The sequence below is a fragment of the Genypterus blacodes genome, unplaced genomic scaffold, assembly GCF_046128005.1.
Source record: "Genypterus blacodes isolate CSIRO-AG114 ecotype Tasmania unplaced genomic scaffold, CSIRO-AGI_Gbla_v1 ptg000090l_1, whole genome shotgun sequence".
Lineage (NCBI taxonomy): Eukaryota > Metazoa > Chordata > Actinopteri > Ophidiiformes > Ophidiidae > Genypterus > Genypterus blacodes.
In genome coordinates, this window is record NW_027466895.1 from 157,997 (window position 1) to 228,833 (window position 70,837).

A 70,837-nucleotide genomic window follows, 5' to 3' on the forward strand; every position below is an offset into this window, starting at 1 on the left:
TTACGCTTATTGTGCTCGCTCTGTTAATTTACCACCAAAGTCGTCGCGGGGCCTGTAAAGGATCCGGCTCATCTCTCTTTTGTTCCCCCCCTCGGTCTGCGCTTCGCTCCTCTGTCTGCTTTACGGCTCTATGAGAAACCCTTCGTCGCTCTGACACTTTAATTGGAGAGGCGTAAATCAGGCTCCATTGTCAAGGAGAGAGGGTAATTATTTCCTTCTGTCTCGGCTACCAGCTATCCCCCCCCCCCCCTCGCCCCCCACGCCCAATGTTCTAGCTGCTTTCTCCGCATCAAAGTTGTCCGCCTCCCACCCCCCCGAGCTGTGATTTTTACCAATAAGCTCTCGTTTCACCTTTTTAGCCCCTTCACATCCTGCCTCCCTCTCTGCCTGCAGTAAAGTGACATGAGTGACACTAACACAAATGCAGCCATTCATGAAAAGCGCAAACGCCGCATAATTTTCCTCCCCGGAGCTGGGATTTGGAAATGGAGCTGGCTCCGAGGCGTGCGGCGAGTGGATAACACACGGTAATGCGTGTCATTATCTGGCCGAGTGTTTCAACACCCGTGATTCCTCTGGTTTCGGGGCTTGGCGGGGACGGGAAATCAAAGCGGCGGCGTGGCGCACAACATCGATTTGTAATGGAAAATATAGGCTGGAGTGTTCATAATGCAGGTTTGGCAGGATTTGGGCCTCTTATGCTGAGCAAGCGTGGTTGAATGAGTTGAGTGTGACGGCGTTCCATATAAAGGGGCCGAACATGATATCGCCCTCCACATGGGGGGGGTTAGGGGGTGAGGGGTGGGCGGTTTGCAACGGAGCGTGCCTCCCTCACCAAAAATCAAACACACATCCTTTTCTTTTGACGGTTGACCACACTGGATGAAGCAGCCGGGGGCCTTTACCTCCTTGATGGAATCCATCAGGTCTACCTCAAGGTTTGTTTGGGAATTTGCATTGCGGATGTTGGAAAGGTTTAAACAGACGACAAAGTTCAACTGGCTTCCTTCTCTGTTCTTAAGATATGAAGATCTAGCCACTCCATAGGAATTGATAATCATATCCTCCAATATACAGTTTTTTTGTAAACAGATGATCAAACGCTTGAGTGACATTGGGCGAAATCGGCCAATCCATGACATCCATGTCAAGTACCTACAGACTTTTTATTTAGCTGTGCCGTGTTTTGTCACATAGCTCCTCTTGCAGTTTCTTTCCATTAACGTCTTTTTACTTGTAACTGCTAAGGCGCAAAGTCTGTTCCCTTTATAATTGTACAAGTGATTTATTTATCGACTTAATCCCACCTCAAGCAAGCGTATGTGGAGGCAGGTACCTGTAGGCTGGAGTACCCATGTTTTGTACAAAATTCACCTCAACAAGTGTAAGAAATTTTGATATTTGTGGGGTTTTTCAAAATGTCAGTGTTTCTATTACACATATTCTAATTGGAAACTAAAACACAGGTTAACAGAAACCTCACTGCCGAGTAAAAAAAGTAGATATTTAACATTCAGAGTGGAATAAAAATGGAAAAAGTCTGATTTGTTTCACATTGGGGAAGGGAAATGAGACATTGTTGGATCGGCTTCGGCCTCCGTGTGCCTGTGAATCCTCCACCTCCATGACCGGTCGTGTTAAAGTGATCTGTTCACTGTCTGGTTAGCACAGGGAGGTGAGAGAGGGAGGAGGAGGAAGAGGAGGAGGAGGAGGAGGAGGAGGAGGACTTTGGTAGAGAGTGAAACAGGACACCAACCCTCTCTCTCTCTCTCTCTCTCTCTCTCTCTCCCTCTCCCTCTCTCTCTCCCCCCTCTCCTTGCTCTCTCTCTCTCCCTCTCTCTCTCTCTCTCTCTCTCTCTCTCTCTCTCTCTCTCTCTCAGTCTCAGCCTGTCCTGTGGGCAGTCAGATGGAATAACAGCGTCTTCCTCTTCTGGTTAACGTCCTGCCTGAGACAAACTGGGATCAAAGAAGAAGTTAGAGCCGTTTTGGATTTGGTCGGATTTTTCGACTGGGACCAGGGCTGCAAAGAAGCTCCCCGATCAAGAAGAAAAGGTGAGGATTGCTCTTCATCCTGTCTGTGTGTGTGTAGGTAGATTGTCCACCTCCTGCACTGTGCGGGTGCAGATCCCAGAACAGATGGAGGGAGGAAGAGGAGGCTGGCAGGAGATGAACAGGTGCAAAGTCCCACCAGAGAGGATTGGCGAGAATAGCTGGAGGTGAAGTCAGACTGATCTAAACCCCTTTCCCCCTCTTTTCCCTGGCTGCTGTGAAGCTTCCGTGACATGACATGGTGTCGTATAGCTTCTTTAAATTGCTCAGGAGGCATTATTGGTTTGGATTACAAGGCGAAGAAAACATGGAGAAAATATGAGTCATGGATATGTTGGCGTTGTTGTGTTATCCTGAAGCCAACACGGGCACTTAAATGCTTTTTATAACAACTTTATTTCTTTAAAATCTAAGTCTATTACTGTTAAATCTGAAAATGTGTCCTCTGAATTTACATTTTATTCAACTTGAAATATTCACACCCTGCTTACCTTGGCTGTGCATGCTGGTCATGTGTGTGTGTCAGAGTGTGTCAGAGAGCGTGTGGCTGTAATGTAGCTGTTGACCGCCAAGTGACAGGGTGTGGTGTGAACACACACACACACACACACACACACAGCGTCTCACTAGTACCAGGACAGAGTTTTTTCATGGAGAGAGAGAGAGAGAGAGAGAGAGTTCCTGTTCTTCCCAACGTGTTCACATTCCTAATAAGATAGAGGGAACGAGTGTATCAGTCCAGATGGAAGGATTTTATCTTCAAATAATAATAATTAAAGCTTACAGTGGGCAGATTGGATGGAAACGCTGAATGTTTGCTCATGTGGTTTCAGTCTTTCAACAATTTTGGTTTTGAGAGTGTCGCCTCAGAATGCACAATAAATCAACCTTGACCTTTTGTGGAGACGTTCCACTCACCGTTGCGCGACCTTTTGCAGGGAGTCAACAGATTAATGGAGAAGCACCTTTTAATCAGGGAGCGATCGAGTGATTCAGCCAGGTGTGTGAGAGGGAGCTCAGATCCCCCCTGTCCTTTTACACGGCTGGCGATGATCACAGAGGCAGCGGAAACCTAAGTGTGTAATCCTGACCCGATGGGGTGTCATGGAAAGTGTGTGTGTGTGTGTGTGTGTGTGTGTGTGTGTGTGTGTGTGTGTGTGTGTGTGTGTGTGTGTGTGTGTCTGTCTGTGTCTGTGTGTGTGTGTGTGTGTGTGTGTGTGCAGACAAGCTCCCTCTGCAACGAGTTTAGCAGCTGCAAGACCATGGTGATTCCAGGACAGAGGCTCTCCCAGCGCTCTGATTAGGATTTGGTGTGTGTGTGTGTGTGTGTGTGTGTGCGTGTGTGTGTGTGTGTGTGTGTGTGTGTGTGTGTGTGTGTGTGTGTGTGTGTGTGTGTGTAATCCTGTGCACTGTCTTGGATGCGGTTCTTTTCCTCTAAAGTGCAGCCAAGGAGCTCTCATTCCTTTGCAGTTTTCCATATGTTGCACCTGAATGTTAGGATTGCACCTCAGTCGTATATCAGTCATGCCTAAATCCTACCAACACACACACAAGCACACACATACACTCAACCTTTTTGTACAATGCAACCCAAATAGCAATCATGCCCCTTTCTTACCACTTCAGCATCAATCTTTCAGTAGACATCTATAAGCAATGAGAGCAGGGATCCATACTTCCTCCTCTCAGACTACGTAAACACTCCAACTTCTCGTATGGAGCGAGGTCGAATTCCTGCGCAGTAAACCAATAAACAGGTAGTACTTCTGCCTGTGTGCGTGCATGTTTGAGACGGGGGAAGTCTCCCTGCACCCCACCTTAGTTGGGTACCTGCCTCCATCAATAATTGATTGTTATTCTCGTCCTGTTCTGTAAAGAGGAGCACAGGAGGTCGAGCGGAGCGTTGCTGTGTCTCTGGCAGCTCCTTTCGTGCAGATTTAGCTCATCCATATTTAAGAGCGCTGCAGTAAAGCGCCGCCGTTTAAACCAACATGTTCACTCTCGCATCCATGTCGCCGTAGTTTGTGCTGCTTTTCATTACGTAAGTTTCTTGTGAGCCTTAAAAATGACGAATGATGCTGTTATTAGTCTGGTAAGCCCCTACTGTACTACACTGTGGAACATTGTCAAAATTTTGCAAATCTTGTAAAATGTGTCTGAATTGATTGATTGATTGTTACCTCTGTTGCATGTTTACATTAACACATGAGTTTAGATAGAACTCAGTGTGCACAGTTGTAGATTTGTGCATTAGAATACTGCAAATGTTTCAAACTTAACCCCAACATGAAACAAAGAACATGGAAATATGTATAACAAACGCATTTATATCGTATAATAATGAAGATGAAGATGATAAGTTACATAGCAGCATAGAGGGGCGAGTGGTGGCTGAGCGTTCTTGCAGCTGTCAAAGTCCTGTTTGATCCACGAGTGTGAGTTTCTATAATAAAGGGAAACAGTTCCATGATGCCGTTTGTGTGTGTGTGTGTGCGGGTCTGTGAACGCAGGCAGTGGTGAGCGGCAGCGGCGGTTTCCTGAGTCATGGGCAGGCCGGAGCGGTTGGCCGGGCCGCCTCTGGTGTGGACTGTGGCGTTGTCCCTCCTGGCTTTCTTGCTACTCTCCAGCGGGGTCTCCAGCCTTCCTCAGCCCCAGCCAAGAGTCTTCCTCTCTTTTGAAGGTAAGGCGACAACACACACCAAGTCTAAACCTGCAGAGACCCGAACAGACACTAGATGGCGCCGTTTCCGATTCATTCCAGAGTCTAGGCTGTAGCTTTCAAACGTCCTCCTTAACAGAGCTTAAGAACAATACTTTGCCAGTTCTGAAGCAAGTCCTCTTCCATCCATCCAAAGGTTAAAAAAGTGAGAGAGAAAAGGTTAGGTAATGATGAAGGTAATTATTATCCAAGCATAAGGCAGCGCAAATAAGGTGACACTATATTTTACAATACAAGTACGATAAAAGCTAGTTTAAGGCGCGTCCAGATTGCAAGCGCGTGATACAAAACCCCCCCCAAAAAAAGGTCAAAGCCAGAGGAAATCAGCTCGATCGTTACTTAATATCATTGTCGTTCCAACAGCACTAGCACAACATCTAGAGAGCATCTTTAGCTACATTAAATATAAAGCGAAACACCTCTGCCATGCCTCATTTGCATCTGCAGCTTTCTGTGCAGATGTTTTGATGTTGCAGTGATGTCATGTGTTAACCGTGGCCAGGCAAAGGATCAGAGTAATACTCGCTTGGTTTGAAGCATTTACACACACACACACACACACACACACACACACACACACACACACACACACACACCTCCTCTACTCCCATCTGGGGGTTTCGTATTTGAGAGCTAATCCATGTCCTCCTGTGTGTCTGCTCCTCGTTAAACTTTAATCTCATGACTTTGCCCTTGTTTTCTATATTTTCTTAGATGTGGATTATTATATTGGATTTGCTGATGTCGGCATGAAATGGGAGCAGCGGGTGGGCGGGGTTTAGCTCGGCGCGTTTGTTTGTCTGAGTGTGCTGCCGTGAGTAGAGCCGGGGCCATCACTCACGACGGCGGCTGGATGAGATGTTTGATCACCTTTCACTACGTCTGGCAGGGTGCAGCTGAGGCTGTCCGTCATCAAGGTTTCTGTGCTCAGACCGTGAAAACGCGACATGCAGAAGGTTTTACTCTCTGTTCTTGTTGCTTCCATGCTTTCTATCTAGCCAAAATACTCCTGTGAATTGCAGTAAACAGGAAAAATCTGTTCAACTCTCATTATTCACTCACTCCCTGCTGGATAGCGTGGCCAAATATCTGGCTTTAAAGGTCAAAGGTGGCCACTCGCACGTGCACAGTCCTGGAATGCTCCAATCCCTTTCCAAGTGTGTATTAGATTTGATTTGTGTTGCTGTTGTGTGTTGCAGCGAGGGAGGACCGTAAAAGGAGCGGCGCTGGCAGTCAAACACTTTGCTTGCTGCTTACTTTTGGCAACAGCCGCACGCTAATTCTTTAACAGGCTGAGGAATTTGATGCCTAATGAGTGTTTTGTCAGTGCGGCGATGGAAACGCGAGGCTTTTACTGTGCCGAAATTACTCCGGGGGGGCATTAAAAGTGAATTTACGAGCGAGGGGATAAAGATGTGAAGTGGAGGATGTTTATTCAAAGCCAAACAGCCGACAAAGAGCCTGGACGTTTCCACTCTGTGATGCGCATGCAAAGTGCAAGCACCATTGTTTGCACACTCTGCACAGACTTATATATGTTATAGTCCAGCTTCAATTTAGGATTGGATGAGGTTCGGGTCTCCATTGTTAACCTGCAGAGACTCGGGGCTCGTTTCCCTCCCGTAAATACTGAGAAGTCCTTGGCGGTTGGAAGAATCCAGGGAGACTGGTCTCCATCCAAAGCAACCAGGAAGATAAATGGGGGGACGCAGAAGAAGAAGAAGCTCTGAAGGGGGAGGAAGGCACAGGTGGTTTGGCACCTGCTGGGTGGTCAAAAGGTCAACCTGAAGCCCGGGACTGGAACGAACTGAAACGTTATTGAGAGAAAATAAACGTGTAAAGGGCGGTGGGTTGGGTTTGGGTTTGGGTCTCTGCTGAAATCCTATCTCGGGTTAACGCAGGTTCACGAAACTCCCGGCGCAGCTTTGCATCCCGCAGAGAAGTTGCTGCCTCCGACATTCCTCTCTCTCTCTCTGCTCTCTGCTTACTCTTCATCTTCGAACGCTGCGAGAGCACAATTAAAGCTGCATAATAAACAGCCAAGGACCCAAATAACAATACCCTCCGCAGCGCCTCGGATAATAAACACACACACACACCCTCATTCTGACAGCGACGATATTTACTCTTCCAATGCGATTTTCCTATGGAAGTTTATTCTGGCCTCCGTTTGTTTGAAAGTGGGTTAACTTTGTAATTCTGTAGCTCTGATGGTGAATTCAAACTGCTGTTGTGCACAAAAATGGTGTAACCTCATTTAGCAAAGCAAATGTGCACCGTCACCATCAGTAATAGCACTTTTATACGCTGTAAATGGAGGATATGGTTCAGAACAATTTGGCGCTCATGAGGAAAGTGTACGTTTCATTTAACGCGCCACTGATGGAGCTTCTGTATCAGACGGGCACCCTCCCCTGCCAGAATGCCATTCCGGTAAGGTTGTGGGATCAAAAGTCCAGGCTCATTTCTCCCTGTGTTCGGCAGTCGGGCAGCGGCGGTCTGTGTTTATGATCAGGATCATTTAACCTCATCAGCGCTCTCGTTCGCTCCTGGCTAAGCTCCAGCGCTCAATACAGTATTAACCTAGAAATATATACAGTACGGATGTCAGCGCCTGAAGGCTGTTTATTTGAAAACGATTGAGTGCGCAGATGGTTTTTCATGCGGGTAATGAAGATGTTGCACACACACATACAGGTTTGGCACGCAGCCCGGCTGAGTACTACGTTGGGAGAGATTGATGAAGGCGATGTCTGCAGTTTTAATGAGCACCGCCTCTGAGCCGGTTAAGTCCACGCCGGGCTTTGTTCTCCAACTATAAGCCTGAACAAGAACCAGCCACGGAGATCAGGGACCAGATGTCTCCTACCCGGTACCGGAATGCCGGATCCCCCTGTCCCCCCCTCAGCTGCTTCCACAGTTTACCCCTCGCTTTTATCACGCCTCGTTACGACCTCCACTCAGGCCTCGTTACCCACGTAGGAATGATACTGTTCACGCTCTGTAGCTGGATGTCAATCTGTTACGGGTGTTAACTTGAGCGGCTGTGGGAGTGTGTGAAGGAGTATTGTGTTTTGCATTGAGTTTGTCTGTGTGTGTCATTAGGTTGGGAGGAGAGTGTGTGTGTGTGTTGCTGGTGGTAAAGTGGTGTAATGTGCATTCCTTTGACCTGATTGCATTTTGATGGCAAAACTCTGCTGAATCACTGTTCAAACAATGCGGTTTTCGAGTCTTTTGTGCTGCTAAACATTACGACACAAAGTCTGCCCCATGTTTGTCCAAGTCGATCTTGAAATTCCTCAAATGCAATAATATCATTTGACCAATAACTCCTACTGCAGGGCTGTATAACATTGATTTGACAGTCTCAGACAAACTTATCTGATCCAGGACTAAAAAGCCCCGAAACTGGATCCAAAACGCTCGTGCCTCTCAGCAGTTCAAAGAAAGTTCTCATCCAGCCTCGCGGTCGTCCCAGATATTTTTGGTGACAAATATGAGACAATCTTTTAGTTTGAGACGTCTGTATCGGCTAAAACCACTGTGGTTTCTGGCGTGTTTTCTTTTACTCCTGCCATACAATTCTCTCATTTCATATCTAACCTGAGGTTTCACACCTTGGTCATCTCCCGGTGAGAGATCTTGTGATTTGTGGAGCTAAGTTCGGTTGCATGGGCATCACAGAATCATTTTAGTTTAAAATTATAAGAAAGATTGATGTGTAATTTGAGTGATTTTATCTATTTTCTGGGGGGGAAATCATTTCTTACCAGGACATTTTCTTAGGTTTTCACCGCTATTTGAAAGGTTTTATTGAAGTAATGTGGTGTTCAAATTCACATGCAATTTCTTCTTCTTGAAGGTGCAGTAGTGTGGTGAACTCTTTATCTATATAACAAAGCTCTTGTGTCTTAGTAGCTGACTCGTCTTCTCCGTTGGTGAACATAATAAAGCCTTTCAAGTGAAATCAGCGACGCTCTGTGATTATGGGGAATTCCTGGCAGTGCAAAGCAGCAACCTGTCAAGACTGTCGGCGAGGGTACTAATGGCTATAGGTGAAGCCTGTGTGTGTGTGTGTGTGTGTGTGTGTGTGTGTGTGTGTGTGCCTGATGTGTGGAAGGAGCTATTTCTTCACATATTTGCTGTATGCGCTGTTCTGAGCCTTTGCGTCCAGACGCTTTGGGCTTATCGACCGAATTGAAACGCAGACATTTTTTGCCAGTACGATGAAACAATGTCGGGGCTGACAGTGTGTGAGACAGTGTGTGTGAGACTGCTTGACAGCTCGTCCGTCAGCCTCTCTCTCTCTCTCTCTCTCTCTCTCTCTCTCTCTCTCTCTCCCTCTCTTTCTTTCTTCCCGACTCTGACCTCGCCGGCCCCTGCTGACTGTTTTATTATTCCTCCTCCACAACATGTTGAAAGGTAATCAATGGCCGTCAACACAAACTACGACAGTGTCTTTTTCTGGGATGACCAAGGTCGGATGGAAATTCCACTAGGCAGAGGACGACTTTATCGGAAATCAATGAGATATGCTTGTGATTTAGCGTCAGAGGAGAAGGAAAGAAGGAAGCACAGGAGTAAGACGTTGTCCATATTGATGAGCTTGTTGAATGACTTTTAATTGGTAACTTCTGTTAACAGTAGCCAGAAAAACTGCAGTATTGAACTAGCATGCTGTACAGTATGAGTACATGTTGTGAATTATAGTTTTAGTTGTTGTACAGGACCTTAAGCCCAATCGTGTAGCTTTACTACTTGCTGAGGAATCTCAGTATATTACCGTTGACTGCAGTGCGGCTTTGCAGAGATTCCTTTTCCATTATTGGATATGTTGGATGACCTGAACGGACTTTCTTTAAGCACCTGGATCAAGAGGAGAATGTAAACGGGGTATTAATAGAGTCAGACAGACGACTGAAAACAAGATTTGTTTACCCTGAGCACCTGACTTCACTCATCACCACGGAAATCACAGATGATGTCATTGAGGAAATCCTCCTATTCATGTTTGCGTTTTTCAATCCATATAACTTCAAATGCAAGCCCCCTAATGACAGCATCAACGATGGCAGCAAAGTTCCACCTGGTAGAACTTCCCTCTCACTTTCCTCAAAGACTAATAAATCCCTCAGACTCTGAGGAGGATCTGACCCGTGTCTCCTCCGGGCCTCCCCTTGGACCCCAGCGTCTCCCTCAACCTCCCCTGACAGTAAAAACACAGTGATTTACTGGACGTTGGAGGTGAGCGGTAACTGGAGGCTCCTGCTGTGGGCAGGTGAGAGGTCAAGAGGCTGGTGGCAGGGGTGTGTTTTCTATGTGTGTGTGGGTGGGTGACTGCCTTTGACGTGTGAAGCGGAGGCCAGGTGCTAATTGGGGCACGGGTAAGGCGAACTAGCCGGCGTGACGGACAGGTTGTCATCTCGAGTTTCGGCTCCTACAGGGAATATTAGCCAACACCTCTGAAAGCCAGCCGTGCAACCAAGCCTGAAGCTGACGCTGGTACTGGATAACATCACTCTACACACACACACACACACACACACACACACAGCTGAGGGAGAAAGTGTACTCCGGGCTCACGTGTCACATTTAAGATATGGCGCCTGTTAAGGAAGCCGTTGCAAGTAGATGGCTCATGTAAGAGTTCAAGCATTCCCTGCAGTGGCACGATTCCCGTTTACAAATGTGGGGACATAGATAATGGCCAAGAAATAACAACAATCTGTAAATGAACGAGGTGCAGCACCATGTGTCTCTCCGCTCTGAGGCAAACGCTGGATTCTGTCCGTGCTGAAGTCGAGCTGAAGTGGGTTTAAGCGGAGGCGGGCAATGTTTGCAGCCTACCCGGGAATGCAGAATATTCCTGTTGGACAGACAATCGGACGACTCTGTCAGCGTCCTGGGTGGTCCCTGGAGCTGGAAGGACACCTCCACTTCCCCTCTGCTGCCGGTATCTAAATATGCCACCGGTCATTACTGTACAGCGTACAGGCTGAGCGCCAAAGGGGGGTGGACAACCGTTCCACTCGATTTTGCCAGTTGCCAGGATGAAGTCCTTTACCGGGCCAGTATGCGCTAGTGGGCCAACGCTTTTAGCCGAGAGCAATCATCCAGAACGTACAGGGCTCTCTGCTTTGTCCGTATAAAAGAGCTGGTGGTATTTGGCAAAGAATTTGAAGTCAAGCCTCGAGGAAACCCACTCCATCTTGCGAAGGGAGATTAATTGCGAGGGGGCGTTGAAAAAGCCCCGGATTCAATATTTATCAAGGCGGGGGGGGTGATTGGGGTCCTCCCACCGGCTGCCCCTGACAACCACAGAGCGGGTTCCCCTCCTACTCAATGGCGCCCGAGCCTCATTAGAGTGCAGTTAATTTATTCATGCCGAGCCAATTGTAGACGCTGAAACAGGCCTGTAATCGGCGTAAAGCTGCTCACGTCTGTTTTCACAAGGGCTGAATTTGGCACGATGGGGACCAAACAACTTCATTTTCATGTCAAACTGTGTATTCGTCTCTCTGCCAGTAAAGTCCGCAGATGGAGTTCCGTTAGCTGGTTGCCTCATTCGATAAACACACTGGAAACACATAAACAGCAGCTGTGTTGTTCACTCCTGCCTGCCTTTCCCCCTCAAAATAAACTGGAGGTGCCAATGTAAGAACCCACGCCGAAGTGGCATCCTGGTTCAGACAGACAGTTGGACACCAGCCCCTAACCTCAGTGGTTGAGATGCTGCAGAGTTTCCAGCCGGCGTGAATCCTTGCGTTTTTATGATGCTACTTATGCGATGGATTTGCTCCCTGTACGATGATCCAAACTTCGGCCTTCTAACTGTTCAACCAGAACAAAAAGGTGTCAAAGTGCCATCTCCCCTTTAATCTGCCCCTCTATTGATTGCTGGAAATATACTGTCCTACAAAATCATCCACGATTGGTTTTGCAGAAAGGAGGGATTTAAGTATCAATATATGCATTTTATTTGTCCGCCTCTTGCCTGTAACATCTGCAAGAGCCTGGTTTTCTGCCTTAAAATAAATCTAGCAAAGACCACAACCTGCAGTTTAATATTGAATGAGCTCGGCCGTCTCTCTGCGCAACCTAAAGCCTTGTGTGCCGCTTCCACTCGACTGCATCGCACAAATAAAACCACATCGAACGAGAAGAAACTCTTCCCACCTCTGCTATCTTGCCCGATCCACTAACCCCGCTGTCTGTTGTTCCCGCTGATTGGTGTGGATTCCATCATGCTGCTGGTTCGCCACGATGGGGTCAAAGCTCGGAGTGAAAGCGTTGCAGTGAGCTGGGAGGCCGACCTGCCAACATGCATAATAGAAAACCCACCAGCTGCCACTGCTGACCCCTGCATAGAAACAAACCAACACAGAATAACACATTCCAGCACACACATCACTCCTGCTTCTCTGTCTTTCTTCTTCTGCGGCTCATAACCGCGTCTTTCTGTGAAATGTTGTTTCCAAAAGTGTGTCTCCGGAGTGTGTCATTTTGGATGCCTGAGCGAACGCTTCCTTGACAAGTGTGATCTCAGCCGCCGGGAATGTCTACGAACTCGCTACCGTTATGAATTGATTGATGGATCGGTAGTGATGATGATGATGTCACAGTCTGTTTTGCTTCGATTTTGTACTGCTGTTGAGACAAAACCTGTAAAATCGTGGAACCAGTAGAAAGGGAATATTATGGCATAGAATGATTTTGCTTTGTACATATTAGAAACATACATTGTAGATATCAATAGGTCATGTTTGGGATTGGGTTCATCCTATGAGGACCTTGATTATACATGGAAACTATGAATACAGGGTGTAGTCATGATTCTGGGGTGAATCATTCATTTCATTGTGCACTCCTTTGGAAACAATGCAAGATATCCCCAAATGATCAGAATATATCCTCTGGGGACAATGAATGTAGCACACAACTCGAGTTTGTTTCCCGCAACGCTGCATGTTTGTGTTTCTCAAAAGGTGGCCGCCTCTTTCTGACAGGGCAGGTGCACACATTAGCTAATGTAAACTTTTGATATTTGGCCATGACTCACATATTTGTGGGATTGGACGCAGAGCTCTGAGAAGACACCGGATCCGTTGGTATGCGCAGGCTGCTGTGGGCTGGCCCGTCCCTCCGTGAATGAGCTGGATTCATACGACGCACCCCCGCAGTGTCGCCAGGCTTCAGGCCCTTTAACCCCCGAGAGGAAACATGAAAGTCTCCTATATCCCCCCACTGAGACAACAATACAAAGTTCACCATAATATTAACGGTTATTTCACCCGACACCACACCCCTTCGAAGAATTTGTTCCCCCAGGCGGAATGTTCTGGAGGGTCGCTGTCAGAGAGAGAGAAGAAGACAAGGGTGCACCATAACATCGTGGGGGGGGGGGGGGGGGGGGGGGGGTGTAAGTTCAGTCACACAAGCTATTTCTTAAGCTTCTCCCCAGGATGTAGACGTGGTCCTGGTTGAGTTTGGCTCTACAGCTGGAGGAGCAGCAACCTCATTGTCTGTGAAGAATGTTATCATTGAAATACAAAATACTCCAGTTTTTCAATCTTAAATTAGTTAGTTAAGGGATTTATATCACCCCACTCGAGTTTTGGGAAATGCGTCTTTACTTACATCACCTCTAAGTCTGATTGTGAACCTTAAGGCCAGGGACTCTGGGATCAGCCACTGCCAGAGCATCTCAGGCTATATGTCGACTCACAGGGCCTTAACAGCTCTATAGTGCTGCCAGGCTCGAGGGGTCTTTGGCAGATAGAGAAGCTTTGCTGTAATCCAGATGTGAGGAAATCAATGTAAGTGTGCGGTCCCTATATATGAGCCACGTTTTAACATTCCATGATTTTACAACCTGCTGAGAAAGGACACGCCTGACTTGGATTTTTAAGGTGGATACCATGGCGATGACAACTTTAAAGCCATCAAGTAGATTTTTATTGAATGTCTTGATGTCTGCTGGTGCATGTGGCAGTCGTTGATCCGTGCATTCAAGCATCTGCGAGTGGATTTTTTACAACTGCCTGCATTTCTTCTATGGAACTCACTTAAATGTTTCAAAATAGAATCTCCCCCAAACTTGTTATTATAGGAAGATGAAAAAAGTTTATTTTGGCTTCAGCTTTGGAGCCCTGTGTGTTTTAATGAGCTTCTACTGAGCCTCTCTCACCCGGTGGTGTGTCTCTCCTCTGTGCTCACCGCATGTAACGTGTTTAACCTCTTCAGAGTTCGGACGATGTCACTCGCTGTGATGCTATCAGATGTGATCTCTTCATTAAACTCACATCTACCTGATGGGGTGCCTTCATGCTTAATGTTGTTACCAAGCCGGGTAAAGAACATTGTGTGTGCGTGCGTGCGTGCGTGCGTGCGTGCGTGCGTGCGTGCGTGCGTGCGTGCGTGCGTGCGTGCGTGCGTGCGTGCGTGCGTGCGTGCGTGCGTGCGTGCGTGCGTGCGTGCGTGCGTGCGTGCGTGCTCCTTATCAGTTGCCAGATGATCTTCTTGCCTTTGGAAAAATGCCTGTAGACTCTATCAGGCAATTTACCTTGGAATGTGCTATGAGGCGAGGTAGCCATTTGCACGGGGCCCCTAGCATCATTAAATAAACAATTATGTTTGGAATACATATAATTCATCCTTTTTATTTTCTGTCTAATATACTTTCTCAATAAAAAGGGAGAAAGTGGCTTAAACTTCCAACCAAGAATGATTCCGGGCCATTGACTATAGGACCTCACAGCAGAGCTTGAATCCTAAAGTCCAGATGCCCGCCTGTTGCTACGGCCAACATGGACAACATGCAGCCAACAGTCAGAGCAGCGTCCATGCTGTAATAACAGTCATGGAAAAATGAGCCATTCCTACTCAACTTTGGCTGCAAATCGCGGCCATGGATGTAAAATGTCTAAAAGTAAAGATAGAACTTTGATCCGACTTGGTCCAAACATTCAACATGCAACATTTTGCGACAGTTGCGGTAAAATTAAGAGGTGAATGTGATTGGAAAATGGGCGTGGTCAATATGAATGGAAGAGGATAGATGCAAGAATCCAGAGGGAAAGGAATTTTGATTCTGTGACTTACTGTGCAAAGGTTATAACGTTATGAATGATATATATGGCGAATAAAGACTGAATCGAAAAAAAATCAATCAATCTATTTGTGCAGACAGGCTTCATTTGCCATTTAGTGGTGGGGAGACCCTGTTTATGTCACAGAATCCAATAAGATGTCTACTCTAGGCCTCATGTGTGCCCAGGGCCTCCAAATCTCTACATCCGCCTCTGCCTGAGAGTGAGGAGTCGTGGGAAACGTTCATCTCGCCTGCGTCTGAAGTGGTTAACGTGTCTTTGTTTCAAGTTAAACACTCCAGGCCTCTACGTGACACCAAAGGGACAGCCTGTGATCAGAAGAGAGAGGCGGCACAGAAAAGCCACTTTCCTCCAAGATAAAAAGGTGCCGGCCTCAAAAGCAAACGTCTGTTGCACAATAATGAAAATGTGACTTTAGCCGGAGGCGCTGAAGTAAAGGATATAGGCAACCTGTTTGTTGATTAGAGGTGCACAAAGGGAGCTCAGCGAGGGTCAATGGAGGGGAGGAAATAGATTGTGTAGGCGCTTCCTCGCCCCCCTTCCCGCCTCTGCTCTAGGCGCAGATTGAAAAAGTGATAAATATGCATGAGTTTGGCTTGGACAGTGAAGGGCTTTGATGGGGCGGTGGATAGTTCTTCTATCTGTGCAGCAAATAGGCTCGAAATAACTGAGCATGTTTACTTCATGTGCTTGAACAATGTGCGTTCTTCATGAGGCGCCGTGGACAGTATACGCCTCTCGTTAAGTATTCTGAGAGGTTTGCGACTTTCCAAATTTCCAGGAATAAAGAAGAATCTTGAGCAATAAATGGGTGTTCACTGATTTATGCATAAATCTCTGGAGAATTTGAAACAATCTGTTCTCTATTACTATGTGATCCTTTGTAGGACAAGCGACGGCTTTGCCAATATATTCTGGAAACTTTATCAATTTAACTTCATATTTTTAAAGATTCGAATTACAATTTGTCTTTGTGTCATGGTTACATCTAACTCAGCTGCAGAGTAAATTCAGTTATGATTAAATGAATATGAACAAGCGGTTTTCTAGAATCTGCAATTCTCAACCTGTCCACCAGCTGTCTCTCCAGCCTGGTCACCTGATTTACCGCACCTGTCTGCCATTTTGGCTCATTAACCTGAAATTGTGGGGTAACATTTTTCTGCTCCAGCTCTTTCTTGATCTGTCAGTCTTGTTTCTTGATAATTCACTGAAAAGCCTGCTTCACATCAGCAAAGACTGTTTCAATCTGTTGTCCCGAGTCCGGCTGTGGTTCCAATATCTGAATTGTTTCGCTCTGTATCATGTTTTCCAAATACATTGGAGATGGATTATGGGTTATTGTTGCACTTGACTGTTAAATAACCATGTGTACTTTGGGGAAACGAATGAATATGATCGATGATGATGAATCGGAGATCTGTTGTTTTGATAATCAGATACAGATGAGACTGTGGAGTCCGCACGGTAGCGTCGTCGCTCCTCATGATTTTCACTTTGTTGACGCAGGAAAATAAGGAGCAGATTCTGTCTACGAAATGAGATCTGTGCCATGAAATATAGAGACATTTGTGCTGTATTTCTTGGAGTGTCATTTGCATTTCGTCATTTCCTTAGAATTGTTGAGACTGGACTTCCTTATCAAAAGGAATGATTTACTGTGGGCGCTGAAATAACAATAGCACATTTCATTTTGCTGACAAATGACACTTGCATCAAGGTGTTACTTGTATACGTTTCATTTTACAGTGGAAACTTGGTGAAATCTCTCTCTGTCTTCCCTCTCTGTTGTTCAGACCTGCTGGCTTCGCCGTCCTTCGAACACTACAGCCTGACAGACAAGGCCATGGACTACAGGATCCTACAGATGGACGAGGACCAGGACAGGATGTATGTGGGTTGTAAAGACCACGTCCTTTCCATGGACATCAACAACATCACCTCCGGCACGCTCAAGGTCAGTGAATGCATCATGTCATGGTCGAGATCATTTCTGTCAGTTTGAAGCTGTAATTGTTCAATATAACAGCACACGCATGCTGCAGCGGTGTTATTATCATCTGATGTCATGCAAATTATCATACATTCTCTATAATCTGAACAATTTAGCTCCGGAGGGATTCACAAACTCTCTGATAACCGATTCAGTATGCAGCGAGGGAGTTATTGGCGATGTAACTGACAGGCATGAAGCGCGTAAACAGATGGGAAAGCGTTTAGGTTCCCCCCGGGGAGCGCTCAGCCGCATCCATCTCGCCAAGTAAATTGCTTGATATATTCATCGAGTGAGACCTTTAAGCTCCTCTCCATCTCCCGGGTTTTGAATACACCACATTTTCCACACATGGAAGCAGCCTGTGATTGCCGACTCTTTGACTTTGGAACCTCCATCGAAAGTAACATTTTTACCTCCACCAATGAGGTTTTTGTTGTTTTCTGGTAGCTAGATATCTCAAAAAGTTAGTGATGGATTTCTATGAAACTTGGTGAACATGTTGACATGTGAACACCCCTGTGATGACATCTGAACATGCATCAAATGTTGGTCCTGGTTGCCCATATGGTGGCCAGTAAATACCAATGTTTTTTGTATATATATTCCTTACTGCTTTTAATTGAGTCCACTGTATCCAAACTTGTGCAAAAATTGTACATCTGTCAACCTGATGATGGCGCTATGACAACAACAGTGGAATTTGATCGATCCGTGGTAGAACCAAACGATCTTGTCAATGCTCCGTTGAATTTCATCATCATCATCATCATCATCATCATCTCCTGGCCTTCTTCTTCCTCCTCACACTCCACACCAACTTGTCCACCGCTCCCTCATTTCCCTCTCTTCTGTTTTCTTCCCCGTCAGGTATTTTGGCCGGCGTCCATCAGCAAGATAGAGGAATGTCAAATGGCGGGCAAGGACCCAACGGTAAGAGGAACCTTCATCTTGCATCACTCGATACCTTTAATCCACATCTGTTTTCCTGAGCGGAGACACTGTATATTAAAAAATGTTTCTGGAATTTTTTGCCAAAATCTGTATCTTTCTGTATCAGCCGATAACAAAAGAGACTAAATCAAGAACATTGGGAATCATATCAGTAATAATGATTATCGTAGTGCATCAAAATCATGGGAAATCTCTGAATATTTAGTTCCGCTGTACCAGTGGAACCCTCACGCTTTCGGAACGCAACGGCCAAGGTCGAAGTTTTGTCAGCTGTCACCGGATCCGTTCCAAGATGTGTGTCCGCCTCCTGGGATTTTCCCTCTCCCATCTGTGAGTTCGTCTCGGTCTCCCGTGTTGAGCAGATGTCCTCGGGGTCGCCAAGTGTGGCCTGGACTGACTTGGAAGTCCTCCTGGCATCGGGGCGAGAGCGAGGCGTGGGAGGAAGATGGGAACAGAAAACAAACCAGGACCTTGCTCTTCCTCATCCTCATCTTCTTCCTGACTGGCACACAATCACTCACTGGCTTGATACATGTGAGAAACAACTGTGTCATGATCCTGTTGACATTTTTGACGCTGACATGCATGTTAAACGTCACTTATGCCATAATCCAATATAAATGAGGCCAAATTGATTTTGCTTGCATGCAAACGTTGTGACTGTATGATTTTGGCCCTAAATTGCAGTCACGAAGCGCCAAATGCGCAGTCCGTGGGTGCGTGTTTGAATCAGGCCTGCAGGACAGAGCAGAGAGGAAACGAGTCAAATAGTTTCCAAATGTGCTTTAAAGAAGAAACCAGCAGAGAGACCCGAACGTGCAGAGTTACGGTTCCGAAGTTGCCCACAAAAACCATTACGGACATTACCACCAGCGCAGCCCTTTTGTGTGAGTCCGCAGGCCAACGTCGCCTGACAGCAGCTGTGGCACAGAGGCCCGGGCTCTCAAACAGCGCGGCATTGTGGAGGTATAGTAGAGGAGAAGCTGTTTCCAGTCACGGAGTGATTTGTGCTACGTTTAAAGCCATGCTTGCAGACAGACTCCCACAAATATTTGGGTGAGCCATCACCGTGTGGAGCCGCTCAGCGACCCCACCCCCCACCCCCCCGCCCTCCATCAGCCCCTCTTCTTCTCTCTCGCGTTTGCAACCTTGCCAGTTCTTTGAGTTTCAGCTAAGATCGACTCTCTCCATTTTCTCTCTGCCATAATTTTAATTCTCCTCATATCTCCCGGTCTCCAGAGGCCCTGTTACTCTGTTTTGGTTGCCGTTCCCGATCTGAGCGTCTCAAGGATCCGCGGTCACTGGGGGCTCCAGAATGTGGCCGCACATTGTTAGAGCTGGAGGATGGCATTTAAGGAGAAATATAGTCGAGGTTCTTGAAGCGGAAGGCCCCGACCGAGTTGATTAAGTCTGTTTGCTTCTCGCTCAAAAGCCTCTCTGAACTCTGCAGGATCACCACTTGAACTCGGAGGGGGTCGCGGGCTGCTCAATGCTGTTTACGTGTCACGGCCACCAAAAGGCTGGAGGAGAGATAGAGAGCTAAGGGATGAACATAACAGAGATGGGCGTTTGCGGCGATGGAAACTGTGCAGTTGTTTTTCTCGGGCGGCAGCGACGGCTCTCAGCGTAGACGTGCGCGCGCTCCGAGCCGCAGCAGCTGCCATTCCTGCAGCGGTGGCCAAGTTCCTGAGCGCTCCCTGGATACGTGTTCTCCTCCTCTCCCGTTTCCCTCCCTCCTCTCTCTTCCTTTCTCGCCTACTATCTGTCCCTCTCTCTGTCCGACGACCTCTCGGGTTTAATTACCCAGCACTCCGCTACTCCCGAGCAACAGAGAGAGAGAGAGAGAGAGAGATCAGTCATCGTCCTCACCTAGAAATAACGCGCACACTTTTTTCCACTGGCCTTCATACCAGAGCAGTGAGCTGCTGCCTGCTTTGATTGTGCAGCGTGCGTGTGTGTGTAACCGTTTCCTAACAAGTCAGATACGTTTGAGTTACTCACTCATACGCAACAGGATACACAAGAGCCGGCAGCACTGATGTGTTCTGATATGGGAACTAATGGACTCAAATGTGTTAAAGACCTCTGACTAAAATAATGTTTTATTACGCACATGTATTGTTAAATAACCTTAATTTAAACACCAAAAACCTTTATTCCGCTTTAAAACTGCATTTCTGATACAGTACTTGATTTGAGATGAGTTACTTCAGTCTGGATTAGAGTTTGAGTACACTCAGTGTCGGATTGTGGTTGCTTATAAAAGGTGTAATGGGCCAGGAAATTCCCAAGTCATGCTGTACATTTCCATATTTCAAAGGAATACAGCTACAGAAACAGGAAAAAGGATCTAAACATCCGTCTAGAAGCACAAAAGCTTCTCTGTTGTACTTTGTTCGAACTGTGCAACATCTGGGTGGTCCTCCTCTTCTTCTGCTGCCTCTATCCCGTCATCTTCCAGCTCCTCCTCCAAACACAAAGTCGCACAGGCCTTCTTTTTCGTCTTCTCCTTCTTAGGGTCGAAGTTTGTATCCTGGTGCTCATTAACAAAGTTCTGATAATCTAAACTATCGTCGCGTTGAACCTGCTCTGGTTTAATTTAAACCCTCATTTGCTCCTGGAAGTCGTATATTTATACACTAAGACAAATCTACATCTGTTTCTACCCGTGATCCAGAAAGGGAATTTCAAATTAATCCACTTTAAAGGGAAGTTTTAGTCTCCGACACATGCACACACAAACACACACAGCTTGAGCCAAATACTCTTTAATGACGGCGCCATTCCTATTTAATACAACTATGGTAGACGTCGTGTGCATTGTTTTTTGAACGTTTTCCCCAAAATCCAACCTGACATGTTTGGTATCCGTGGAATTCCGGGGATCTCCGCTGGAATTAAAACTAAGGTCTGTGGCTTTGAACAAAGTCTGCACGAAAACAATGCAAAGCTGAGGCACCAGTGGGCAGAGTTTAAGAGTTCGAGAGGTTAAAGTTGAAATATTTCTCTTTGGTTTTGTGCAAGAATAATCATGTTGGAGCGTAAAAGTGCAAGTTGAAGTTACAGTGCATTCTTGTGTCTCCCTGTGTGTCATTTTCAGCACGGCTGTGGGAACTTCATCCGAGTGGTGCAGCCCTACAACAGGACGCATCTGTTCATGTGCGGCAGCGGCGCCTACAGTCCTGTCTGCGTGTACGTCAACAGAGGCCGCAGACCAGAGGTTGGTACAATCGGCTCCACTCCGGGTTAAGTGGCGGAATAAACCAAGATTTCATGGTTAAATTAGCTGCGATTGATTATTAACTCTGATTCTATCTGCATATACTTATTCCATTACTTATGCCATGACCATTTTCACATGAAATCATCTTCAGCTACTGCTTGCCTACCAACACCAGCTTTAGCTAAATCATGGGAATGGAATTAAGTCTCTAAAATAGAAGCGTTCCCATATTATCCCATTTTCATCTGCATGTTTGACAAGCTGCTGCAGATCATTCCTAAAGCTAACCATGAATCCTGTGCCATCGTTTGGTTGCTAATTCGTCGAGTCCTTGTGGCCCAGTTTCTCTGACGCCAGACGAGACGAGATTCAGAGGATAAGTGCGAGAGAAGGAAGTGATAGAACGAGCAATGGAGGGCTGTTTTCTGGGCGCTCTGCTCTCCCGTCTCCGGCCGCACGCCTCTGGAAGCGAGAGCAGGGAAGCCCTCCAGGAGAAAAGTGCTCAGCCAGCGAGCGACGTGCAGCCACAGACCTCCGACTTCTGCCAAGACCTAATAAGCCGCGAGCTGCCGAGCAGGCTCTTTCCGCACTGCGGTGCCTTTTGTCATTCGTTGGGGGGGGGGTTCTGTTTGAGGCTGACTGCTCTGTTCGAACCTCAGAGCTCAAACGTATCAGTGTCTTAAGACAAAGGATCTGTTCATTGTAAAGCGCCGGCGTGGGGGGAAAGCTGACAGCGAGCTCGCCGTGTAGACCTTCACCCCACCACCACGTGCCAAACTCTTGTCATAACCTCCATGTGTGTGACTGCAAGAGACAGGCAGGTTTGCCTGTGTCTGCATTTTGTGGCGTGTGTTCATGTCTGAAACAGTCCTGAGACAAACTACGCTACGATCAATGTCCATCAAGTAATTTAATTGTCCATCAAGTAGCAAACATTTGGCTTTAACATAGACCATATATCTGCCAGTAGTTTCAGGAAATCGCCATTGACATTTGAAAGACATTGTAGTGCCAAAGAGACTCCAGATGGTGGTGTTACAAACATCCCAAAGCCTCAGTGAATTGGTTCATTCCTGTTCCATTCCAGCTGCCAGGAGGTGGCGCTGTGGTGGAACTTTCGTAGCATTAAGAACTCCTGCACCTCCATGTTTACTCTTAAATGTTTTGCCAATTTCTTCATAGAAGCACTCAAACGCACCAAAGTCGCACATACCACTTTCCCAGTTGGTATATACCAGGTTCCCAATGAGGACTGGAACGCACCTTTAGCAACCAGGCTAAAGTTAAAGCAAAATAAAATGACTCAAAAGACCTCATTTGCTTTCAATGATCTAATGAATTGGAGGAAATAGATTAATTTAAGGCTCAGTGTTAGATTGAGTCATGAAGTGTTGGAGCAGAGACGAGTTTTCCTGGAAAAATGCTCCTCAGCTGACATCACACGTATTCAACACTAAGTGAGCTGCACCGCTGCTGGTCAGGCCTCAATTGGACACGACAAAAAGCTCTATCATTTACTCAGGTTTGCTGTTCGGTCCGCTCCAACAAGGAACAGCTTGGCAGCTTCTCCACCTGGGACGGAGAGATGACGATCTAGTATGTTAGTAGGGAAATTCCTGCTCCCCTCCCAAATGGAATGTTCTTTTTACTGTCCCAAATGGGCCAGTGAAGGTAGACAGCCCAGGACTGTTACTGTGCTGCCTCTAAAAACCAAAAGGAAGGGAAATTCAATCTGGGATGCCTTGTAGAATGTTTGCTACACTCTTACATGCTTTATTTTATCGTGCTTAGAGGGCAAAAGACAGATAAAGTTATCATGTAAAACTGTCTTCAAATCTCTTTAACTTCCTCTTTCCCATTCTCGCAGGAGCAAGTATTCCAGCTTGATTCAAGGACCGAATCTGGAAAAGGCCGCTGCTCCTTCAACCCCCAAGTGAATACCGTCTCCGTCATGCTAAGTAGGTGGCGCTGACTTCCTCTCTTTTGACTTTGAAACCTTTTATAGCACCAGCCAGAACCATCCAGTTGGTTTGCAGAAGAAGTTCATCTAATTAATGTCATCATACAGGCAGATTTCTTTCAATTTTACGGCTCCATAGGGTGCGCCTCAAAATCCCTCAATCCTTTGATCTGCGATTGGTGGGGGGGGGGGGGGTGTCGGCTTGCTGTTGACACGACTTAAGGCGTCACACTGCACCCCCAACTCTGACACCTGAGCGTTGCCCTGTCAGCAGCAGCAGCTCGGCCAGCCAACGGACTCAGAGGCCTCTGGGGGGAAGGAGAGAGGGAAGGAGGGAGGGAGGGAGGGTGGGTGTAACAACACCCCCCCCCCCCCAACCTGCCAAATAGGACCAAAGGTCAAAGGCAACGCTCTGATGGCAGCGATACGTTCTCAAGGACAATCTGATAGGCTGCATCTCCCCCCGGGTCGTCCTCATGTCAGAGACGCTCTGTGGATGTCGACACTTTCTCCTTTGAGCAGACGGGCTTGGGCCTGAGCCATGTATCCCTAATCCCCCTACCCCCACCCCACTTACCCTACATCCTCCAAAACACACGGCCTGGAACTGATGAAATGATGAAGTGAGAGTAAAGGAATGATAAAAGGCATAACACCGCTGTGGAAAGCGCACAGCCGATTATTAGCAGCCCACACACACACACAGTGTGCAAATGTGTTATTAATTCTGTTAGACTTTACGGTTGTTTACATTTGTAAAATGATCTTAACCACATCTGTCAGTCGTTGACTAAAATGTTGCAGTGTTTTATCAATACTATGAAGTATTTTTGTATCGTTTGTGTTTGGGGCTGTATGGAATTTATGAGCATATTCTTGATTTAGATGTGTGTGTGTGTTTCCAGATCAGGAGCTTTTCTCAGGTATGTACATTGACTTCATGGGGACAGATGCTGCCATCTTCAGGAGCCTGACCAAGAGGAACGCAGTGAGGACTGACCAGCACAACTCCAAGTGGCTGAGCGGTGAGACGCATGAAGATAACATCATACATACATGACATACATAAAGCAGTATACATACAGAAATGTGAGTTTGGTTAATTAAGGTAGTTTTTGTCTGTCTTTCATTCAGAGCCAATCTTCATCGATGCCAACCTCATCCCGGATGGAACGGATCCCAACGATTCCAAACTCTACTTTTTCTTCCGTGAGAGACTAACGGACAACAGCGGGAACACAAAGAACATCCACACCATGGTTGCCCGAGTGTGTCCAGTGAGTGTGTGTGTGTGTGTGTGCCTGGCGTTTGTCTCTTGGGCCGGTTTGAGTGTGAGCTCATGTGCGGGTTTGTTGTCGGTGCAGAATGACATCGGGGGACAGCGGAGCCTGGTGAACAAGTGGACCACCTTTCTCAAGGCCCGGATGGTGTGTTCAGTTCTGGAGGAAGACGGCACAGAGACGCACTTTGACGAACTGGGTGAGTGGAGTGTTAACACTTTCCGTACCATGCTGCTCTCGAGTGTAGGCTAGCGCTTCCGATACAAAATCCGTTTTTTCCAGGAATTCCATCAAGAATTTTCCAGAACCTCATTATCCTTCAAAAACCTACCTCATCATTCCGTTCATTAATCACATTAGGAAGACTTCTGTGGTCTCGCTTTCATTTCGGGCATTATTTTGAAGCCTGAAGCAGCATTGTGCATGCTGAGTGAAAACAGACACGCTCAAAGGCTGTCTTCTTGAATAATTTATCACACTGCAAAGATTATAGCATATAACTCAAAGCAGCTTCCCTCTTGTTTTCAGAAAATAAAGTCTTATCGGGCTGAATTAAAGACAGAGTGAGCTGTTAGGTGGACATTTTTTGCAGGCATAATTTAAAAAATGCGAGACCATCCCAATTCCCGAAAGCCCTTTTTCTCTTCCAAGGTTTTCCGCTGCTTTCTCCGCAAACAATCCGTGGCGCTTGGTTTGTTTGCATTGGATTTAGACTTCAGTCCTTTATCGATTTGAATAACATTTTTTTGCGCTGCCTTTGGTCGGTCGGTTTGAGTTGGTTTGTGGAGCGACCGTAGTTCCAGAACTTTTCTCGACCTCTCACCTTTTGAAAACTACAGACGTCAGCCCGCAGTGTTTCAACACAGATTTGATCTGTCTGCATGAGCGAATATTCATTCCTGCGCGTCATCTTTTCCCTTCAGGAATGAAGTGATAAGCGATATTGCAAATTTACCAAAGTCATTACAAGCCTGTCCCTCCATTTAGGTGCGTTTGTGTGTGTGTGTCTTCCCTTACAGAGAGCATATTTTTGCTGGAAAGCGAGCAACCCAAGGGCCTGTTGGTGTTTGGAGTCTTCACGTCCACGAGGTAAGACGGATGGCGGCGAGGCCAACTGAAACATTCCTGTGGGCCTCGGCGGTTATGCTAATCACTGCCTTGATACCAGCGGGGGCAGGGGGGGCGCTGTGCTGTCAAGGGTTCCAGTGACATAGAGACGTCATGTGTCATGTTGGTGAACGGCTCATTCAAGTGAAGAGCGGTCGGTTACGGTGTCCCGCTGGTTTTGCCATATGGTCTTCGTCTTCATGGCCTCTGCACTGATATCAGTTTGCTGACCGTGTGAGAGAGATTTGTTCCGAGCGCACCTTGATACCACACAGGTTGTGTGTTTTAGGCCCCATTTTCAGTTACAGTCACGTCCATCAGTCCATCTGAGGTCTAATTGGTTTCATCCACTTAACCCAAAGCCCCTTGGTCCACTTGTTACCATGGGAGCGTATACGAGCTACCGTAGCACATCCTGCCTGAGTGGACGCTGCCAAACTAAACACTGAGTTCCTCCAGGTCTGCCCACTTGTTGTTATTCCTGTTTCCACTGTCTTTCTGTTCTTTACGGGATTTGCCTCCATTCCCTCATGATCAAAGTGTCTGCGTCACTCAAAAATCCTCAGTAAGGGGATCGTAGTTTGAGCCGGGTGTGTCTGCAGCTTCTGTCTGAGCTGAAAATATGCCTCTCATCTCCTCAGCTCCGTGTTCAAAGGCTCTGCCGTGTGTGTGTACAACATGGCCGACATCCTCACCGTCTTCAATGGGCCCTTCGCCCACAGAGAAGGACCCAACTTCCAGTGGTCGGCGTTCCAGGGCCGCATTCCTTATCCGAGACCTGGAACTGTGAGTGTTCCTTGCAGATTGTTGAATTGAGACATTCCTTCTAATGCACACACATACACACAAACACACTCCTTCTATATTCCCAGTGTCCCGGTGGAGCCTTCACGCCCGACATCCACACCACCAAGGAGTTCCCGGACGACGTGGTGAACTTCGTCAGGAATCACCCGGTCATGTTCAACCCCATCTACCCGGCGGGCAGGAGACCTCTGGTGGTCCGGACCAACACTGACTACAAGTACACCACAGTGGCCGTGGACCAGGTCACGGCCGCAGACGGCAACTACCAAGTCCTCTTTCTCGGCACAGGTACGTTCTGGAATCTTTTTTAATCCTAATGGCTTCATCTTGACTTTGGGTCCAAAAATAGAGCTAACCATTACAATGATGGAGGTGGTTGAGGTTCTTCCCGTAGTCGTCAATTAAATTTTGTGTTTGTGTGTGTGTGTGTGTGTGTGTGTGTGTGTGTGTGTGTGTGTGTGTGTCCTCAGACAAAGGCACAGTGCAGAAGGTGATTGTGCTGCCATCTAATCAATCCCTGCACCAAGATCTGATCCTTGAGGAGCTGGAAGTGTTTAAGGTTAGCTCTCTTTCGCCTCTCTCTCTCTCTCTCTCTCTTTCTCTCTCACTTTCATCCCTTTCTTCTTTCCCGGCACTTCACATCAAAGGCAGCTTGGCCACAGCACAAAGGCCAACAGACAGACAGGCAGACAGACAGGCAGGCAGGCACACAGACAGGCAGAGGCAGGGTGGCACTCAGGGGGGATGGATGTTTGCAGCGCAGCGTGGAGTGATGGGAAACATGCTGCAGCAATCTGTCTGTGCGGCCCGAGCGAACCCCTGACACAAGCTGATTTAAGCCCGACTGGCTCAAAACCTGCCATCGACCCGAGATGAGAACCCAGAGGACGCTTTGATCTCCACACCTGGACCGCAGAAGACGGGATAAGAATCCTCCAGGATAGCTGTAAACACATGTGGCAGAAGGGACGACAGAGTACATTTTGTGATTTCCCTCTTCAAATATCATCTCTTTTATTACATACTTTGCTCCCTTCTTTGCTATGAAAGCATATTGACTATCCAGCTAAAGTCCAGTAAGCGGATATTGCACATTTAAAGTAAGATTTCACTTTTAAATTCAGATGGAAGTCATCTTTAACCTAAACGTGTGTGTGTTTTTCAGAACCAAGCTCCTATAACAAACTTGAGAATATCCTCTAAAAAAGTAAGTATCCTCTCAAATGTGGCTTAATCACACACTAAACTGCACTTTTATTGTTTTAATCCATCTTTGAATCATCTGCAGCTACTATTTAACACATGAGCGAACACTCCCGAGTGCAATAAGCCTCCCAAAGGCAGGAAATAATGAGGCTTAATTGCTCCAGCCGCTCTGCCTCATTTTCCTGTCAGCCCGCCTCTTATGAAGACAAACATGGCCGTCTTGACATTTGAACTGTTTACTTTGCAGCAACAGCTGTACGTCAGCTCCGAGTTCGGGGTCTCACAGGTCTCCCTGCACCGCTGCCAGGCGTACGGCTCGGCCTGCGCTGACTGCTGCCTGGCCAGGGACCCGTACTGCGCCTGGGACGGGCTCAGCTGCTCCCGTTTCTACCCCACAGGGAAAAGGTACACACACACATACAAAGACACACACGCAGACACACACAGGCAGGTTTAAACAGGTTCAGAGGTCGTGTTTGTGTGCCAGAATTCATTATCTTCAGCCGCTGAGGGTGAGGTCAGATTTGTGCTTTTGTTTCCCTTCAGGAGGAAATGCAAACCTTTATTCTTCACCTGAAAATCCCCTTAATGCTCTGAACGCAGCCTAAACTTTCACTTCACTTCAGAGACCGCCTGCATATTGCGTCCAAGCTCTGGTTAAATAACTCACCAACACTTTACGTTATTGGATACCAAACAAGTTTTAATTTGCAGACGCTCCCTTACGCAGGATAAAGGCGATTTACAGACAGTGCCACAATAGTTGTTATGGAAAATATGTGGGATTTAGCAGGCAAATAAGGTTAGATAAACGTGTTTTAGCTGATGATGTGAAGAGGATGCATGAACTCCAGGCCTGGAATCCATCATCACGCCGCTCATCCCCGCCCGCGTAGTTTCCCCTCCGGCGAGACGTGACGCAGACTGAGCGACACCTCTCCTCGTGTGTTTCCACGCCGGCTGCGCATCTCAACCTTCATGTCAGACGCAGGTCAGATTAAGTTTGGACGCGGAACAATCGCAGCGGTGCCAAAATGACTAAGCAGTGTGTCCACGTCCATGTGTTTACTCGCTCTTCTCCTCTCGCTGCTTTATTCTCCTGTGCACGTTTTCCTTCCACTGTTTTGGCACAAACACCTCTTTTCCCCCCTGTGGTGACATCAGATCAATGCGAAGAGCAATCGGGGGCCGATAAAAGCAGAGCAACTGTAAAATTTGATCAGTTTCATTTTGGTGATTTCTTCTTCTTTGTCTGTAGGAGGAGCAGGAGGCAGGATGTCATGCACGGCAATCCACTCACACAGTGCAGAGGATTCAATTTGAAAGGTACTTGAATGCTTTTATATGATATTTACCTCCAAAGTCACACATTTGACTGTAGTAACTGTTAGTAATAGTATAAAAGTATCTTTATATACAGTACATACCACATTAGAAACATACTTCAGTACAAGTTCAAGTCTAAAGTTACTGTAAGTATTTGCGTAACAGTGGAATAAAGGAAGGAGGGTAAGACAAGAATGAGGGGAAGAAAGAAGGAAAGACAAGAAAGGATAGATGAGAAAGAAGGAAAGAAGGGAGGACACAAAGGAAGGAGGACTTTAAGACACTTGTGATATTTGATGTTTTATTGGATGTTGCAGCTGATGTCTGTCTAAACACTGAGCTCTGTCTCTGCACCCTGAGTCCCAGGCTGGTGTGTGAGCACCCGGTGTGCTGACAGGGTGCAGCTTCATGAGAGGAGACGATTTGCTCCCCTGAGTCTCCATTTCCTCTTTTGCATCTCCTAAATTAGTGCAAGCATCGGGGGACTCTGCCATATGGCCATTACCACTAATTAGCGTCATTCATCCCGGCTGAGTGATGGAACGTTTTTTGCCGCAGTGGAGAATAAAGAATGACATAGCCGGTGACAGCCAGACAAAACTGAGGCGGCGCAGTGCATGGTGGGATATTTAATGAGTCTGTCAGGAAAAGCAAACGGATCTGGGTGGAGTTTTGTTGTGCTGCAGGTGTTAGTCTGAGCCCTCGGTCAACATTCCTCCCTCACCCCTGGGATTTTAGACAGATACGCTTCCATCTGTGGGGCTTATATCTGTCAGCAAGTGACGTCTGATCCAGCTCCCTAGGCTCTGGGTGTGATTTTGTGTGTGTGATTTTGTGTGTGTGTGTGTGTGTGTGTGTAGCCTACAGGAACGCGGTGGAGATGACGCAGTACGGCGTGAAAAACAACACCACCTTCCTGGAGTGTCTGCCCAAAGCTCCGCAGGCGTCCATCCGCTGGCTCATCCACAGGGACAACGACAGGAGGAAGGAGGTGAGCAGAGGAGTCAGGGAGAGGTCAAAGGTCAACGTCAGGGCCTGCCTATGCTCCCACACTTAACGAGACAATGAGGGCCTGTTTTGGTGACTCGGCGGTTAGGAATGACATCAAACGTTAAGGTCATGACCTCACATGTTTGTGTTGCCTGAGAAACGACATTGTTGAGCGATTATTGATCAGTGGGGCATCAAACCGAGCGACGAGAGACAGACAGAGAGAGCGAGAGAGCCTGAGGGAGAGAGAGCGTCCAGGGTGATGAAAAGGCAGCGTTTATATGCTTGGGCTTTTACTGGTCAGGCGTTGGCTCAGATTAATGCCCGTGTTATGGGCCAATGCCCCACAGGGATAAAGTTTAGCCTTGTCGTAAATCACTGCAGGCTGGTTTGTAATAACTAAGCTGAAGCCTGACTGATTTTATAGTCGGTAGAAAAAGTAAAGTCATCAGTGTGCCAAAGATTAGCTCAGGGAAAATGGCTTCAACCAGCAGTGTGAGATATTACACTGCAACCCTATCATAACCACCACAGGGTGAATTCACCCATTCAGAGTCTTTCCTGCATCACACATATATTTAAGTTTTATTCATCGTGTTTGTTTTTATTTCTTGGTCAAGGATAGAATTTCTATCAGTAAGCGTTTGAGCTTTGTGTGGGCCAGACACTGATAAGATCCAGTTGCAACTCTTCAAATCCAGTAGATGGCAGTCACACCTTTCTGTTCAGGGCTCCTAACATCACAATGGAAACACCAGCTGTAGGGTCACATGTGTACAAACCTGGATGTTACTACAGTGCTGCTTTAAAGTGTGAAGAAATGACCCCTGTGTGATTTAATAGAGGTTTAGAGTGAAAACATGTCTAACTGTAATGGCTTCACGTGTTGGCTGTTCTAACTGTGTTCCTGCAGGTGAAGCTAAGCGACCGCGTCTTCTCCACCGAGCACGGCCTCCTCATCCGCTCCGTCCAGCTGTCAGACCAGGGCCTCTACTACTGCCTGACCACCGAGAACGGCTTCAAGCGCACCGTGGCCAAGATCCGCCTGCGGGTGCTGAGCGAGGCCATGGTGAGCGTGCTGACCGATAAGCAGCAGTCGCCCTGGGCGTGGGCCACCTCGCTGCACCCCAAGATCCTGCTGTCGGCCTTCAGCCCCGCAGAGAGCCTGGCCGTGCAGCAGTACTGCAAAGAGAGGAAGGAGCTCCGCGGCCTCCAGCAGCAGCAGCAGCAGCAGCAGCCTCCTCAGCAGCCTGGACCCCTCAGGGGCGACATGGCCAAACTCAAGCCCCTGCTGGACCGCAGGAAGAGCCGCAACCGCCGCAACCACCTGCCTGAGGAGACGGAAAGCCGGCACGCCGAAGAAATGGTCTCGCCTTCCTCTGCTTCCACGTCAGAACCATTCATCAACTCTACTAACTCTACTTTACTGTGAGGCGGAGACGAATGTCAACCCTTTTTCTTTCCTACAGAAAACATGAGGTACTGTGACCAGATGACTGTGACATACACACATACGCAGTACACACACACACAGACACACTGAGGCCCTGTTGCTTTATGAGCTCCATAAACCGCTTGTGTTAAACACACCGTCACAAGCAGCGGCTGTTCTATATCACATTTTAGATATCTGAGAAGAAATTGAGCCGTCCGGATAATAACACGCCGACACGGAAATGAATTTGAATGTTGCTGCTAAAGAGCTGAGATAGAAAAGGGAACTAAAAGCGACAGACATATTACGTTACGTTTACATGCACGCTAAAACGTTTGCTTAAACTCCGATTCAGACTGAATACTGAGTTAGGCCTAAATCCAAACGGTATAGTGGAATAAACTCATCTCTGCATGCATTGGAGTCGTCGGGCGTGCATGTAAGCTAATCGTGCTTGAACATCACGCTCACATTTGCTGCTCTTACGTGGTTATAAAAGTCATCATTTAAAGTGTATACGTGGAAATGCCAAACTTTCTATCTTATACAGATTTCTTCAAGTAGATTTTCATCCCCACAATCTCTTCTGTATTTATTGGTAATAATCAGATGTACATTGAACAGCGAACTTACAGAGGCACAGATGCATGTTTACGTCATGTGGCAATTTGGATTTTTCGCAGCTCTGCACATTTTCAGTTGTTGTCGTCATCTGATAAATGCACATAAGTGGAAATACACGTCGTCATACAGGAGATGCAGAAAAAGGACAATTTTCCCTCTTTTTATTTCCGCCAACTGCACAGCAAAATGGACAGACAGAGACAGACGCTCTCCTTTTTCTATACATTATGTGAATAGCCTCTCCTTCCTGACGTGTAGTCACTGTAGATAGATGTTACTTGTCGCTTGTGTACAGATTTTCCCGTTTTGTTCTTTTTAATTTAATGTCATGTAATGTTTGTGAGAATGTTTTCGTTTACATGGCCTCACTAACCACGACTGTATCTGCGAATTGCAGAGACATACGTCCTGTCTTGTCCCAGTATTACCCTCACTTACGGAGCTCTCTGCTCCACACCTAACAACACTGTGTGACCAGCGCCATGGCAACTTCAACTCAGTGTAAATTCAGTGTTATGAAACGTGTAATTCTATTTATTAATGTAATGATAGCCTGAATAAATCTGTTTCAAATGAATTTAAACCTACAGAGACATCAGAGAATTCCATGACTACACTTGAATATTACATTGATTGTGACAAACTTCTAAATTTCTAAGCTCCAGTTTGAGGCTCCTTGGATGCTAAACAAAGGAAAAAGCTCCTGCATCAAACTGCATTCTGGGAAATGTATGGGTTTAATAATATGCGGTCAGGTTTTCCAATCCAGGCAAATTCACTGAAAAGGGAAATGGCAGGGTATCGCCGTGGTAACCCAAGGCTGCAAATTGCGCGTTTCCAGATGACCGAGCGTGATCTGTCACTTTTAATCTCCATGACACACGTCCATGCATGTGTGATACATGCACACACACTGAACGGTGCATTCAAAGACACACTGCAGAGACTCATTGAAACCCCATAAAACCAAAAGCGAGGCGAGAGTGCTGCTTTCTCACCAAACAAACCCTAAAGTACCATTCATAACCACAGTATAATCACCCCCACGCCTCCTCCCAATGCACTTCTACTCTTATTTTGATTTACAGGCCACTCAAGATGAAGAGGAAATGGCATATATTCGCTCGGGCGCAAACAATATAGAGGTTTGTTCCTGAATACGGCCGCAGGGGACCGGCGGGGCCTTTTGATAGAGCAATGCTGTGCCTTGACAGGACCACGAGCTCCTGCTGAGAAGCTCTTTCTCCCCATTTATTCACTCACAAGGAGCTTGTTAATAGAATCGCAATAGAATTTCTTAACCAGGATGTAAATTTCACTTCTCCCTCTCTCTCTCTCTCTCTCTCTCTCTCTCTCTCTTTATGTGGAAATGGATTAATAACCTGGCAGTTCAGGGGCGTCTTCACCTTCTCCTCCCTCTTCCTCATCTCCCTGATCTACTCTAAAGGTTTCAGTGCCACAGAATTAAAGTTAATGATAAAGCACTCCTACTGGAAAAATAATCCAACTCTAAAATATTATAAAATCACAGTATTTCCCCCCCCCAAAAACTGGTATCAAAGAAAGTAAAACATTGCAAATAACAGTGAAATTACAAAAAGTGCAAGTCAGTATCAAAAACCCTCGGCCACTCTGGATAGGTGTGATTTTTTTTTTACACAAACTTATTTCGGTTTTCACGGCAACGGAATACGCCGAAGCTGATGAGGCAGGTGAAGAAGATGACCAGCCCGCTGCCCAGCAGTCCCATCTGCAACTTCTCCAGCAGCTGGACACGAGAGACCAGCTCCGCCTTAAACCTGTCCGCTGTCTCGTCGTCCAACGCAGCCGTCTGTATTGGACGGACGGAGGCAGAGGAAAGTAAGTGGTGAGTAATGTCTCAGAGGCAGCAGCAGGATTCTAGTGCGCTGTTTGATTTGATCTTACCTCGTTCAGCCAGGCGACAGGGAAAACGGTGTAATCCTTGACTTTCTTCAGCACCCTGCATTGAAAAGGTCATTACCAGGCACTTAGAGCATGATTCTGTATCAAACCAGCATGAAAATGCGAGACGTTACTTACGTGATGACCTTTGATGGGCCATACATCATGTTCACTTGCAGTCTCTTGGCGAACCTGAGGGTAAACCCCGTCAGCTGGTGGTGGAAAGGTCACAAACATAGAAAGGTCACGATGTGAGATACAGCGTGGTAGTCGATCTGAAGCATTAAAGTGAAAGGTCACGGGTTCTTACAGGTTCCACGTCCAGGTAGGTGACGTGGTGCTCTGGGCTGGGATTGAGGCCTAGCACGTCCTCTCGCAGCGAGGGGCTACCGTGGAGGAAGTGAGGCAGGGAGATGTAGACCGGCCGTCCTGTTTATAAGGAAATGACATGGCGACAACTGTGTGTTAAAATACAACCTGGACAAAGTGGTCTCTGAATTCTTTGCAGGAGTATTTAGACTTCCTACATTTGGTTTGCATGTTCTCCTCAGGAGATTCTGGAAGCTACAGTATCAACCACCTTATGCTCCAAATTTGGTAGATATTGATAATGTAACTTTCTGTCAGATAGTTTGGACAAAAGGGACTCAAACCAAATCCACTGACCGGCCTGACAGGGGCTGATGTCCAGCACTCCGGCTAAGGCGCAGTTCTTGGTGACCTCCTTGTTTGTGCAGAAGCACTGGTTGTCCGGATTCACTGTCGGAGAGGCCAGGGTGGACGGCAGGAGGGTGAAGCGGTAAACCTCGATGCCCTTCAAGTCCTTGCTCTCTGCGAAGCTGGCCGACACGGACCTGAGGGCCGCACACAGAGAAAGGTTAGAGGGTCGATGCTGCGTCTCAACAACTCTGACCTCTAGTGGTCAAAGCTTGAACTCAACACAGTTCTCCAAGTTTGTCTCACCTGCAGATGTCCGATGAGAAGAAGTAGAGAGGCTTCTTCTTGTCCAGGAATGGAGGGAAGGAGGATGCGTCTGAGAGTGAGAGATTGAGAGTGAGAGAGTGTGAGAGTGGAAGAGAGAGAGAGGTCACAAAGGTCATTGTGTCTCTACTTATACAGATTTTGTTTTGTTTTTACAATCATAAACGTTGTAGGCACCTGTCCCGTTGATCATGTCGCAGTATGTGTCGTTCCAGAATTTTAAGCTGCTGTTGGGGTGAAATGAGCCTTTGAATGATGTCATTGCAGCCTCCCATGCAGGATCAAAGCCATATGCAAACATTAAATGCATAATACAAAGTTTTCTCCATCGCCTCACCTCTGTCCTCGCCATCTGTCGATTATCCCGACTTTGGAGATGTCATCCTTACCGGTGTAGACGTCATAGTAGCCGTCGAAGGTGTCGTTATACTGTAAAGAAATGCACAGGTATGTACAGTATGAGCCGCTGTGTTGGCGTGGTGGAGGACGGTCACAGTCACGGTATCGGTTTGCTTACCGGGTAAAATACGCCCAAGGTTACTTTGAAGATGGGGTCAGGGTAACCCCACAGGAGTTCTTTCACAGTGCGGCGCTGGAACAACGAGGAGTTACTCTTCTTGATGAGGTCCTCCAGCACGAAGTGCGTCAGTTTGGGAAACAACGAGTAAGCAGCCTGAGAAGAAGCAGAACGTATCGATTTGTTCTTTATATCGAGGCAGCAGCTTTTAATGTCTTCATCAGCAGCCGTGTCAAGTGTGACAGGCGACAAGAACGTTGTGCCGACACAAATTGTTGTTGTGGCACAAATTGCTGCGTGCACAACTGCTGCCTGCCTGTGCGTCAGGAGATAAGGCGGTGGAGTAATCCTGCTTTTATGATAGAGATAGAGAGAGAGAGAGAGAGAGAGAGTTCACCTTTATTTGAATATTAACGGGCCAGTCTGTGCATTTCTCTCTCTAAATCACAGCTATCTCCCAATGTATAATTGATTTATCTGAACGGTTCCGATCACAGCTGATAACACAGGCCTGTTTCATGTGTGTGCGCTTGCACGTGCATGAACAAGTGAACGTGTGTTTCTTGCCGTTAAGAAACACGGCCCTCAATGATGTTGTTCCCCACCGTTAAACACTTAACAGCATTGAATATCGCACAAACAAAGGCAAGTTGATTTGGTGTCTGTAACTTCTAGGCCTCTCCTTTTCCCAATAAGAGACATTTCTTCCTCTCAGGTTACACATTTTAAGGAAACTGCGTCACGTTCCATCACCACACAGCAGGTGACACTCACTTACAGCCACACCCAGGTTCAGGCAGGTGACTTGGTCCTCCTCTGGCCCCACGGACATGGACGGCTCAAAGATGGCGCCGGCAGGCAAAAGGAAGGACACGGTGTTATTGGGATTCGTTGTGATGTTTACTTTGGGTAGAAATCTGGTCCTGAAGGAAGTGGAGGAAAGAGTGCTTGTGTGTGCATTGCTTTTCTATAGAACACAGCATCAGGGTGAGTGTGTTTGAGTTTACTTGTAGGTGTAGGGTCCTCGCTCCGTCACCACAGGCTTTGCTCCGTACTGCAAAACCTCCAGGGGATTTAGCAAGTCAAAAACCCAAATCTGTCTGTACACAGGGTTCCCTGCAGACGTCCAGGTTTCATACGCCGTCGTTCCAGGCTCAAGGACAGCTTCCTGCATCCCACAGACACACACACACAATCTATTTTTAACACGCCTGAAGACGACCAGCAGGCCGGCAGCCTCACTGCTGCTCCGCCTGAACAATTTTGTATCTTTGGTGAAGGACAAAGTCTCTTTTAGAAACGCTACGTCTCAGAATCACAGATGCTCAGCTTCTTGTTTACCCACAGAGACGTCCTTCAACTCCTTCACCTCCACGTCTCCTGCATCACCTTCATCTCTTTACATGCACACCCATGCACACTCATGCACACACACACACACACACACACACACACTCTGTCCCCCTACCTTCTCCACTGTCCCCTCAATGATGTTGTTCCCCACTAGGATAAGAACGCCGCCCAGGATGGCCACCAACGCCCCAAACACAGCTCCAGTTATTAGCCCACAACTTCTGTTACAGCAGCCCATGGTGATGTGCGTTTCCTTCCGTCCCTCAGTCCGCCTGGCAGCCTGTGCTCCTGTCTGTGTGTGTGTGTGTGTGTGTGTGTGTGCCAGCAGCAGCAGCAGATGAAGCAGACTGTATCGTCAGAGGAGCTGACAGAGCAGCTAAGGCCAGGTAAAGGTACAGAACCCTCTGGCACCGAGCCAAGGACCTCCCGATAAATGACGTTACATAAAGGCCGCCAAAGGTTGAAGGTTCAGCGGCCAGGTGATATTCTGCCCTGTATCAGCCAGCACTATCACTCAAGATGATAAGAGCTACAAAAGGGTGAGGAGAAAGGTTGACAGAAGAGTTCAAGTAGATAAAGGGCAAGGTTGTCTTGGAAACGACCTGACGCTCAGCTCTAGAAAATAATAATCAGAATTTTACAGTATCTTATTTAATTTCCTGTAATCCTTTGTCATTGTCCATAGATTGGACCGGCGTGGATCCTCAGAGCAGAGCTGGAAGTCCTCAGGTTATTGCCATAGTATCTCAGTCACATGCTGCAGATCCATAATGATTGAAGATGCGTCAAAGCTGTTTGCGCCTCACTGACTCAGCATCATAGTGGTTGTGTCCCTATTTGGTACTTCATTGATTCAGTACCTTAAATTTCCCAGATTCTAACCCTAATCCAGATCTGAACTATTGGATGCAAGAAGAGGTCAGAAACAAGAGAAAAGTATGGTTAAGATTGGTATATTTCAAAAATGACCATATTTTCCTTGTCGTACTGTCATAAACACACTGTATTTATGTGTTTATGTGTTTATGCATGTTGTATTTCTCCTCGTGATGCTTTCAGAGGCAAAATGAAATGATTAACTCTTAATGTCAGCCTGCTATCTGTCTGGGTTTTTATCTTTACAATGCAGATTATTATTATATGCATGATTTTGCTTGAGTGTTGTTGGAAAACCGCCATCAACAACACAACTCCGGATTTGTGTGTGATCCTCGATCAATGTCAAAGTCCTAAACACTTGTCTTTCACTTTGTTACCCCAGACTTCCAATATCCTGGTACTACATCTGCATAAAACATTACATTTTGCTGATATGCTCATTTTATTCACCATTTTTCTTGTTGTTCCTGAAGCAACACACACACACACACACACACACACACACACACACACACACACACACACACACACACACACAAATACACAGTGCCGCATTGTACTGCTGTCCTCAGGGGGGTGCTTTGTTATAGGTTTGGCTCAAAACAATATGTATAAAATGTAATTTACTACCACTGCAACTGGAATCATAAATTCTTGAATGCTTCATTTATTTTGTTCTCTTTTTTTAATCCACGCCACTTGGCACTTAAGTGTTTTTCTACTCTTCTCTATTCTATTCTATTCTATTCTATTCTATTCTATTCGGCATTCCATCGTGGGTCTTGGGTATTTACACAATAGTTGAAGTCCCTGCAGGCTTTATATCATAACACTTCTCCTCTGCAACGCGGTAAGGCTTCGTTTCTCCACTAGAGGGCAGCACCAGCTTTCCCTCTGCTCCCATTGCTCTTTTGTTGGTTCTATGATTCACTTCAACCACACAGACTTTTCTATTTCTGTGCACGTTCCAGTCAAAACAGGATGTTTCACTTAATTATAATCCCTTTCCTTTTCTGTGACAAACATAAACGCGTGAACTAAAAGCAAGTTTCTCACATTTTGTGATATTCTTTTGAGTCGATTCTAGGATAAAATTTGCAAACCAAAGGTATTTGTTGGCATATGGCATTGTTTTGACCATTTCTAGGAGAGGCACCTTTTCAGATTATCCTCACACATTAGGCAGCCGCATCTAAAAACAACCAGGGCCAGAACTCACAAACAGAAGGAGGATCTTACTGCACGTCCATGACTTCCCTGTGTAACAAGGTCATAGGTCAGCTGCTGAGAGAGACACTTTACGTCCTTCTACATACAGTGAAGTGAATATGAAACAGACTGGACAACTCTAGACGATGCAGGGACGACAGCGAATGTTTATTTTAACTTTTTGTCTTGCAGTTCTTCTGGAAAATTGGGTTCTGCTGATTTCAAGAGCAGTCACAACAGCATTGAAACTGCAGGATTCTGCGAAGGAATTCTCATTCACAAATCTAAGCTCAACATGTTGATTTGCAAGAATGTGAAACTCTTATTATTTGTAACACAACCCCGTTTTCACAGTTGCTCCTGCCAGCAGTGTGCCGAGAGCCAATTCATGCATCCGTGCACTTGTAGGATCGATGTGTGGAACAAACTGTTTTTTGTAATTCATTCGTAACGGCTGCCTCATGTTTACATGAGGACGGTGTGGGATCCTTTGTACTGTACATGTTTCAAATAATGTGACTAGAACTCCCCAAATATTGTGAGTAGAATCATATCGTCTTATTTAAACAACAACTGTGCTTTTCCAGGAAGGTGATTTATAGCTGTGCACTCTGTGTCTGTGCTGTTTTCTTTACTGGCTGATGACGTAAACAGTTTTTGCATACAGGAGCTGCACCCACAGTCTCCCTGTCCCACCTGATCAACACAGAGGGAAACCTCCAGCCACAAAGGCATGAGGATGGAAAGTTCATTAATGCAAATTTAGAAGCTATCCTAGGAATACGTTTGAAATGAAAATGGCACGGAAAGGCAGCGAGTTAATGTTTACACTGCAGGATTCTTTGTGTGGCCAATTTTCCGGTGAACGCCTTATAATTTTGTTTGTATAAAGTGTTGACTTACTACACCTATTTTCAGGGTTAGAGGTTTGGTTCCAGTCCATGGAGTGGATGAAAGAAATTAAAATATTAAGACAGCACAGTGGTAGATTTTTGTGTATTTAAGTTTGATCAAACTCCACTTGGCCTATACTGTCTCCACTACAGCAATAATACTACATCACAAGACTTTTGTGTACCCTTATACCATAAATATGCCTCAGTCTAACACTGAATTCCATGTTACATATTTTGTAAATTTTACGAGGTGTTTTATCGAATTTTCATCGTTTCTTATATTATGCCTTTACAGGTAGTTATTGTGGGTCTATAAAAATTAAAGCTCCCATTTAAAATGGGTTAGTGAAGTTAAAGAGGGTTTGTATGCAATCCGAAGGCAACAACATAATTTCCGGTGTGTCCTTCACAATAAGAGCAAACATTTAACGAGCTTAACCAGGTTGTGCTTTTGTTCATAAGTTTGACTCTCTCATGTATACAACTTTCCAAAGATCATAGTTTGCATCAGCCAGTAAGCATGATCGTCCGTTATGGTTCCATTAAAGCTACAGAGTGCAGTTTTGAATTGTCCCTATATAGCCATGCTATTGCTTGAAAGATGTTTGTTGAAATATATAATAACAACAAACGTGTTTATTTGGAAGAAAAAAAAGTTTATTGTGGGTCGTAGATGTGTCTTTGTGCTGCTGTCTCTTGAGGTTGCTTCTTACTTTAGGGGCGCTCTTATTATGAAGAACCCATAGCGGAATTAGTATTAATGCCGCTACTTGCCAAACGCATCGCAGGTTTAGCAGTCGTCCGCTGTCTCGCACACACACACTCACGAAGTCTCCGCTGCAGCGAATGGAGGCGAACGGGTGGGAGAGACATCACCGAGGAATTACTTCACCTACCGAACACCGTCACCTTTGAGGATATCGAGTCGAAACACCGAAGAATTGTGAAAAACGGACGAGACGCCGGGTGTTTTTTTTTTTACAAAGCCGAATCTCCACCAATTTCAGCCCCGACAGAAGAGCTCCGGTCGCCGCCTGTCATCCAGCCGAGAAAAAGGGCGTGTGTGTGTGGGGTTGGAAGCAGCGTTTTATCCGTTTCATGTGGGTCTTGTATGTAGGCTATTTTGTCTCTTTTCGGGTGTGAAGGACACAGACGGGTCGAGGATGGGATGCACGCTGAGCACGGAGGACAAGGCGGCGGTGGAGCGCAGCAAGATGATCGACAGGAATCTGCGGGACGACGGGGAGAAGGCAGCCCGGGAGGTCAAACTGCTGCTGCTGGGTAAGAGCGGAGCGGAGGTCCGGGGAGGGGAGGAGGGAGGAGGGGGGTACGCGCAGGAAAATCACCCCGGGTTTATGCTCGCTTTTCAGGCGGTGCCAGGTAGAAATGATCCCTCTTTGAATTCCGCATAGCACCTCCATCTGCTCGGCTTTAAACCACAGCTCTGTTTGTCGATTTCTCCCTCAAATTGTGTGTTTTTGCTGTAAGTTGAGGTGTTTTTTTGCTGCTCTGTAGACTTAAATCCTCCCAACAATGGCTCATTCCACCCCTCGTCTATTCCAGGGCAATGCAGTGCAAACAGGCCCGAGCCTCATTAAGGGGCCCAGGCTCCACTCACAGGGAATAACACGACCCCAAACTTAGTATTTAGCACGCCTAAGTCGTTAATTCCCACATTGTTTCATGCACCAAACCTCACGAGTGCCTGGTGATGCTAGAGGTTTGCACACACTCACATTTTTTTCTTTTCTTTTTTTGTGACATGTTGTTGCACCTCTGGGGACAATTTCAAGTTCAAAAATGAGATATTTGCATAACAAGAGTTGTCACAAGGGCAAAGCAAGAAATGACACTAACGATATTGTGAAGATGAGCAGAAAATACCCTGGTAAATCTCTTAAATCCCTATAAATCATTACAAAAACATGTCAGCAGCTTGTTGGTGTCATAAGATGTGTGCTATGGTCTAATCGTAGTCATGAATGGGTGGTTGTGACTATTGCCTGAGTGCTTTATAACAGAGAACCACACTTTATCCGGTTGTACTTGGATATTTGTCCGGAATTTTAGTAGTGACGGGCCCAAACAAGAAGCCAGTGTTGGGAATTTCAGCTCACAGCCGTTATCTTTCTACTGTTGCCACTTTTTGACCTCATCATGCAGTTTTTCTCGGTCCCTTGGCTCATTTCACTTCCTCATAATGTTCGAATTCCAGAATTATCTTCTTCTTCTTTTTGGAAGGCAATGGCGTCTTTATAAATGACATACACGCTGCAGAATTCTGTTATTTGTATCAATACAGAGCGTCGGTGAAAAACTTTTCCATCGGCCTCCTGTGTGTTTAGCTTTGGCAAATGTTGACATACACACACACACACGGTATGTGGGTTAGCAGGACACGCAGGCTGAACCCAGTACCAACAGGGGGTGAATGCGCATAATATCAGTCCCGGAATCTCCTAAACACAACACTGGCCTTCCTCCCATCTTGTGTTGGTTGAGATTGAACCCCCCCTCCCCCCCACACACACAGACACAGACACACAGCTATTTGGAGTTATTTCGGGTAGGGAATGACTACTAATGACTTTGGATTTGGGTGTTTGTATTGTACATATTTAGTTGAGGGCAAACTGCATTCCTCAGGTACTGGGAGGCCATGGTGGGGCTTGCTGATTGAAAACGAACAAGTCAGGTCAAGTTTCTGCTATGCTCGTTCAGGGCGGAGTGTGACTTCCCATCAGCCTTTTGTCCCCACACACACCAAACTGCATTGATGGGCCTTGGTTTATGTTTTTGGTGGTGTTGCATCTGTAAAGGAGCAGCTGTCAGCGCTCACACGTGGCAGTTTTGGCACCTTTGCCGTTATGTGTCTGATCTTCTCAGTTTGGTAGCCTGGTGACACACACACACACACACACAAAGACACACACACGGCCTCTTCGGGTTACTGCCCAAAGTGATGGACAGTCAGACGATGAGTCCTGGAGAAAGGAAGCGAGGGGCCTGTAAGCTGAGAACGCCGCTAATGACTGAAGCATTAAAAATGAAAAGGCTCCACCGCGGCAAAGCAGAGGCCTGAGTTTGGTTGTTTGCCTTAAAGATAACATCTTTCATCTTCAATTGTTGATATACAAACACACTTTCCCGAATCTGTGTGTTGTAGCGCTCCTGACAGGATTCAAACCCTTCATTGTCACGGTGACAGAGTGCTGTTTAACGTAGCAACCCCCTCTTCCAGAGCACCGTCCTAGATGCTCATTTCAGCTGTGAAATCATTGTGCTGACGTCAAAAAACGCATTTGCATGGAACATAATTTGAATCCTTCTGTGTGTGTGTGTGTGTGTGTGTGTGTGTGTGTGTGTGTGTGTGTGTGTGTGTGTGTGTGTGTGTGTGTGTGTGTGTGTGTGTGTGTGTGTGTGTGTGTGTGTGTGTGTGTGTGTGTGTGTGTGTGTGTGTGTGTGTGTGTGTGTGTGTGTGTGTGTGTGTGTGTGTGTGCGCACCGTCAAATTCAAACAAGCTGACAGCCTCAGTTGCCTTTTTCTAGATGGCGAGTGTGATATTTTCGAGGAAAAGTGAGCACATTCCTATTTTGGCTCCCTTATCTGGCCCTCGTTTTTTATTCCCGTCATCTCAAGGACCCAATTATTCCACTATTCATATCTGCACGCAAAAATAGATTACAATCTCCTCGGCCTAATTAGCCTTGCGAGGGATGTCGTGAAAATGTGTTTTTCATTAAAACTTCTGCCTCTTACATAACTTTTGTCATTTCGACACACGAGTATTACTCATCCTGGGGAGGAGGAGCATTTATAGTGCTCGGATTCGTTTATCGCCGTCATTAGACATTTCCCTGAATAGTTCAGTGTGTGTGGGAAACAATCTTCTCCCCATCAATCGGCTTGTTGGCAGATCGATCACAGTGATTTAATGCGGCCTTTTCCCCCCGGCGGGTAGCGACGTTCTGAGTTCTCCTGGAATCCTTCACAAGTGACTCATGCTTGAATCCGCCCCGGAGGGAGCGGGAGGAAAAGAGGAGGGCCGGGATTGAGAGTGAGAGAGGACGACAAATGATAGAGACAGAGAGACGATGTCAAGGCATTGAGTATACAACGGTGCACCGCCATTTATTGGATCCAAAATCAGGGGTCGTTCCATTTAAGTTTGCCAACAAATTAGATTTTCAAAGCCAAAAAAGCACAAAATTACAATATCCATCAGTACAAAATCCTTTCAACTGTCACACAGCTCATATGCCGGGTTTCGGTAGTCGACAGGAGGAATCTGACAGCAGGACAGGACCAAACCTGCCCACAATGGTCGCTCTCTCTCACTCTCTCTCTCTCGCCCTGTGGAGCTTTAATACAGGAAATGTCAAAAACAATTTACACACACAGATTTCCCCTAATTTATGGCAGTTCAGCGTCTGTAGGTCAGTAGGTCTCAGTGTCTTGTTTCCCTTAAACACGATCTGACCATTGCTGACTATAAGGATGAGTTGCGTAACCACCTGCTAAACTTTGATGTCAATTTCCAGGTTACTAAATCAAAAAGTCTAAAACTGGTGCCAGTAAACGCTTTCATTGGGCAACAAACCGGTTCTCAAAAGTAGGTCATGTATTTCACTGTACTTAATCCAACAAATTGAAGGAACTTTTTTTTGTTCTTTATGGACTCAATCGTGGTCCTAGGGGGAAGTTCTAAGATGAAAAGGTGTGTGTGGTAGGTTGGTAGAGAAGGCCTCTGTTTTCTGGTATAGAAAAGGAGAACTCTGTATTTTCTCTGAAGGGGTCGGCGTGGAACGTCCGAAAATAGTTTGAACCGCGCGAAACAGAAAACAGCTGCTGCAGCGGTTTTTGGGTCTGTAGCGGTTTTTGGGGGTTGTGGGCGTATCAAAGCGTAACACGACTCTGAGCAAAGGCCTGTGTGTGTGTGTGTGTGTGTGTGTGTGTGTGTGTGTGTGTGTGTGTGAGAGAGGGAGAGAAACCAGGACGACTCTGCATTTTGTGCTTTCTAGGCCCACAGGCTTTGAAACCACAATGGCCACGCCCAAATGACATCACCGGGGAGAGAGAGAGAGTAGAGGCAGGTCACTGACATAAACGCATTCCTCACCTCTCAACTGACACAAATGACGCCTGGCACCGGACGCATGGGGTTTTATCGTTATCAGGGCAGGCTGGCCGCTCGCGTCAGTTCTCGTACTCGTGCAGCTGCTACGTTTGCATTTCTGTGAAGTGGCGTTGGCCTGTTGAGGCTCGGACAGACGTAGATTGTGCCTGCTGCTACATTCCAAATACTATTCATCAAACGGCTGTAACGTTCTATAGGTCTGGGGTATCCGATTTCCCATGGCCTTAACTTTGTCCATCATAGTTCAGATAAGATGTTAATACCTCAGTATTATGCAGCGTTCAGGTCTGACTGCATTACTTCATGTGGTGTGTGCTTTGGGACGAAGGATATAATCTTGAGTATGGCTTTAAACCCGTGGTTCCCAAAGTGGGGGGCGCAGAGCTACTCCAGCGGGGGGCGTGGCGCGGGACCGGAAGTGGAGCGATTTCAATAGATACCGCCTCAGGAAAATGAATGAGGCGATACTTCTGATTTATAAGAGGGTGGCGCGAAAGAAAAAGTTTGGAAACCACTGCTTTAAACTATTAAACTATATTGGTGTACTTTGAGTAAAAGACCTAGATGATGTGATATGATATGGATTCACACTATTATATAAATGGTATGTTGGCTTACAATTGTGAACAGGCGTGCGTACTTCTACTAATTATAAACAACAAGTCACCTAAGTTAAGCAAACAACAAGATGTGATTGTCAGCCATGTGTATAGTTTCACTCTGTAATTACAGTAAAGATAAATATATAAGACCCTGAATCGGTTCTGGAGTAAACCTGTGTGGACTTCATGCAGATACTCACATATTGGAACATTCATGTGATATCAGCGACCTAGACATTTGTAATTACGTAATCCTAAACTGGGTCACTGGTATTGAAATCCAAGTGGCAGCATTGCAAATTTGTTGAAACGTGACACCGGACGACCCAACGTCCAACTATTGCTCAACGAATCTGGGCTGTCTCATTATCTCGTCCGTGGAATTGAAGTCGCACTGACACACCTTTTTTAAAGTCCAAATCATTTATTTTTCCTGGATTTGCTGTCACAGTTGTCCAAGAAAATGATGACAAAAGAGTATTTTTTTTGCTAAGTTTGCTTGCAGAAGATGATGGAAAATTAGTTTGGATTAGGCTCAGTGGGCTCGACGTTCCCTTTTGGGGAGGGGGCGCCTGAAGTAGATTTTCGTCGTTCCACTCTGAGAGGCACCGTGTCGGTATGTGAAGTGGCATCGCCGCATTGCTGAAATGGCACCCGGGGACACGACCACTGTGTCAGTCGACCGCTAGGCCGTGCCCGGTCGAGCGGCGTTGGCGTCCCTGGGGCATTGGTGCAGCTGAGCGTTTGGCCTCGGAGTGCTGGAAGCTGTCCCCTCCCCCCTCCACCGCCTCCCTCCAGGGTAGTGACACGTAATTAAATTAACGCATCCTCAGGTGCGCTCATCCAGCTCTGCTAAAGGTGAAGTGCCGGTGCCTCACTAACAGCCTGCAGGCACACTGAGGGAGAACCTGGAGGAGCTCGGGCAGATACTTTGCTCTCATGTGGGTTTTTGTTCCACCTTTCAGAAATAAAACCCCTGCAGTCATTGTGGTTAACTTCCTGGATAAAATAGTGTCAAGTAAAGAAACTCACATATACAGCATAATTGGTGAGTTGTATTTTTAGTGTCTTGTATTTGAGTTTTAGGGTGTTAACATCACAGCTTGCTGGAGTCGAGAGAGAAAGGACCCAAGCTGTCTTTGATGTGCCTGAACGGGGTTGGAAAGTCACAAAATACACTCATGTCCTGAAAGTCACATCAACTGTGAAGATAAATGTACTACAAATGACTTGTACATTCATCTTTCATAGTGTCTTTCTTTCGTTATTGTGAAAAAATCGCAATGTGACTTTACAAGATACATTTCTTTGCAGCAGTCAGTTGTGTTTTACTTCCTCCAACCTTCTCTGTAGACCCGCAGTCGCATATATCAATATTCAATGTGTTCAATATTTACGCTGGAGTCCGACGTTCTGTATCACGAGGACTGAAAGTCATTGGGACGGTTTCTACCCAGGCTGTCGTCTGCCGTGTTGGTTCCCTCCACAGACTCATTTGAGGCGTAGTTGATCTTGAGACATTTCGCGTGATGTGAACGTGTTATGTGTTGGGTTGGGGTGTTGCAAGTGTGATTGAGTGCCGCGTGTCAGGGGGAAACGTCGCTCTCTTCGCCTCGCCGCTTTTCAAAAAGCGGAACTAGGTTTTTGGCAGCTGATATATAATGCAAGACCAGAACCATCTTGTCCCGGTCGACAGTGTCACGAGGTAACAGATAGCGCTTGAGTTGGTGATACGATTCCACTTCCCCTTATTCTGTTTCTAAGGCCGAGAGAGAGAGAGAGAGAGAGAAGACGGGCAGTGTGTTTCCGCTACTCTAGAGCTCTTTGAAGACTCTTCCCCTCGGCAGGCAGATGTTTGCGTTGGAGAGGAAGCAGCCAATCGCCTCGCTGTGACCACGTCTGGGTCCGTGGCGATATACGTTAGAGCACAGGGGAGGGAGATGGAACAGACAGGGCTGAAAGAGAGGAGCAGATGCATAATATATGGCCTCGGTAGAAGCCAACATGTCACAGACACACGCACACACTTCAAACCACAAAGCCTCCTCAGGTGACTGTGGCCGCACACTGGATGCCCTGGATATAACGGTTGCCATGGCACTGTGACGTATGAGAGCTGGAGCGCCGGTCGGCAAGCGGAGGCAGCGTACGGCGTGTCATCCCCTTCACGCTCCGTCTCTTCGTCCCTCCATCCCTCCGTCCGTCTCCCTTTTTATAGCACCGTCGTCTCGCCCGTCAACACCATGGCCGTCAATCTGATTAGTCGCCGGCGCAAAGTGACCCCCGACCCTCTGTGCCAAGACGACGTGGCGCTTTATGGCTCATGAAAGTCAAGCCGACCAGTTACGCTTTAGTGCTTCGCGATTATTCTGACATAATATCGATAAATGCAACTTTGCTTAATGCTGAAAGACATTAGGATTGTTTCGTGCCACATGATGAAACCTAAACTCTCTCCTTCTCCCTCCCTCCCTCCCTCTCTCTCTCTCTCTCTCTCCCTCTCCCTCTCCCTCTCTCCAGGTGCTGGTGAGTCGGGGAAGAGCACCATCGTCAAGCAGATGAAGTGAGTTTATTTCTCTCCTCGTCGTCATCGTTGTTGCCACACGTTCATTTTCCACGACTCTGTGTCAAAAGCCAATCGTCCTTTTATTCCGCCCTCTCTTGGTAATCTTACACCCGGTGAGTCAGGATACAAACAAATACGATGCATTATGTATGAGACGGATTCCATTAGGACAAACTGTCCATACTGGCCGTATGGGAAGCGTGTACGTCTTCCCCTCAGCGTGTGCGTGAACATGAATTATGTTATTCATCAACTCTGTTTGGCCAGAGTCATAAATCAGCAGGCCACCGCATGTCAGCAACACCAGGTTCTTCTACATTTAATTGGATCTAAATTTGCGTTTGGTGATGGCAAGCATTGAGTATTTAAATACAAGCAAACTTTCCCCTGCATTTCCTCGCCTTCGTAAGCCGAAACACAAACTCGTATGCCAAATGGACCAGCACACAGCGTTTGGCGAGCAGCGTTCAACATGAGCTTTGGCTCAGTTCTCGGCATCGCCAGCTGCGTGAAAATGCGTTTGAAGGCCACTGTGAAATCGCTGACTGTGGCTTTTTTCGCCCAGGATCATCCACGAGGCGGGTTACTCAGAAGAGGAGTGCAAGCAGTACAAGGCCGTGGTCTATAGCAACACCATCCAGTCCATCATCGCCATCATCAGAGCCATGGGACGCCTCAAGATTGACTTCGGCGACTTCGCCAGAGCTGTGAGTGACAACTATGATCTCCACCATCAATCAATCCACTTGTTTGTTGTTGTTCTTAAATGTGCGAGGAAACGTCCATCTGTTCTCTGCCCATGCTAAGAAATTAGAATTGCAAATATTGTCTGACTAACAATCAAAAGTGTTTTTAAGTTAAAAAGCAAAGTTAGAACGAGCAAATGTTTGGTATTTTTGCCTCAATATGTGATCACAGATTTGTTCAAAGTAACACCGATGCTCGGTACAAATGTGCAACTATAGTGTAACTTGTTAATTTCCTACGACTCAAAGGAATCATCAATCAATCAATATGAGATGAGAAAACCTGTGGTTTCTAAACACACTCGATAACAACATATATGTTTGTAACTTTTGCTTGGCCTCCATCTCCCCTCCCTCAGGACGACGCTCGGCAGCTGTTTGTCCTGGCCGGCTCGGCAGAGGAGGGCTTCATGACGGCAGAGCTGGCCGGCGTCATCAAGCGGCTGTGGAAGGACGGCGGCGTGCAGGCCTGCTTCGGCCGCTCACGCGAATACCAGCTCAACGACTCGGCGGCATAGTGAGTCACACACACACACACACACACACACACACACACACACACACACACACACACACACACACACACACACACACACACACAGAGGAACAGGTCTGGGATCTCTTTGGCGTTCCACATCCATCCACAGAGGAACCCGGAGCTTGTATCTTGATAACCCAGTGGACATCAGCGAGTGCGAGCGGAGAAGCCTCTGCACGTCTCTCTGGACTTTGAGTTTTAGCTTGCTCGTCAATATTTGCCCTCCTTAGCCAAGCCCGATGAGCCAGCGGTCGGAGACGTGTTTATCTTTGACTTTACGCTTTCATTACAGAATCTCTTCCCAGTACCGCTACAAAACACCCCCCCCCACCTCTGGCTGCCAAACCGCTCCTTCCTCATCCTTGTGTGTGTGTTTTGCGAGTGATGATCTTGACAGCAGAAACAAATTATGTTGTCACGAAGACGCCTCGTGTGTTTGGTTGGCAGAGGAGCCATTTGCCTTGTTTTGCTGCTGCAGAACAAACAATTGGGCCAAGGAAGCCGCCTTTGTTGACCGTTCTCTAATTGGCTCGTCTAATCCCGCCATCCGGGACATTTTCACGGACGGGGAACGCCACATTACCAAACCTCCCCGCTCTTTTCATTCGGGCTAATACCCTGGAGGACAAACAAAAGGCTCGTTTCATTAAGGGGGAGATTACTTGTGTTTGCCGCCTGCGTCACTAATCTTGTTCCACCGTAGTTTATCAGCAGTAACCTTGACGAGTTGCTTTGGGCCACAATATGTCCAGCAGGTATAAACACACACACACGTCTGGCCGCTCCTGATTATCAAATGTCTGCCGTGTGGACTATTAGATAACAAGATGATTAGATAACAAGATTCTTAGATGAGGAGATAACTGTTATCTGTCTGTTTTCTCTATAAAGCATTAGCTCGCACATGCTGCCATCGATAAAGACTTCCCAAGCACGTTTTCCGATTTTCCCTGTCTTGTTATCTCAGGAAAACAACAAACATCCTCTCTCGACCTTTGTAGTTTCAGCTGTGATAAACTTAAATTCAGTCCATTCTCTCAATACCTGCTCTGGGTCGCTGATATGTGTTTTTACAAAAGAAATTGGGCAACACCCTGCACAGATGGTCACACACACTCAGAGCACCCAGTGGGAACCGGGCAAACACGCGGAGATCACGCAGACTCCACACACCCGAGACGCACAGGAGCTTCACTTATCCACCTTAATGTCTTGAATTTAGTTGAAAAATCCCACAAAGACGAAGAAGAATTAAAATATGTAGAGGAACAAAGTGTCAAATTTCTGTGCGTATTTGCATATTTGCCAATATTTACACAACCAACAGCGTATCTGCGATAAGCCGAGTCAAATATTGTATTTGCATCTGAACTGGGTTTTCCGTCTGCACTGAGTTCTGCAGAAATTATCCCGCCACACACCCACACACACACGTCATCTAACCTTTTAAGATGAATTCACTAACTCTCCTCACTCCTCTCTCTCTCTTGCTCTCTCCCCTCATTTCCTCTCTCCCTCTCTCCCCATCTCAGCTATCTGAATGACCTGGACAGGATATCCCAGGCGACCTACATCCCGACCCAACAGGACGTCCTCAGGACCCGAGTCAAGACCACCGGCATCGTGGAGACGCACTTCACCTTCAAGGACCTGCACTTCAAGTGAGAATCCCCTCCCAAACTCGGCAAACTCTGCGCGCCTCTGGGCCTCACAAAGCGGCTTGATTAGTTCCCCTTCCTGTAACTCACACACACACTCGCCCATGTAGAAATGCCCATTGTGGTTGTGCAGCTGTGTGATGTTGTGACACACACAGCGATGACTCATTTCTAGCCTCTCCATTGAGCAATGCAGACAGGAAGTGAGAACTGTCGGCTCGGATGATGTCATGGATGTATATAAGGCAGCAGAGTGTATCACTCCCGAAAGACAGAGGCATCATATGAGCTCTGAACGCATCATCACCACAGAACTAAACCCTGTCATGATGACGGACTCTAACCCAAGCCCGCATGTCGCCGCCATGTGTGCATCCCCGTTATTCTGTCCATTCTGTGGAAATGAAAGAGATAACCCAGGTTTCCCCTCTCATATTTACGGTGGTCCCTTTTTTTGTATTGTTTTTTTTACGAGCCTTTGTTTTCATCTTTGCACTTTATGATATCTGAAGTCAAATGTCGTTCCGGCGCCAGAGCCACCAGCTTGGAAATCGTAAACGTATAATAAAACCATAAATCACGTCTGGCCGCATCAGAGTTGCTGTCAGTTTGGTGGGCTGATTGTTAAAATCACAGGGTTCCCTCTGTCCCTCTGTCCCTCTGTCCTTCTGTCTGTCTGTCTGTCCAGTCCTGTGTTTATGAATCTTTTGTTCTCTGCCGTTACAGTCGTCAGAGTCATGTGCATTTTTTGTCACGGATGGATTTTTTTGTGCAACGAAAACACAAACTGACATAACACCTCCAAGCGCTTTTCCATCAATTTCAGTCATTTTCCATCATTTTCTCATGCTCGCATCTGAGTCATGGAGCGTGTGTGTGTGTGTGTGTTCCGTTCTCTCCCCACCAGGATGTTTGACGTCGGCGGTCAGAGGTCTGAGAGGAAGAAGTGGATCCACTGCTTCGAGGGTGTGACTGCTATCATCTTCTGCGTGGCCCTCAGCGACTACGACCTGGTGCTGGCCGAGGACGAGGAGATGGTGAGCAACACGATCACTCATGTGTCTCTGCAGCAACGAGAATGATTCATGGCGTTGAGAGATCTCATTCATGGACTTAGCGGATTTATGAATCAGCGATCACACGGCTTATGCAACTCCCGTCATTCAAGCGAAAAAATTGATGTCTGTGTTTTTTCTTCCCCCAAGAACCGAATGCACGAGAGCATGAAGCTGTTCGACAGCATCTGCAACAACAAGTGGTTCACGGACACTTCCATCATCCTCTTCCTCAACAAGAAGGACCTCTTCGAGGAGAAGATCAAGAAGAGTCCCCTCACCATCTGCTACCCTGAATACGCTGGTAAGTAATCCTGTAAAGAAAGACAGAAAGAAAAAGAGAAAGAAAAAAATATATATACTGTACATTCTGTGGTTTTTTCAGCTGACCTTCCATTATTAATCTGGAACTTTCACATTGAAGATGTTTCAGTGTGACTTGATTTAGGAGGCAAACATTTCATATCTGGGTTATTGTCTTTATTTCCCGTGAATCGTCGTGGTTTTTCCTGTTTAGAGCCACCGTTTCCATATTTGGAAGCAGTCTGGCCTGAAGCTTTGTATTGTGAGCCTGTGGGATTCATTTTCCCAAACTGTACTTGAAATTAGCAACATTGACCTGATATCTAGGGAAATGACCTCCGGTATCATCCTCTACAGTCAACATCCGGTGTTACTCTTAAAAAGCAAAAAGATGATGTCGTCTCCATGTTCTCTGCCACACACTGGTATAGTTAATGTTCGCTCTCTTTCAGGCTCCAACACGTACGAGGAAGCGGCCGCCTACATCCAGTGTCAGTTCGAGGACCTGAACAAGCGGAAGGACACCAAGGAGATCTACACCCACTTCACCTGTGCCACGGACACCAAGAATGTGCAGTTCGTCTTCGACGCCGTCACCGACGTCATCATCAAGAACAACCTGAAAGACTGTGGCCTCTTCTGAAGGCCACGACAGCCACGACCCTTTTCTCTTGGTAAGGAACTCCACAAGGCTGCCCTTCCCTCCTGCTCAGTCTTGAGGGAGGGAGGGAGGGAGGGAGGGAGGGAGGGTTTGGTGCACATGCAGGCCAGGTGTGTGTGTGTGTATATACTGTATGTGTGTGCATGTGTAGTGGAGGCGGAATCGTCGCATGTCAAGATTATCACTGAACTCAAACAACTGAGGAAACCGTAGGAGGCAGAGTTGCATCTCTCTGTCGCTCTCTTGCTCTCTCTCTCTCTCTCTCTCACTCTCTCTCTATGTAATCCATCATAATCAAACGCTTGCGTATAATTCAATCTCCTCATCTTTGAGTTCGGCGCCTTTTCCCTTGCCGGACGCTTAAACAGATTTTCTGCTCCATTAAGATGTTTGTGTGGCGACGGCGGCGAGGTTGATGTCTGGCCGGAGCGTCCCTCGCCCCTCCCTCTTCTCCTCCTCCTGCTCCTCCTCTGCTCACCTCTCTCTTTTTCACCCTCTTTCCTCAGGCAGTGGAGCCAGTTTATCTTCGGCGGGGAAGATGAGAGGAGTTGGAAGGATCAGTCACGGACCAGTGCTGTACTATATGCCACTTTTAACAGCTTTATTTATGTTTTTTTTGTCTTGGAACATTTTGAGCGTTGATGGCATTTGTGTAAAATGTTTGTGTCATTGTAAAAGCATCACCGCCGCGACTTTTCACAGCTTTGTTTGTTTTGTTTTTATTTCTTTTAAAATTGTGGAGAGGAAGGTGGAGCAATGTTGTGGGGTTTTTTTTCGCCGTTCCTTCCGCCACCGTCTCTTGAAGAGGAAACTTTTAGTGTCGGTGGGAATGCTTCTTTTCTTCCTTCCCTGCACCTCGGAGAGATGAAGGGTACACTTTGAGTCCAATTTGTGGGTACTTGTGCCTACGCATGCTTCCCCCCCTCCCCTGCAGTTGTAGTCCCAGATGCTTGTTCTGTTGCCTGCTGAATTGTTCCAAAACATAAGAGGTCAAATGTTTCCATACGTCGGTGTCCCTGATATCTATGTGCACACCACTGAGCTATTCGGAGAGAAGAAGAAGAGGATTCCCTCTGGTCCAAAGGTACATGGGTCTCCATGGTGACCAGCATGTAGCCTCCACAGTCCCTTACCCCATCCCCACCAACCCACCCCACACGCCATGACAATGGAAGGCCCCCGCAGGCCGATCATGCAGTACAATACTGAGATATGTATATTGTTACATTTACCCCGCCTGTATGGGGTCCTGGTTTTTAAACGGTGTACAAAATATCCATTCTTCCCAACCATTCGGAAAATGGTTAGTCGAAAACACAGAGCTTGTGATGCGCTCAGGTGTTAAAATAAGTACAAAGACCAGATTGGCACATTTTACTGTATATTTTAATGTATTCAGAGGAACGTTTATGGAGCTTTAGAGAGAGAACCACGGGAGAGACAGATGTTACAATGAGGTATGAAGTATCTTTAGGGCTCAAACATCATCCTCGGATCCTGCTTTTAACGAAGATTTGAGGTTTAGACGTCCGAATTTCAGGATCCGCAGAGTCCTTTTCTAGTGAGGAAGTCGGGAGACGGTCAAAGGAATCCTGGTCTGACCTTCAAGACCAGTACGACTTTGCCAAGAGGTGTGATTCATACGGTCCTGGATCTGTTCATGTAAAGAAACTGCCACAACTGTCAATGTATGTGTATGTTATCCTTGGATGGAGGATCTTTGTAGACTCATCTCCCTTATTTTGCTAATAAAAAACATTTACAAACCGTATAGAGTTGTGGAATCTTTGTAGTGCTGTTCAGTCTAAAAGATGTTCCACCATTTGTCCCTCTAATGACTTCACGCTTTTTTTTTTCAGGAGGTTTTTGGTGCATTTTGTTCCAGGCAAGCGGCAGTGTTATTGAGTTTCATGGTTCTCCATTTGGCAGCGCCTGTGCAGGAAGCCGTGTGAGGATAAACTCTGCCCACCGTCCACTCAGACATGAAGAAGCCAATTTGACGAGCACCGAAATGTCTTCAAGACAAAACAATAAGTCATGCTGGAGATCTGTTGCCACGGACGACTGAGAACCTCCATTAACACCAGCTGATAACACACCGTAGTTTTGTTTCTTAGCTCACATCTTGGTGATAGCCATCAAAATCGGCCCTACAGCTCAACAACACATATGGACAAAGATGCCTTATTATCTCCTAAAAGGAAGTCTGTCATTCCCACAGAGGCAATTAAGGACAATCTTGTCAGCTCCACACATGCACACACTCTCTCATTTGTATCCCTCTGTGGAATTTGAGATGCGTTCTCTACGTTATTAGCTGCAGCTCCCAGCACAGCTTGTCAGGAGAGGAATCGTGTGCAGAGAAGGTTGACTTGTCTTGGACCAAAGATGGGAAATGCAGAATCTTGTTATTCCTGTTTTGTAATGACTGAAGTAAAGCAGTCCCTCCTCCTCCCACATACACTCACACACACACTCTGTCTCTGCGTGATTACGTACTTTACATTACGATCATTTGGCAGACGCTTTTATCCAAAGCGACTTACATGACATTACCACCCTTCGCAGAGGGGGGAGCAATTGAGGGTTCAGTGCCTTGCTCAGGGGCACCTCGGCAGGGACTCGAACCGGCAACCCTCCGGTTCCCACACGCAAGCTCTACCCACTGAGCTACTGCCTCCCTATTTCAAACTTCAAATGTTTTCGTCCAAACACAATTTGCAATGTAAATGTTCTTCACATCAAGCATGCATACCCATCAGCCAGCCAAGAGTCCTCAGTGGAAATTCACACACACTCACACAAAAAATAACTACATTGAATTCCTGAAGTACTTTTTCCATCTGACCTCCTTTAACCCACAGCTGCAGTTATGAATATATGACTGTTAATACTTATTTCATGTTGTTCTTTATTATTGGGTGTATTTAGAAACCTTAGTAATGCTTTTATTTGAAAAAAGGTTTAACCTCTTACACTTTCCATTTCTGCAACACCACTGTTCACGCAGAGTGAAAACAGGTCGGCGAACCTCTCTACCTTATGGCTCATTCTGGAAAGATATTTTGTTTAACAAATGTACCTCTATTTCGCAATAACTCATTTCTTCCTCCATAGTAAAATATCAAGTAAAAGTTTGTTTTGTTATATTTTTCATGTGCAAAGCCATTAATTGTTTATAAAAGTATTTATTCCCTCCTCTGACTTGAGGGATGTCCTGCTCTGGACTGCATGTGAAGCTCGTTGGGCGCCTGAATACTTTGTCTGTGCATGCAACCCCAACATGCAAAAGTGGACACAAAAACAAATGCAAATTTGCATCGACGTATATCTGTGTGTGTGTGTGTGTGTGTGTGTGTGTGTGTGTGTGTGCGTGTGCGTGTGTGTGTGTGTGTGCTGATGAGGACCCTGCACTTCTTAATCCTGACATTTCCATGTTCCATCTTGAGAGGTGGTAAAGGTGGAAAGAGAGAGAGAGCAGTGTGTGTGATGCTGCACCGGCTGGCTCGGGACAGATTTGGCTCCCATCGGTGCTGCCAGTTGGTGAAGTTGAGCGTTGTGGGTGGGAGGGTGCATATGCTGTATTTATAGCACCTTTAAGGATGAACGAGGGAGGTAGCCATGATGTGACAACACGAGAGTCACTGCTGAGGTTTCTAGCCCAGTTAACACGGTAGCGGGAAGGGCTTGGAGCTTGTGTGTGTGTGTGTGTGAGGGAGAGGGGGTGTAAATAGATGGAACAATAGATACATTATGTCTGTGTTGTGTTGACTGTCTCCGTACACCTCAGCTGGTTTCTGTGGCCCAACGGTTGGAGATAAGGCAGCCTTATCAGCCCTGCAGCCATGGGCGCATTACACGCAATTTAACACTAAAGTAACACACACACACACAGGATCATTCATGCATGCAGCACGATCGCCGTCATGCATCTGCGCTGTGTCTCTGGAGCCAGCCGGCCTTCATGCTGATTATTCTTGCATAACTCTTCAATCAACAACAACAGTTTCTATTTTCTGTTGCTTCAGCTACACTTGGTTAACTGCTCTGAGGCGCCATTGTTAATATTAACAACAAGGAACTGTGGGTAATTTCAGGTCCCATCTGTGAAGTGTCACATTTCAACATTAACAACCTGAGAGCCTTTTCTGTATGTTAAGTATTCTTCCAATTTACACCGTCTTATCTTACCTACACCATTTTATCAGGAATAGAAGTTGTGTACAGATGCAACATGGAGGGGCCCCCCAGAGCCCCCGGGCCCTTAAAGGGTTCACAGCTCTGGATGAATTAATTGGAACAATTAGTTGAAAAAAAATGCTTTGGGAAATGTGATTATGTAAATTAGTCTTTTTGAAAGTTTAAAAAAAGGGATTTTGACGTCTGTGGTGGCCCGGAGCAGATTTTCGACCCCGGAAGCCCCTGATTACCTTGATCCGACCCTGTTGGGCTTGTATCTCATGACATAACAACAAGCGAGCTCGGCCATTATTATTAAACCAATTAGCTTCTTCATGCATTAGTGGAGAGTGTGTGACAGATTGGTTGTGTGTGTGGGCGGATGGAAGGCTTGTACGTGCTTGATGTGTTTACGTGTGTGTGTGTGTTTGTGCGCGTTACAGGCAGGATGCTGCGTGATCCAGCTGGACACCTGCTGTCCCTGCTTCTGCTCGTCACCTGATATTTGTTGGCCGTGTCCATTCAGTCCTCGGATTCCAGCTTTCATCTCAACACACACACACGTACGCACGCACGCACGCTGCACACACACACCACAATCCCTGTGATGTCATTGATTTGGAGCTCCATGGCAACAGTGAGCGAGGAAGCGGGCGGCGAGTGAAGGAGACAGATATTCCTTCAGAGTGAGGGGATGAAGTCGTTATAAATAGCTCCTGATGTTTCTAGGTGTCCGGCAAGGGGGGAGGGTGGGGGTCCGGGGTCTCGGGTGGGGGCGAGCCTCGTCCAGGGCTGAGGTATTTCATGGAAGGAACATTGTGTCTTTGTCAAGTGGCAATTTGGACTCGCGCGCCGGGTGACGCCAGTCGTCCGTGGCCTTTCAGAGAAGCCGTTTGTCAAAAATAGGCGCTGTTATTTCAGGGCTTTATCAATGTGGTCGACTGAGCGGAAAGCACAGAGCAGAAAGTGTAATGAGCTGAGTGGAAGAAGTGCACAACACTAAAAATGGCTCGCAACAGGCACGAGCGCCCTTTACCTCCATTCGCTGAGCCTCTCTTTTCCTCATTCGACCCTTGTACCCTTGTGATCTGTCAAGTTCCCTAAATTCATTTGTTCGCTCTGCATCGTCCTCGTTGTCTCTAATCCTGCATTTTTGAAACCGTTGGGCCTGATGGTGGCGTGGCGCTGTAATGGTTTGTAATGTTTTGGCCTATAACCTTTTACTCGAAAGGTATACAATCAAAATTCTTTGTTTCCTAGATTGCTTGTGTCCCTCTGCAGCGCTCCATATAGGCCACGCCCATCACCATTTTGAATTTTCTCTCAAACATCTTTTTGCATCTCCTCATACAATTTTGGTTCGATTGTCGCAAAATTGGATGTTTTGCTATCTAAAGTTCAACAGCCATTGTTATCGCCATAATTATTGACGGTATGATGCCGTATAATGAGTGATATGACTTTAATAACCTGATGAGTCAGAGAATACAGCTTGTTGATTCATCACAGTTATGATACCTCCTGTCACAAATCAGCTCCAGCCTGTTGTCTGCTGAACCTGCCTGCTTCCACCCGCTCAGCCTGTTCGTGGGCAGGCTCCTCGCTGGGAATGAATCACGCCTTATTCATGAGCTCGTGGCGCAAATTATTGTTTTGTCCCGCTTTTACAATTAGAACAAACGCGCCTCTCTCCCCCCTGTGTTCGCTCTGACCGATCCGGGAGCGGCGCCCACCCCAACGCACAAATATTTTTAGGGAGTGTGTAGTAAATATGGTAATGGAGCCGCCGGGGCTGACAGCTAAATACAGGCCGCCATCCGCTTTCATCAGCTCGTAATGTGCAGCATAAAGAGATATAGATGTTAATGGAACGGGAGTGTGGAAGCTAGCAGAGCTCAGCCCGGCACTCATCTATATTTAATCCTGTAAATGGTCATTTAGAGGCCCTGGTACTGGAATCTGATGCCTAATTACAAAGAGAAAAACTCTCTGAGGAAAAGCAGATGATCAATACTAAGCCTAATTATCAGCCCCTCTCTCTCTCTCTCTCTCTCTCTCTCTCTCTCTCTCTCTCTCTCTCTCTCTCTCTCTCCTCTCTCTCTCTCTCTCTCTCTCTCCCTCTCTCTCTCTCTCTCTCTCTACTTTAGTCATTTGAGTTCCCACGTTGCTTTAATGCCAGAAAATTGGTTTTAATTATTTATGACTTTACGATTGCCTATACCAGCACACGCCAACACACACACACACACAACCGTCTCATCTGTGTATCCGGAAATTGCCGTCCGGCTGGCTGAGCTGGGATGGAGTGTTCTGGTTGGGGAGGGAGGGAGGGAGGGATGGAGGAGGAGGAGGAGCAGGAGCCAGCTGTCAGCGGTAAATGGTGGCGGAGTGAAGATACCCAGCATGCCCGGCGTCCACTCCATGACTCTGTGCAGTACGTTAGCCAGCCAATACTCAACGTTTCCCTCTCTAATCACACATTTAACTCTTGCACACACACTGTGTTTCTGTCCCTAAACTCACAGGGGCCCCCATTAGAGTCCACACCTCCGCCAAGGCCAAACTGATTATTGATTAGACCATGATCGCCCCTCCCCTCATGATCACCGTTTCTGTTGTTGTTATAGCGCCACTATCAGGTCAGTTGATGTTTTTTGGTTTGTTTGTTTTCTCAAAGTAATACAAACTGGCTTTGTGATGTTCTGCTTCATGGATTTATAACAGATTTGTAATTGCTTATGTAATTTGTATGTAATTTTTTTTAGATTTTGTGATTTTATCTCCTTGTTTCTCTTTTATTTTGTATTTTTAGATATTTTATAATAAATGCTGAAAAAAATACAGAGTATATTTAATCATCATTTCCTGTACAGAACCTTAAACATCAACTTAATGTATTAAGGTGATATATAAATACATTTTATTATTATTTTGCTTTTTTATTTCTGTAATAATGATAGTGTAATGATAATGATAATAATAATCTTAAAATGGAACTGAAATACAATCCTTGAGTGAATGTACTTCAGTTCCTGTGTGTGTAGCACCAGCAGCAGCCTCATCCTTCCTCAGAGCGCCCTCTAGAGATAATCTTGCTCCACTGCAGGTGTGTGACATCCTTTCTTTCCTGTTAAGGCAGATTTCCTGAGAAGTCACATTGTAACTGGATTGTATCTGTTTACATTGTTGTGACTTCTCACAGCTGCAGGGAGACACACACATTGATGATGACAGGTGCATATTTATGTTTTCCGCATGACTCAACCCACACACATGACTCAACCCACACACATGACTCAACCCGCCCCCGACTCATAGAGGTAGGGGCGATCATGCGCTGGTGTCCGATACCTACAGGCCTCCTGAGCTGGTATTACCCAGTTCCCCCATACTAGTGTTGCCCTGGAAACAGTGCATCAACCAAGGACACGTGCGGGTGGCATCCATCACAGTGTGTGTGTGTGTTTCATTCTCCAGGATCCTTTTGATGTTCAGAGTTTGGGATGTTTGGTGGACACTTCCTTTTCTTCCGTGTCTTGCAGCAGAGACACAGAGTTTTGTGAGCGATTGATTGAATGAGTGCAAGTGCAAAGCAGAGGGTGTGTGTGTGTGTGTGTGTGTGTGTGTGTGTGTGTGTGTGTGTGTGTGTGTGTGTGTGTGTGTGTGTGCGTGTGTGTGTGCGTGCGTGTGCGTGTGTGTGTGAGAGAGAGAGAGAAGGACTTCCTGCTGCCGTCTGCCTCTGTGATGATGTCAGAGAAGCTGCAGCAGAAGCCATCGATCTGCCCCACGGGGTGTGTTTGTTTCACTCCCTTCCTCCTCCCCCCCCTCCTCTTCCTCCTCTTCCTCCCTCGCTCCCTCTACACAGCACCCTGTTGTTTGCCCACAGAAGAGCTGATGTCTCCCCATCCTCGTCCTTGGCCTCTTCACAGACAGAGATGCTCATTGGGCCGTACGTCACAGTGGGGGGTGGAGGGAGCGTTTGAGTGCCGGGCACGTCTGAGAAAAGGGGGGGGGTTAAATTTTGCATCCTTCCATTTTCTGACACACTCCGGTAATGAGGGAAGCTTGAGTGGATGAAGCCCCGTTGGTTGATATGATTGTGAAATATGTCTCTTTCATCACCTGTGTTGCGACCCATCAGTGCCCTCCTGCTGTGAGGGATCAATAACAGTAACTGCAGCAGAAGCCTCTGGATCAATAAGATTCACTCAGCGTTTGACATGCAGGACTGACAGGAGTGTACGTGCCTACGGGCGTACATGTGTACACATGGTTTTGTTTGTAGCTCAATCAGTTTTTGATCCTTGCTATCCTGTATTTGATGTTCAATAGAAACTGGTATCAAATATAAACAGTGCTTCTCCGCTGAGAGACATCAAGCTCAAGGTCACCTCAAAAGTTGTGACAGTGTGTGTGACAGAGAGGAGAGTAACTTGTGTGTATCCCTCCAAAACTCTATCAAACCTCAGTTTATTAAAACTAATAAAAAAGGCATAAAGTCATAAAAATGCTATATTATATAATAAATTATTCAATGCACTCCATTAGACATATGTAAGTGTAGAAAGAGTAACGGTCCCTTAATGCATCGATAACAAGAGACTCCCCCGAAATTGAAGATTGGATGGAAATTGGGGTTGGAAAGTACAATGTTTCACCATTAATGTGGGTGAACGTAGCACAAAATGCAAATATTCAAGTGAGGTGGAGTCTGGCAATGTGACTTTCCCGCCAGCAGATGGCAGTGTGGCTTCTTCACTCTACTGCAGGGATTTCTACTGCAAACACACCAACTCACCTGAAATCACTTCTGATCACCACTGGACGATCCATTTTTTGGACTCTGATTCTGTTCAGCAGCTTTAGAGAGAAATATTTTAAGAAGAAACAGGGTCAGTGGTCAGCTCTTATAGAGAGGACGAGTATCAACAATCAGTGTTGATTTAGCTGCTGTGCGAGCTTCAGCGGAGTGTGAGGGGAAGACAGATTCTCATACAAACAAACACAAACTCATTAGTAGTCAGTAACAAGTCAAATTTGTTGCTCCCTGCACTCGACACACACTTTGTTTGGTCGATGTTTTATTTTGGAATCCAAACAATCTCGATTTCCCCGTGGAACCAATTTAGACATAACATAGACTCTGTGCTCCATCTGTGCTCAGGATGAGGAGCCGTGGTTGCCAGTTTGAATCCTGGATAGACTGGATTAGGAATGAGCGAGCAAGCCTGGAACATCTACAGTGGAGATGCTTTGAGAAATGGGGTAGTTTTCAGGTATAGCAGACCGTAAACAAGTCTGAAAGTGACCATGCAGGAAGTCAACAGTTTCAGAAAAGAAGGGAACAGGGAGGTAAAAACACAGACTGGCCCTTTAGAGTGTCGGGGAATGCAATTAGCGACACCTGTGAGCTAACCAGAGTGGAGCTGACCATGACAAAGGAAACACAGTTATGTAAGAAGAAAAAGACAATCGGAGAAGCTTTTACTCTGAAATATGGCAGTTTGAGGAGAAGAAGTTGGATTTCCTGGATTTTGCGGACCACCGTGTGCTAATTCTTGCCGCAGGTCTGACTCAGATCTTTTTCATAGCACCTTTCTGTGTTTATATGATTTCCCTTGGATCCTCCCCTCACGTGTGCTGTTGTAGTTGATGGTTTTATTGTTTCTGTTTTAATTGTTAATCCCAAAGTGTGTGTTGGCTTTATCAGAGGCTTTTTAAAGGGGCCTGTTTTCATTCCATCTAATATGCGCCAGGCACACTGTAGCAGAATTATATTGATGAGATTTCCCAGTAGTTGTAGTCGCCTAAGAACTTCAAAGTCATACTTGTGTAAATGTACTTCCTTACCTTCCTGCTGTGTGACCTTGACTGCAAGAAACTTTGATAATCGTGTTAAAATACTTCATGTGCCGTCTGTTGCCTCTCGACAGCATAAACCACCTACTTGACATCCTCTTCTCTACGATTCTATGTGCCAAATCGGTCTAAAAACCAAAGAAGAAGAAGGAGAAATAAAAGATTTTGCATTTATCCCAGACGATGGCAATATTTATTAAGCAGGTTAATGAAAGAAGAAAATGGTGCTTTGGCGCTTCAGATAAGAGTGAGTAAAGGGATTCATCTGGGTTCGCTCGTAAACGGCGTAAATTTAGCTGAGATGAGGGGTGGCGGGTGGGAAAGGAGCGGAGGGAGTGCGAGCCGCAGCGGAACATCAGTGTCACAGGACTGTGGAAAACAGGTTTGGCCCCGCGGCAATAACTCTCCTTTTGCCGCCATTTATTACCAGCTGGGCGATGATGAGAGGAATTTAATTTGAGATGATCTTGGTAGTTTGTCCTTCAGGGGGCCCAAAAACTTTCTGTCAGGAACCATTTGACCCCTGAGCGAGCAGGCAGGGATGAGAAACCTATCAAACGCAGATTTAAAACAAGTCCTGGACGCTTTTGTCGTCTCTGGTTTGTCTCACGCGGCCTCAGTTGGTCTGACAGAGACACTCGAAGGTCTGAGCTCATTAGGAATGAAACACGGCAGGTTTTTAATTGGTGTCATCTATCTTCAGGTTTTTACGAGGCACTCAGCGCGGTAAAGGTTTAGAGGAGCTTTTTAAGAGCCTGCTGATGGTGTGAGACGCGACCGGAGACCTGACAGCTCCACGCAAAGCTAAAAAGATGGGAATTTGAATCCAAAATCTCCATTTAAGATTCAATCCAATCTCATCAAGGGGCACAGAGGAGGGACACTGGTCGTCTCCATGGTCACAAAGGCGCAGGGACGGGGACCTCAACGCGTGATATTTAAGCCAAGCAAAGTGACATCACGCAGACTTGGAAAGCAGAATCAGTTCATTTATTCGCTTTATTCTGCCTTCTAGTGGCCACATTTTTTTTGCAGGAAACTCATACAGCAAGCTGATTTGTGTTTGTCCTCATGGCGAAACTTTCCTCATATTTTATGAATAAACTGCCCAAATAAAATTTCTCCCGTTCTGATAACAATAACACGTCAACACTTAAGTACTAATAATGTCTTGTTAAAATGCAACACCCAGCGCCGTCTTATCGCTTCTCGCCTTTATGAACGAGCAATAAAACGCCAAACAGACTGCAGCAGCAACACATAAATCAAAGCATCCATTCACCCCCCTGCCTCCTTTCATTCCCAAGGAGAAACTAAATAAATTAATCTTCTATCAGCTTTTAAAGCTCAAACTCCCAGAATTGCTTTTTATAATTGCTTCAATTTTACTCAGATCATAAAAAAATATCTCAGATCTTTAGATTTATTTGATCTCTTTATATTTGTAGTTTACTCTTATTGTGAATTGCTTCGGGGACGCTTTTTCAATGAATTATTATTATCGGCAGTTTTGTAGGTTAGACCTTACGCTGCCTGAGGAACAAGCTGACCTCAGACTTTCAGCCCCAGATGTTCGACTGTCGCTCGTGTTTAACAACAAACGCACCAACAGGTAATTAATTAGCAAACTGCTGCGTTATCACAAATACACACATACAGACGCACAGACGCACACACACACTCAGAGCGTGGAAGTGCTGACACTCAAAGGGAGACAGATCTGTCATCCACTGAGGTCTCCGTATCTCAGCTCCACTTCACCTTGTCTGGACTTTTACCTTCTGCACCGTCTGAAGGGAAAAACTTTGCTGGAGAGGCTGAACTGGGATTTTGTAGTCGTCAAAAAAGTGGATCGACAAATGCAACGTTAAGATTCCTATAGGACAGTGCAGAATACAGCATTAGGCCCACATTCCATCCATGCATTTTAAACTGTTTACTCAGGTTTGAGTCACAGAGGTGGCCAAGACCAAGCATAGAGGATCCTCTCTCTCTCTCTCTATGTATCCAGAGACGTTCCCAGGCCAGATGGGATACGTAATCCCCTCCAGTGTATTCTGGGTCAGCCTCGTGGCCTTCTTCCAGTTGGACGCGCTCGGAACGCCTCCCACAGGAGTCAACCGAGTGGCATCCAAATCCCATGCCGGCTTGGCCCAGAGCGGAGAGATTTAGCGATTTCTGCAAAGCTTGAAGCCACACGAGGAAAGTTTATTTATGGGGCTTTAAAAGACAATTAAACAGAGAGAATAACAGTCAAAATGGAGACAATGAATTAAAGCGATAAAAACAAATGAAAGTGCAGTGATGTCCTCTTCTAGACGATGGACGATATCGTTAACGAGTGAACATTGAGGCGGGACCTGTTCTCCGTCTTCATTATCTCTCCTCTCCACAGTGGAGTATTTGGTTTCGGATAAATTGTTTAAAAGTGCAAACTTGTCTCGTCTCTCTCACAACAAACCACATCGTTGACCTTGGAAAAGCCAAGGAGGAGCCGAGACGTCACCTCGACAAGTCTTCCATTACTCATGCCGATAAGCACTTATCTGCCAGGAGGAAGTGGACGGGAGGGAAAGGAGCACTTTAGGGGACGAGGAAGGTGACGGGAGAAGAGGAGCGACGCCAGCCACAAGGGGAAAAGGGAAGGAAGAGGTGAAGGGACAAACAAAACCCTCAACTGCTCCTCCATAATGAATTCTGTGAGAGAAAAATACCTGCTCCTCTCTCTCTCTCTCTCTCTCTCTCCCTGTCCCTCTCTCCATCCACTACAGCAGCCGGTAAGTGGCAGAAACGATTCTGCCCGTCATCGCCCAGACCTGCCCTCTTTGGGTCAGCGTGACTCGTTACCTGGCAGCATTTCTAATCAATTCACAGCAGCGTTCTCGTTATGACCTGAAATCTCAGTGTTTAATTTGTACCCAATCCCCTTGAGTCTTAAATTCCCTTTTCTGATGTAACTTATACTTCAACATCTGTACATCCAGCAGTACAGTAATCGCACATGTGTTTACTCTTATTTATGTACCCGGAGTACTTTGTCATTACTTTGTCATTTTCAGTGTGCTCGCTACAATTCTAGGAACGAACCCAAAGGCAATGACAAGATGAAAGCTGGTCGTTACGTTGATTGTCGGGAGGCTCAAAACAGACGAGATCAATCAAGGCCTACTCAGGCTTGATTGATCTTGATTGAGCCATAACAACCATAATGACACGTTCCTAACAAGCGCTCGAGTGTGACTTCACAAAGTTGTAATCAATCACCTCCGTTGTTGCCTAATCCGCCCACTTAACACACACACACGCACAGGAGTCACAAAGACGCCTTCCTGCACAGCCAACTCACATATGCCAGCGTCCTATTAGAGCTTGTCTCCGTCCCCTCATGGCGCCGTTGTCGGACCCCCGCCATTTTCCTCTCGTTTCCTCTATTTGCTACGCCGGGTGTTGTTTTTCGTTGCAGTACGCATGTAATTGTGGTCATTTAAAGTTATTAATTCTTTCAATTAAATGTTGTTGAGGCTGTACCCTGCTCGTCTTGTGTTTACACCATCTTACCACTAGGGGGTAGCAGCAAGTCGGGACGTACGGTCAGCTTTCAAACCAAAACACTCGCTACCATTGGAAAGTTCTTGCATTTGTTCAGGAGAACATTCACCATTAACTTGAGATGCAGCCAATGCAGATCGTATTGTTTTTGCTTCTGCTGGCAGGACCACTCAAAAAAGTTCTGGAAAAACTTTTGAGGAGAGGTAAACCTGATGATGATTAACGAGAAGTGGCAGAGATCTGGATTGTTATGGTGGTGTGGATGACATCACATCATCCCAAATTTGAAGTTATTCAGCACATTTTACTGCTAATACTTTTACTTTCACGAGTAGAATTCAGTACTTCTTCCTGCACTTGTTGTGTTACGATATTTCGTCCATAACAGCTCACAAAAATAGATCCATAAAACAGATTTCAGAAGCCCAAAATGTGCCTTCTGCAGTGTTTCAAAACAACACGCCAGAGAGCCAGACAGTCCAAACGAAAGGTAATGACACCGGGTAGCGAATGGGAGAAAAAACATAATACACACTCAAAATGTAGATGTGTATGTGAGCCGCTGTAGTGCAAACACAGAGAGATGAAAGCTGGGGGAAATATGAAGTTACTGCTTGTATTGTGTCGGTGCGTAAGTTGTCGATCATTCCCACGTCCGTCCTGACAGCTTCTCCTCCACAACTAGGTCACTTCAAACGAGACGAGGTAGAGTTTTATCGCGGCTCACCATGCGCTCCTCTCGCCTAATTGACGAAATGACAGCAGAAGTAGCTGTAGGTGTGTGTGTGTGTTTGTGTGTGTGTGTGTGTGTGTGTGATGCATCACAGCTCCCCGGGGGGGGTTTCAGCTTCCGTTGTTGTAATTGTCACGATTCTTACTGTTATTTAATAAAGATGCAAATAATTCCTGCACAGCTCACACACACTCAAAGTCATTTTCATAATCAGAGGAATAATAATAAGGCTCACTGCAGCGGGGGAGGAGGAGGGGCCTAATGCTGTATTCTGCACTAAATGACTTCTCTGTACTGTAATTATACAACAACTACACAATGCATTTAACACTGTATTGTGGCTTTCCTGGCCATTTTCATCCAATAAACCTCCCGCAGCAGCATCTCCGCATCTCCACCTGACCTATGACCTGTACAAATATGTATATATGCGATAAAGTTGCATAAATTTGGATGATAGATTGAAAATTTGGCACTTAGTTTGTTGGAGTCATAATGTGTTTTAAGATCACATGAGTCATATTCATTCCTCTGGGGATTGCTTGTATTCAAGGGCACATATGCATTGGTTTTGGTCATTGCAATGGATGACTGATAAGTTCTGAGCCTAGACTGGTTTCTGGTTATGTTTTGGCTTAAATGGCATCGGTTAGTTCTGAGTCTTAACAAAATCAGAGTCAATGAATGAATTTACTCCAAGTCATCCCACTTCAAGCGTGTGATGCGATTTGTGCATCAACATCCCGCCAAACGCTCGTGCTCTTCGTGTGATGAGGAGCGTGGCCATTGCATTTGATACAGTCTGCTGTCACTGCCCTGACTGTGTGTGTGCGTGCGCGTGTGTTGTATTACATAGATTTGTTAAACTAAGCCTGCAGTGTAACTTGTGTCTGACAGTTGGGTTTTGTTGATGCGTTCAGACTCGAGCTGCCGTCAGAGCTCAGCTAGAATAAGCTCGGAGCCAGAGAACGCGTCGTCCTCTCGCCGTCAATCATGTCAACTGTGAAATGGAAAACCCTTTCAAAATAAAAGCCCTCATCCCTCGTCACGGCTCATGATTTCACAGTTTACTTGTGGCAACCAATAATGTCACCTTGCTGCAACAGTTGCCTTTTTCTTGGAATTATGGGCGGTGTTCTTTGCCAACCTGTTGTTATCCCCCCTGCTACCATAGATGTCAGTTGCGAGATGAAATGCAGGACTAAGGATAATCACTTTGAAGCAAGTTGGATTTGATGGATTATCCATCAGCATGGGTAATTCCACTATTTACTACTGGTACCTGATTAGTTGTAGTAGTGGTAGCAGTGGAATCTAGCAGCAGTCAGAGCACCATCAGTAATGAATCCTCTGCTGATCCTTGGAGTACAGTAAATTCCAGCGAAGCTGTCGATGCTAAACTAACGAGGCGAGAAATTTCCTGGGTCCCATCCCAATTCTGGCGAAACTGGAAAAGCACACGCTAACTTGACAGGCTGGCAGCGCGCATCAACCCCAGCCGTCTCTCTGAATAATGCCGTCTCTGAGGCAAACTCATTGGTAAACATAAGGTGTGTATCGAAAGCCAGATGGAGAGCACGGGAGGCTATCTGCTCGGCGCCTCGTCTCGCTATATTGGCTTAAATGGATAAGAGAGGACCCAGACAGAGTCCATGTTCAGGAAAGGTGACGGGACTGAAGTAATGAGGGGCCTCGATTCAGCGTTTCATCTTTTCCTTCCTTCCTTCCTCACCTCTTCTTTAAACTTCCCAGCCGGAATTCAAATTCTGTTCTGTTCTCAAAGCGCAGGTGAGCCAAGGCTGTGACTCATCCCGTCTGAATGCTGAATGATGAATGTCCAAACTGAGCCTTGAATGATACCGGAGTTCGAACTCTTGTCAAATGTCGAAGCGACGTGCCAAGCTTTAACGGCCTTCGCTTCCAGGTCATATGCAAATGTAATGAGAGTTCTAATGGGCTTTGTAAAAGTCTGACATTTGCTTCGTTTAATACACTCGAGTTATTTGACATGCACGCAGCCAGATGACAAAACAACCACGGCCATAAAACACTTTTAACATCCTGTAACATGATTTACTATACTATAGTCATGATTACTTGTAAATTATATTCTACAAAGTCATGCAGTACCTATTTACCTTCTATCCTGCGATATTGCAGTACAACAGACCTTTGTGCAGTAAGTAATCCATCAAAGTAAATTTTAATCATCAGCTCTGAAGAACCGCAAGAAGTTTAAGATTTCGATCTTGACCTCAAACCATTTTCCAAACGACTGAACTTGCATCATTCATAGTTCATTTTTTCGCTCTCGGCATCAAACGCATGTAAATTGTGTAAATTGAGCCTTTCCTCAGAAAGTTAGATCAAGTTTTTGCAGCCACAGTCCTTCAAGCATGCCTCAACTTCTTAAAGTCACATTGAACGCTGTTTGTTTTATCAGTCTGACAGAGCCTGTGGAACACTTCTTCAATTTCAAAATGTTTTAGAGCCCCAAAGGATTTTTTGGCAAATCTCCGTCAAACATTCCAACCATCCCTCCACCTGAGGCCGTGTGTGTGTGCGCCCTCGAGCAGCCGCCCTCTCCTCCAGTCGACATCCTTATCGTTTAGCAAATTTATCCGTGAGCAAACACACACATGATGATTCCCTTCTGTATTTGCACAGGGAGGTCTGTGAGCGCTTTACAGTGGAGAAACACTTTCATCTCACATTACTAATTATAAATATTCATCATGCTGGTAATTTTGTCAACTCCCGTATTTATATTTGATGGATCTTTTTAATTGCCTTTCATGAATATTTCTGTCTGACATTTTGATGAATAAGGCCTAATGGTGGTTAGCAGCAGCAGAGGATACGATGGGTGATGATGGATGTGGCCTCTCCTGGCAGCTGCTCTGTTCGGAGTGACTGACGGCTCGGGCTGAAGGTAAGAGGGCCGCTAAATCTTCACCACTGCAGAAGGACCGGCGATCATTCTTCCTGCAACAGGGAAGCGTAAAGCTAGTGGCACGGTTGAGGCTCTGGGGGAAACTGGCCCCTCTGGCACGGTATGATATGGACGAGCATTCCTAAATGATAAAAAAATAACATTTCTCATCCATCCTGCTCCTGCTCATTCCGTGCAGCGTTTCAGGAGGCTAAGAGTCTGAACGCCCTCTTATTCTTCCATGATGCACTCTGATATTTACTGTAGCAAGCAGAAAATTGTAGCACCTGGAGGAAACCCAAGCAGTCAAATGGAGAACTGGCAAACTTCCCACAAGCCTGATTCAAGGATCTTCCTGAACTTGCTTGCACGGCTGTGACACCTTGACATTTAATTATAAATATTAAATACCTACAGTATGTCTGAAGTTTATAATTAGGTGTCTGATGATTTTATGCCTATTTTTACTTTGCTCGACCTTTCCTAGAAGCGTGTACTCAGAGAACCTCCTGTGAACCAGACATCCAAAAACTCCCTAACGCCAGCAGCAAACCGACCTTGAAGTAGGATCGCGTCACACACACACAAATACACATGGTCAAGGTCAGTATTAGGTCTGGATTACGTAAGGGTTGGTGCATGCTGCATTCCTCACATTCTCTGCTGGTGACCAACTGGGAATATGTGGGCAGCTGAACCTGAATCCCACATCTCCAGGGTCTAGAGCACATAGTAAAATTATAATACTTTGTAATTCTCCGCTTTTCCTTTATTTACAC

At 46.3% G+C, this 70,837-nt stretch overlaps 3 protein-coding genes across 3 annotated transcripts; 2 read left to right on the forward strand and 1 right to left on the reverse strand.

Moving 5' to 3' along the window:
- Window positions 1-1,899: 1,899 nt before the first annotated feature.
- On the forward strand, window positions 1,900-32,333 carry sema3c (sema domain, immunoglobulin domain (Ig), short basic domain, secreted, (semaphorin) 3C). Its single transcript, XM_076159000.1, has 18 exons — window positions 1,900-2,052; window positions 4,560-4,729; window positions 16,674-16,834; window positions 17,741-17,803; window positions 20,925-21,044; window positions 22,915-23,005; window positions 23,913-24,032; window positions 24,142-24,284; window positions 24,372-24,486; window positions 25,307-25,376; window positions 26,036-26,180; window positions 26,267-26,489; window positions 26,672-26,760; window positions 27,367-27,408; window positions 27,655-27,812; window positions 28,666-28,733; window positions 29,594-29,724; window positions 30,637-32,333. Exons 2-18 carry the CDS (start codon window positions 4,594-4,596, stop codon window positions 31,153-31,155), a joined length of 2,394 nt encoding a protein of 797 aa, XP_076015115.1. The 5' UTR covers window positions 1,900-2,052; window positions 4,560-4,593; the 3' UTR covers window positions 31,156-32,333.
- A 1,103-nt stretch (window positions 32,334-33,436) lies between these two features.
- Window positions 33,437-36,794, reverse strand: cd36 (CD36 molecule (CD36 blood group)). Its single transcript, XM_076158980.1, has 12 exons — window positions 36,672-36,794; window positions 36,211-36,371; window positions 35,982-36,126; window positions 35,204-35,359; window positions 35,024-35,115; window positions 34,864-34,913; window positions 34,669-34,738; window positions 34,372-34,559; window positions 34,016-34,134; window positions 33,844-33,917; window positions 33,709-33,763; window positions 33,437-33,613 (listed from the first exon to the last, which is right to left on the reverse strand). The coding sequence occupies exons 1-12, from the start codon at window positions 36,792-36,794 to the stop codon at window positions 33,437-33,439; spliced, it is 1,410 nt and encodes a 469-aa protein (XP_076015095.1).
- Window positions 36,795-40,320: 3,526 nt separating this feature from the next.
- Window positions 40,321-54,577, forward strand: gnai1 (guanine nucleotide binding protein (G protein), alpha inhibiting activity polypeptide 1). The gene is made up of 9 exons (XM_076158917.1): window positions 40,321-40,821; window positions 47,800-47,842; window positions 48,411-48,552; window positions 48,951-49,108; window positions 50,662-50,790; window positions 51,695-51,824; window positions 51,993-52,146; window positions 52,598-52,819; window positions 53,313-54,577. Exons 1-8 carry the CDS (start codon window positions 40,704-40,706, stop codon window positions 52,786-52,788), a joined length of 1,065 nt encoding a protein of 354 aa, XP_076015032.1. The 5' UTR covers window positions 40,321-40,703; the 3' UTR covers window positions 52,789-52,819; window positions 53,313-54,577.
- Window positions 54,578-70,837: the final 16,260 nt, after the last annotated feature.

What these genes read in the sequence shown, in the direction of transcription:
- cd36 (XM_076158980.1), bottom strand. Translation starts at nt 36,794, where the DNA reads ATGGGCTGCTGTAACAGAAGTTGTGGGCTAATAACTGGAGCTGTGTTT. An exon ending in CGAGGACCCTACACCTACAA is followed by an intron (nt 36,127 to 36,210) that starts GTAAACTCAAAC and finishes CACTTCCTTCAG; the next exon opens with GACCAGATTTCTACCCAAAG. An exon ending in CCTACCTGGACGTGGAACCT is followed by an intron (nt 33,918 to 34,015) that starts GTAAGAACCCGT and finishes TTCCACCACCAG; the next exon opens with CTGACGGGGTTTACCCTCAG.
- gnai1 (XM_076158917.1), top strand. Translation starts at nt 40,704, where the DNA reads ATGGGATGCACGCTGAGCACGGAGGACAAGGCGGCGGTGGAGCGCAGC. An exon ending in TGGCCGAGGACGAGGAGATG is followed by an intron (nt 51,825 to 51,992) that starts GTGAGCAACACG and finishes TCTTCCCCCAAG; the next exon opens with AACCGAATGCACGAGAGCAT. An exon ending in CTGCTACCCTGAATACGCTG is followed by an intron (nt 52,147 to 52,597) that starts GTAAGTAATCCT and finishes GCTCTCTTTCAG; the next exon opens with GCTCCAACACGTACGAGGAA.
- sema3c (XM_076159000.1), top strand. Translation starts at nt 4,594, where the DNA reads ATGGGCAGGCCGGAGCGGTTGGCCGGGCCGCCTCTGGTGTGGACTGTG. An exon ending in GACGCACTTTGACGAACTGG is followed by an intron (nt 24,487 to 25,306) that starts GTGAGTGGAGTG and finishes CTTCCCTTACAG; the next exon opens with AGAGCATATTTTTGCTGGAA. An exon ending in CTTATCCGAGACCTGGAACT is followed by an intron (nt 26,181 to 26,266) that starts GTGAGTGTTCCT and finishes CTATATTCCCAG; the next exon opens with TGTCCCGGTGGAGCCTTCAC.